A 71,177-nucleotide genomic window follows, 5' to 3' on the forward strand; every position below is an offset into this window, starting at 1 on the left:
GATTGTGAGTGATGAGTACCAGACCGTGTTCCTGGAGCAGGGATAACAAGGAGAAAAGGCTTTGCCTCAGCATCTTCCAGGGCCTGGCTGGACACAGCTTTTGGAAGCTTTGGAAGCAGCAGCTCTGTGTTTATGGGATGTGCCTGGGGCTTTCTGGAAAAGTCTGACAGCTGTGGGGTGAATGGAGATGCATTCTCATAACAAAGCCTCTCACCTGCAAATCTTCCCAGTGTCCAGTGAGGGAATTAAGAAAGTTTGGAATAGATGTGTTTTCCCTGCCTCACTGGTTGCAGATCCACAGGGTGAGATTTTTGGGGGTGCTTGTGCAGGGATAGGAGTTGGACTCAATGATTTTTGTGGTCCCTCACAACTCAGGGTATTTTGTGATTTTGTGATCCCATACTTAATCTCTCCTGAATTCCTGGTGTTTACATCAGGCCGGCCCTCATTCAAAACCAAAGGAAAGAAACGAAGAGATGGGGAAAGTGATTTTTCTGCTCCTTTTACATTATGACTGGAATCAGACTCCAGGACTCTTCTCTTTGTCTCCATGAGCAGCAGAGGGGAGCCAGGCTTGGACTGAGACATCCCCATCAGTCCATGGTGCTTTTAGCCTACAGAATAATTTTATCAATTATTTTATTTATTATTTATAAAATTATTTGGGAAGAGCAGTCAGGAATTTTTAATTATCAGACACAATTGGTGCATGGGGTCAGCACTGCAGATACCTGTGGTGCAAAACTCTCCCTCTGGCAGTGGTGGCTGTGCTGATGCAGCTCTGCCTGCAGGATCTCTGAGGGAGCTTGCTGCTGCAGGCGGGAGGGTGGAAAGGCTGCTATAACCCCCAGAATTTCCCAGTTATACTTTTTATTACTTTATTTTCATTTAGTGGTAGGCAGAACGTAGCTGGGCATGGAGTAACTAGCAGGAGTGAAATATTAATATATGATCCAATGTTGTTTGCTGTTCACGCAACAAAATAAATTGAATTTTGTGCTAATTCTTCATTTTAACATCACATCCCAGCATGCTTTTGCTGTGTAGGATCCTCCAGCTATGAGACTCACCCTTCCCCCTAGATTTTTTTCTGTATGTGCTCTGATTTGCAGGTAATTTGCTGTAAAAAAAAAAAAAAAGGCAATAAAATACAAATAAATATATAAATATATACAAATATATATAAATGTGTATTTATATATCATTATATATAAATACATAAAATATATTTTATATATACATATGTAAAATATATATAAATATAAAAATATAGAAACATATATATATATAAAGATTTATATAAATATATAAATATTTAAATATATAAATATTTAAATATCTATAAAAGCTGTACTAGAGAAAGAAGTGCAACAGTGCTGACACATGCAAGTCATCCTGAATGTGGGGGGAAGTGAGAGCTCGGGATGGAAGCATCCACTTGGCACCATCATCCTCATCTTGATTCAGCTGAGGGGAGGATGGTGTGAGGCTGAGGTTTTCCTGCAGGAATCACTGAGGGGGAGCTCAGCTTTCCAAGTCTCTCTTTCAACATCTTGGAAAAGCACTCTCAGGGTCCTCACTCGTGTTGGTGTAAATCAGTCTGGAAAAATCTGTCACAAACAGAGGTACCTGGGATACTCCTTTGGGGACATCACTTGGTGACCCAGTGGGACGTTCCAATCATTGGATGGGTTCATTCCAGTCCAGCTTGGATGGGTTTTGGGGCAGCCTGGTCTCGTGGGAGGTGTCCCTGGACATGGCAGGGGTTGGAAGTGGATGAGCTTTCATGTCCCTTCCAACCCAAACTCTTCCATGACTCTGTGATTTGTTCCAATCATTGGATGGGTTTTGGGGCAGCCTGGTCTCATGGAGGTGTCCCTGGACATGGCAGGGGTTGGAAGTGGATGAGCTTTCATGTCCCTTCCAACCCAAACTCTTCCATGACTCTGTGATTGTTTTCTTGTTTTTCAAGCAGCTCTTCACTGAGCAGGCAAATTTTGGGATTCTCCAGCCTCCATCAATCCCCATTTCCATTTGCTGGTCGAGAGAGCAGCTCTGCCCCTTCTTCCCCACAGAGGACATTTGTTATTCAGAACAAAAATATTACATTGCCGTGTTTATTTCATCAAGTCAAAATTCATAGGCAGCATCTGTGCAGAAGATAAAGTGTTCTGGGACAGTTTAGTCCTTTTCTTATCTGAGTGATTAGGGTTATGTAAAGTCTTTTCTCTCAAACACAGAGATGGGGTTTCATAAGCAATGGACCAAAATAGTGCCAAGTATCCAACCACCTCCCCTCGATCACACAGGATTAGTACAATTAATCTGTGGGCATTAGTGACCAGCAGGGTTTTGCTTGGAGGATATAATATATATTTATTATTTCATATCTGATTTCCCCCCAAGAGCAGAAAATTCAGCTGTGGGCTTTGCTCTTCATCGTTACATTTTTTTGCAAATGGCTCTATGGGATTTGGAAAATTATTGAGGGGCTTCTGCTCAGAGGAAAATAAAGCTCAGGGATATTGATAAGATGGGAGGTGATTCTTCACTTCACTTTCATCTAGTGCTGTGCCCTGCTTTGGGGTTCCCAGCATAAGAAGGATTTGGATCTGCTGGAGTGTGTCCAGAGGAGGCCATAAAGATGCTCCAAGGGATGGAGCCCCTCTGCTCTGGAGCCAGGCTGGGAGAGCTGGAGAAGAGAAGGCTCAGAGGAAACCTTGGAGCCCCTTCCAGGGCCTGAAGGAGCTCCAGGAGAGCTGGAGAGAGGACAAGGACGTGCAGTGATCAAACAAGGACGTGCAGTGACTGAACAAGGACCTGCAGTGATCGGACAAGGGCCAGAGCAGCCAGTGACCACCACAAAGTGCAAAGCAGAGGAAGAACAGCCCAAACACAAAGTGATCTTTCCTCCCTCCTTCCTTTCAAAGCTGTCGCCTACTAATTTTATAAATTATTCACCACTTCCTGTATTAGAAGAGAAAATGAACTTCTCTATTTTACTCCTTCTCTTCAAACACTTCCTAAAAGTGGGGGTGATCCTAAACTGTCTGAATCCACAGCTGATCCAAGGGGTGCAGGGGGAGACACTGGGGGGCTGAAGGGTGTCCAGGGAAGGGAACAGAGCTGGGGAAGGCTCTGGAGCACCAGGAGCAGCTGAGGGAGCTGGGAAAGGGGCTCAGCCTGGAGAAAACAGGCTCAAGGGGGGACCTTGTGGCTCTGCACAACTCCTGATAGGAGGGGGTCAATATCTTGTCCCAGGCGACAAGAGATAGGATAAAAGGAGACAGCTTCAAGCTGAGATAGACAAGGTTTAGATTGGGTATTAGAAACAATTTCTCCACCAAAAGTTTAGTGGTGGGCTTGGCAGTGCCAGGTTAACAGGTGGACCTGATCATCTCAGTGCTTTTTTCCAACCTAAGGGATCCTATAGTAACTTAGAAAAAAACCAGTGGGGTTTGCCAGCACTTTTAATTTTTCTGAGCTTTATGAGATGAATGGGCAGTGTTCTCCTGTCCCAAAGCAGGGAGATGGCTGCAGATTACAGAGGTGTTACCTGATCAGGCTGGATGGGAACATGGAAATGAGGGTGGCAGAGCCATGTGGACATAGACTGGGGCTCAGCAGCCCCTGCTTATAAATACTAAACTCTGCCTGTGTGGCACAGAGGGTGAATTGCAGGTCACAGCAAAGATAGGAATCAAAAAGGTTTAAGCTGAGCTTCCAAAGTGCATCTGTTGGAGCCATCTTTGTTAGGACAAGCCTGTCACCTTCAGCAGTTCTTATTTTTTTATCAGGGTGATTTTTGCAACACACCAGCGAGGTAAGGTTCACGTTTTTATTTTCAGACTCCTTCCCACAGCATCCCATTCCAGCAGAAGAGCAAAACCAGAGGTTTCATGACACCTCTTTGCAAAACCTGTGTGAGACTGAGCCAAATTGTGTCCTGGGCTCTGCCAACCACAGAGGCTGCCAGAAGAGACTACAGCCATCCATCCTTGGGATGGTTGGACAGGGCTTGGAGCACCCTGGTCTAGTGGGAAGGGTCCCTGCCCATGGCAGGGGGCTGGAACAAGATGGTTTTAATCTCCCTTCCAACTTGAACCATTCCATGATTCATTCCAGGCACAGTTCTGTGCACTCCCCTGAGGATGAGCTACCACGAGTTACATTTCTCAGCCTCTCACAGGTTTGTTGTCCCACCTGCATTAAAACCCACGCTGCAACACCATTTTCAACTATTGAATTAACAAAGAACATTAGAGCCAGGCAGAGCTGGAGGTCCAGGGCTGCTGCACAACCGAAACACCCAGGAGAGTTAAAAATAAACAATTTCAGTGCCTAAACACCATCTTTCCACTGCTATTTTCTGCCTGACAGCTCCCTCTCCTGGGAAGCAGGTGCTGTGCTGCTGGAGGTGCTCCATGGTCAGCTCCCATCGGTGCTGAGCAGCAGCAGGACAAGGACAGAGCCTCCCAGGGTGAGTCCAGGCAGAGTGGCATCTGGCAGCCCCTTCTGAGCTGTTTTCTGCAGCTGCCTTTGGAGGAGGTTGGAGATTCCTGCATGACTGAGTGCTGGTCAGTCACAGCACCCAGTTCTGGGGATGGAAGCAGCTCCCAGCACTGGCAAACTGCTGCTTGGGGGTGCTGGAGTGAAATCTGCACTGTCCTGCCAAGGACTGCCCTAAATTCCTGTCCTCAGATATGTCCCAGCCCTTTCATTTGTTTGAAACACAGGTGAGCCATCAACTTTTTGGAAATCTTGTGAGTTTTAGAACACTTGTGTTCAGCTGGCTACATCTTCCAGGCTGTGAAATAAAAAAGGGAGTGAGCAGCTCAGGGATGCTGGGCAGGGCTGGGGCACCACCATCAGCATCCATCCAGGTCCCACCTCCTCCAAAATCTTCATCCTTTGCCCTCTGCAACAGCAGGAGCACCTCACTTATGCCTGGCATTGGCCTGGTCCCCTCTTGAACAGATTAAACATCATGCAGCTGGCTCAAGAAATTGTTTTATATTTCCAATAACAAGGTTTTTAACTACAAACCACACACAGGGTGACCTGCATCCTGGGCTAAATCTCCCCTTTGAAGCCCAAGCAGTGAAGTCATGAAAATTTTCTGTCTAATTAGTTCCCTGGCAATGGTTTCCCACTCCCTGTGAACTTTCCCAGTCACTGCAAAGTTTTCTGTGTTTTTCCATGAAGGATACAGCCCTGCTGCATCTACTGGGATGTTTAATTACCTTTATCAACCATGGACAGCAGCAGGGGCTGGGAGATGGATGGAGTTGTCCTGACTCTTCAGCCACTGCTGAAAAGCTGGACAGAGGGAGTGTCTGGCAGTGAGCAGGTCTGACACCTGCTTGGAGGCAGAAATGTCCTTCAAGGCAGCTCAAAACCCACATCGTTTCAGGGACTCCTCAAAAGCAGGGGCACCCCAAAGCACTGATGGCTTTGGAAAGCCCTTCCTGCCCTTCTCCAGTGCCCCTGGTCCATGTGCTTCTGGAGAAGCTTTAGCTTCAGCTAAAACTGAAGGAAATCACTCAGAAACATTCCCTAATTGCTGTTTGCCTGCCAGGCTGAAGCAGGCATCAGCTGCCAGTGCAGAGAAAGCTGCCAGTCACATGAATCCCATTGATGGTTTCAAGCATCCTCTTCTGTATCCTTTTTTTAAAGCCTTTCCTTGCTGAGTGTCACAGCTGCTGATGCCAGGGGCTAACACAGCTAATGCTTCCCAAAGAGGATCAGTGCACCTACAGCTGACAGAGCCAAATCCTGATTTGGGGTGCAGAAAGGTTGGGATCAGTCCTGGTACAGCTACCACAGAGTGCCAGGTGGGGCAGGCAGGTAAATTACAGAGGTGAAAGTGTCCTGGGCTGCATCAAAGGCAGGGCAAGGAGGGGGATTCTTCCCCTCTGCTCTGCCCTTGTGAGACCCCACCTGCAGTGCTGTGTCCAGCTCGGGGGCTCCCAACATGGGAAGGACCTGGAGCAGCTGGAGTGAGTCCAGAGGAGGCCACAAAGATGCTCTGAGGGCTGGAGCCCTTTTACTATAAAGAAAAACTGAAAGAGCTGGGAGAAGAAAAAGCTCTGGGGACGCCTGAGAGCCCCTTCCAGGGTCTAAAGGGGCTCCAGGAGAGCTGGAGAGGGACTGGGGACAAGAGCCTGAGTGACAGAACAAGGGGGAATGGCTGAGTGCAGGTTTAGATGAGGTGCTAGGAGGAAATTCTCTCCTGTGAGGGTGGTGAGGCCCTGGCACAGCTTTCCCAGAGAAGCTGTGGCTGCCCCTGGATCCCTGGAAGTGCCCAAGGCCAGGCTGGATGGGGCTTGGAGCAACCTGGGATGGTGGAAGGTGTCCTGCTAATGGCAAAAGGTTGGAACTGCATGATCTTTAATATCCCTTCATACCTCAATCATCCCAGGATTTGGGGATTTGTGTTTTCAGACTTCTCTTTAAATGAGTGTTTAAACCCAAGCAAAAAAAAACACTTCCCAACTCTCTGAAGGGAAGGTTTCTAGCCCAGGGATTTCTCAGTGGGATGAGAGCCTGCAAGACAAAGTGTGAGGCCTCTCCTACCTGGCTCAGGTCAGGAAGGTTTAAGGCTCCCCAAAACTAAGGTCCTCCAACAGCACAGGGATTTGAACTCCTCCAGTGCCCAGGGAGGTGAAAGGGTGCCTGGATCTTCTCCCACCTGCTCAGGGCAGTCTCTGGTTTCAGCCCTTGCTGCCAGAAGACACTGAATGAAAAAACAACCCTGCCAGCTCTTTGCTGCTCACTCCCTCAGCCAAGGAAACCAACCGTGTCCAGCAGGAGCAAGAACTGGAACGGGATTTTCCTCCCCTGCTCTGTTCTCCTGTGTGCAAACGCTCCCAATTCTGCAGAAATACAGGTATTAAACACCTGCAGCCAAAACTGGAGCACTGAACCCATCTCTGGAGGCGGCTGCTTGAACCACAGTGGAGAAGAGAGGACTGGCACTGGCATCACCCCTTCACAAACACAGCCCATGCACCCGGGACCACCTTCCAACAGAGGCCAGGGTGATCCAAACCCAGGTGAAAGCCTGTGCATGAACCTGTAACACCCACAGCCCTGGCACGAGGGCAAAAATGAGAGAAAAAAGGGGCATTTCTAAAGAAAGCACAAGGCTGCAGGAACAGAGAGGCAGGCATATACAATGGTGGTTTTATTTGTAACACCTTCAGCTCAGGCTGCAATTATTTCAGTTTTTAAAGTTAAATCTGATCAGCAATTGAGGAAAAGAAAAAAATACCCAAATATTCCCTGTGTGCACAAATAATGCAGCTTTGAATAATACATGGTAAGTTTATTCATATTAACATGAACGGTAAAAAGTGGACATTTTGACAGGATTTTACTTCAGGTTCCTTTCTTTATTCCTCTATTGTGTCCTTTTTGCCAGTCTCTTGTCCCTCAAATTGTGGATACTTTGCCTCAACATCAGCCCAGGTGAGATAACCGTTGGCCAGGTCTCGGATGATGCCAGGAAGTTCAGAGATCTGCAGGCAAAGCCACAAAGACATAAGAAACACAAAGTCAACAAAATCAAGCTGGATATTTGGGGACATGGGTAATTTTTACATCAGCAATGGAACAGGTATAAAATACCTCCTGGAAGATAATTTTTGGGGAGAAAATCATTAGGACACCTTAGATCAATCTGTTATTAGGGTGATCCAGGAGGGAAACAGTCAACCAAAGCAAGATAATGTTGTGCTACAGTTTGGGAAGGGAAAAAAACCACACATTCAAAAGATGCTGTAAGCCAGGATTCAGCTAGGCCCTACCTACTCTAAGACCAGCACCAAAGAAGCTGCAAGTTGCCTTTTCTTTGCTTCTCACAGCACACTGTCATGGTGCAAAGGATCAGCCAGAAAGCTGAAAATTTGCAGAAATTGAAGGATAGAAATTCTCATCTCTGCTGTTTGGCAGTGAGAGGTCACCCAGGTGACAGAGACAGAAGGGTGCCCTGAGGAACTGGAACTGCCTGTTACAGCCAGCCAAACCCCAGCCTGCTCAGCACCCCAGGCACTGCAGGTGCTTCTGTGGAGCTGCAACTCAGCCTCACAGGTGAGCACCACCTCCTCCTGTGCCTGGGGTGAAGGCCAGGGAGAAAAGAACATCAGGGACAAAAGAAAAACCTGAAAACCTCCCAAGACTGCAGATCCACAGCTCTGAGCAGAGGCAGAGCCCACCACAGGGAGGATTTTGCTATTCCAGTCTGCACTGCAGCCACACTGGCAGAGTGTGCTTAGGGCACACACAGCTTTGGGGCAGTGGTTCATCAGCTCCTGTGGTGCTGCACAGGCAACACCAGCTGCAAGGCAAACCCCAGTGTTCTGCCTCTTGGTGCCTGTGGATTACAAGGAGCACAGCCTTTGAAAGCCAGACACAACCCAGTCAATGTTTTAACTCAGCAGCCTTCTCTTGAAAGAGCCACTCTGAAGAGCAGTGTAGCCAGCACAAGTCATGGCTTTCAGGTAAGATCAACACCTCTGCATGCAAGAAAAACAAAAGCTTCTGCTCACTTTATCAGCTGGGCCAGCACCTTCTGTCTGACCCAGATCAGTTCCTGGGGATTTCTCTCAACAGCTAAATTGCTACAGAGCTGGAGGCAGCTCCCACAAGGATTAGTGACAGATCAGAATCAGCAGGGGATGTTGTCCTCAAGGCCAAAAGGAGCACCCTTGGCTGTGCCAGCCCCCAAGTCCTGTGTACTGTGCTCAGCACTGGTGGGGTCACACCTGGAGTGCTGTGCCCAGCTCTGGCCCCTCAGTTTGGGAAGGACCTTTGTTGTGTGAGTTGTGTGAGTTGTTGTGCGAGTTCTGTGAGCTGTGTGAGTTGCCTGCGCTCACCTCGGCGCGGATCTGGCGCATGGAGTCGCGGTCGCGCAGCGTGGCCGTGTGCGGGGTGCGGTTGACGGTGTCGAAGTCGATGGTGATGCCGAAGGCCACGCCGATCTCGTCCGTGCGGGCGTAGCGCCGGCCGATGGACCCTGCTGCGTCATCCACCTTGTGGGAGATCCCGTTCCTGGTCAGTGCTTCGGCTGCAGGCAACAGAGCAGGGATTGTTACACGGCCCCAGCACAGGCTCCCCGTACCCCTGATGCCTTAAACTTTAGCTTTTTTATTTTTTAGATTCTGTACTGCCTTAGTGTGTGACTGAACTTTATATAAAGTGTCAGCAAATTCTCCTCGCAGTGTAGTCAGACAAAACAATCCTTTTCTAGCCCCAGAAGCAAGGACACTGCTGCAGCTTTGGGCCCATACACAAACAACAGTGGATTGAGGAGAGCAATCCGGGAGGATGGGACTGCATAACCTGAAGCTGTAATTGGACAATTAACCTCAATATGGAAATGAACCAAAACTTATAAAAGTATGAAAACTCATGACCCAGCATCCATCTTGGGTACATCCTGGGTGGAGCCACAGCCAGACTCTTGTGCTGCCCAAGGTGTATTCTTTAAAGGACTTTTAATAAATGCCTCCTTTATTCCTTTAACACTCTCTAGCCTCTGTTCCAGGTCAGCCTCTCTAGGCACCACCCCATGAGGCACCACCTGTCCTGGGTGCAAGCAGCATCTCAGAGCCCCAGTTTTACTCTCTGACAGAACACCCAGTGTTCCATTCTTTGTAGGACCACTGGGGTCAAACCCACCCTGCTCTCCCAGCTCTCCACACTGCACCACAACTCTCCCCCCAAGTGCAAAATCACCAAGTTCCTCCCCTTGTCATCAGTGCCATGACTGCTTTAACACCAAACCCCAGGCTCAGTGTGCAGGGCACATCCAGAACAGGGAGCCCAAGTCCCAGACAGAACTGATGCTGACAGCAAAAGGCACTGTCTGAGATGCAACCCCTGTTCCTACCCTTCCTCTGCTCAGTTTTATGGCCCCTGTCTTTCCCCATGATGCCCACTACCAGTGGGCAGTTTGACAGAATGTTTGCAGGCTCAGCAGCTCTGGGACAGACTCAATAAATTAGGTGGCCAATAAAAGCAAAGCAAACTTTAACAAAACAAAAACCCCCACTGCTCCAGCTTCTCCTAAGCAGTGGGAAAGACTTACTTTTGACACAAAAGGAAAAAAAGCAATGTCTTTTACACTCCAAACCAGCACAGAGACAACCATGGTGGTGGGTTTTTTTGAGTATAGCTAAGAGTTTGATGGATACTCAAAGCTTGTGGATACTCAGCTGGTTCAGGTCAACAATTCTCCCTGTGCATTTTGGAGAGCCACATGATCCCAATGCTATTTTGAGAGCCCTCTCTTCCCAGTGCACAGCCCCAAAGTGCTTAACACACTTACATAATTCCTTGACAAAAGGCATGAATTCCTGATTCTGGCTCAGAGGAAGAACGGAGCACTTGAACGGTGCTACAACAGCTGGGAAGCTGAAGTACTGTGGAAAAAAGGAAAAGCACAAGTCAATAAATACAATTTTAATGGTTGGATCAGACTCTTAGGAGGAGAGAATAAGCTCTGACTGAGGCTGAAGGCAGGGTGAGTGTTCCAAAGGAGTCTCTGGCCTACTCTAGGACATCAGCAGTGATATCTCACACCACTGGAGCAGGATTGGTTTTCTTCAGCCTCCATTCCCCCTTATCTCCTGACACCTAAATGTTACCTCCCACCAGAATGGGTCTATTAGAGCCCTCCTAAAGAAATTTAACCTCATCTGAATTACAGAAAAATTAAGGATGGAGGTGTCTTTATACTTCAGGAGCAGTTTGGGATTCCAAGTTAGCTGTATCCTAACTCTGGGCTCCTGAACCTTGTTCCCCCACTCATAAATGTACCACATCCTTTGGCACCCAGAGACACAAATAAGCACTTTTATTATGTTATATTTCTTTTTTATTAACACAGTCCAGGAGCCAGGAACAACGAGCAGGAAGCAGCATTAAGTTTCCAGCCAGCTTCTCATGTGCCACCAGCAATGGCACAGAGCACCACACCTGGGCACTGGCTGGAGGAAGCTCTGTCTGTAACACACGCTTCCCTCTGGCCCCTGCTACAACAAAGCTTCAGGCCAAGGTTTTAGGGGTGTCCAGAACCAGAGAAGGCTGAATTTCACAGGGGACTGAGCAAACAGTCCACTGTCCATCCTGCTGCACAGGAGTATGATTCCAGGAAAAGCAGCAGCAAGAAAGGAAATTAAACACTGAAGATATGCCTTTCTCTGAGCAATGGAACACTGTGAAGTGTGGATCCAGAGGAGGAATTTCTCACCCCCTTGCCAGGAATCCAGTGAGAGCCTCATGCACACACGAGCAGAATGCTCTCATGTAAAAATGACATGTACTCTGGCAAAACCAGCAGTGCCACACCCCAGCTGGGCTTTCCCATCTCTACTGGGATTGTGCAGTGCTCTTTTAGCCCTCTCCCTGGATGTCAGGGGAGGGCAGGTGCCTGCACTGGCCCAGCCTCAGGGCACTCACTGTTCTCTGCTCGTCTCCTTCCCGGATGCGGAACGTGTGCTCGAACACTGTGTACATGATCCTTCCAATGCCAAACGAGGGCTCAATGACATTTGGGATGATTTCTTCCACTGGAACACAAAATAACACACATCACCATTAAAAATGTGTTTAGACACAAGAAAAAGATGTGGCTGCTGATGCTGTCCTTCTGCTCAGAAGTTTTGGTTACGTGTAGATGAGTACATGGAATAAAAGATTAAACACTTCTGCTCTAAATACAAATACCTGAAATACAGACTTGGAATTAACTCATGTACAGTTAGGCTGTCAAAAACAACTCAGGGCCCTTTCTCTGGCTTCTCTGAGGAACTAAACCCATGCATTTTGGAAAGTTTCTTTCTAGCCCCTTTCCTGTATCAGGACAAAAGCTCTGTGGAGATGCAGTCAATGACTTTCCAAAAGCTTTCTTTCTCTTAAATTTCAAGGCAATTACATTTGGCATTTTTCCTATGCTGTGTCAAATATAAACAGGACAATGTTACCAATAAAGCTCATACTCAAAGTGTATCCTGATGATGATCAAACAACAAAGAATCAAATTTACCATGTAATGTTTTCTGAAATCTCTTCACAGTAACCATGTCCTTTGTTAATAGAAAAGTTTTCCCTTCAGTTTCAACAGTGAATTCCCTGAAAAGGAAAAAGAAGTAATTTAAGTATTGCTACAGCAATAAACAAACAAGTTTTATTTCCTTAATTGCATCACTTGGTTGACTCTGAGAGTGGGATGACAGAAGCCAGGGAAAACCCCAGAGATGAAAGAAACATGTAACATACCCATTAAAAGAAATTTGCATTAATAATAAAATTACTACATGTACATTAAAAGCAACCATTTTCATAATCACAGTGAACTTGAACTTTGCTGTGGTTAACAGCCTGAAGCAAAGTCAATTGGGAAATTCTCAGGATGAAGCCTACACATCAAAAAGAAAAAGGGAGGCACACAAAGCAGGCACTGGACTATCAGTAAAACCAGGGATATTGATTGTAACTCATCTACTGAACTATTTCAGGGAGATTCTGGATGGACTAAGTTTCTTATCTGCAATAATTTCTCTGCCCATTTTGAGTGCTACCGTTTTTTTCTACACTTTTTCATAGAGATGTGAAAGACTTTTCTACACATTTTCTGCACTTCTTCATAGAGATGTGAAAGAAATACATTTTAGCTCAGGGGAAGAAAGAAAGAAGTGTTAGCACTCTGTAATGTATTCATTTATCCTACACCTTGCACCATTTCAAGCAGGTAGTTAAGTTTGGTTTTGTTGGTTTTTTTTGTTACTGCACCATTAGCTTTCCCCTAACACAGCTGTTGGCCTGCTTCAGCCAAATCTGACAACTGTAAAGACTTCTCATATTTTCGGTTGTTAGGAAGGCAGGTCAAAGAAAATCATACAAATTCCTGCCACAGTAAATCAAAGGCTGTAACAGGTCCTAAAGCAGCTCACTAAACACTGGAGGATACTCAGGCAAGTTTTGCTTCTCATTTAACTATTTTGTTCCATTGGCCACAGAATTATTTCATCAATTTTTAAAGTTTTAAGTCAGTCCTGGTCCACTCTCAAACCAGAGTGGGGAAGCTGGTAAAAAATTCCCATTTCACTGAACTCTTTCTCTTCTGGGATGATCCTACTAAAGCCAGCAGCTCATTCCCACACAGACAAACAAATATTTCTGTGCATACACCCAGAGATATGTTGGATGGGTGATCAGCAATGCCTGGTGAGAGCACTCAAACATCTCAGATGACCCACACAGCCTGCTTTCACAAGGAAACTGGTTTCAGGTGGCTCAAACAAATGCAGCAGCCCTTTGGGGCCCACATCAGGGTGTCAGAGGGAGGTACCACACACAGAGCTCACCCTTTCTCGTTGAGCAGCTGCTCCATCTCGCTGATGTAGCACTCATCACACATGGAAAGGTATTCCATCACCACCTTGGCATCCTTCTTGTAAGCTTTGCCAATGGCTCCCTTATTTGCCTCAAACTGAACAATGTTGACTGTTCTGTACAAGGCAGTTAAGGAGCTTGTGAGGACAGAAAGCAGGGCCTGGTTCCTTCATTATGTCAAAGTTAATTGCCACACAAAACAAAGACATATCCTCCACTACTGGATGAAGGAACTTCCCTCCAAGAGAGGAAGGGAGTAACAGATTCTCAATTCTTTCCAGGTCACTTCCCAAAGTCATGCTGGCCTGTAGTTGTAGGTTTCCCTGTTAAAATATACAGATGTAACTTGAAATAGAGCTGTGCAGATCTCCAAGACATCTCCCTGTCCAATCCCTTTCCACTTGAGGAGAGGCTGGTTTATTCTGAAAGGATATGGGTTCTTTGAGATGCTTCTCAGCTATGAGAGGAACTTTGGTGGCACGGGCATGGCAGGAAAGGTCATAGCAGGAACGATCAGCACAGCCAACGATCTCAATCCAACCCTGAAAAAACAGAACTGGAAGCTTTCACCAACTCACTTTTTTGTCCACTTAACCATCAAATATGTTTATTCACCCTTAAGCCCTCCCTGCTCCCATGACTGTTTTTTCTACATAATTAGCTCTGTTACAATAAGCAGCCCTCCCTCACCAGTTGCTCCCTCATTTGAGTGATTCCATTTGTTTCCAGAGGAAACAATCAGTCATCTACCCAGTGCCTGTGTTCAGGGCCAGCTTTTCCACATGGCTTGGCAGAGCACAGCCCTGTGCCAACAGCTCAGGCTGGGGCCAGAGCACACAGCCCTATCACTCACATGCCACAGGCACACAAGGCATCATGTCCCCAGGGCTCTGCTTGGCCATGGGACACACAGCAGGCAATCAACCACACCGGAATGGCCAAAAGCCTGGCTTAGGAGCTTCTACAACACAGATCACATGCAAGGGAAGCTCTTAATTCAGTATTTCAGCATGTATGGCAAGGAGGAATCTCAGAACACCAGTCACACTGGATTGGTGAAGCAGCAAATACAACCTCCCTCTGGATTTCCCAACAGACAATTCCATGTAAGACAAGGCTCAGCAGCTGCTTCCCACTCACTGTCACATCAGTGTAGGATGTACAGGCAGCCAGATGTGTGGTTTTCCAGATGGAGTAATATAGCAGGGTGTCAGAAAAGGTGTGTCAACAGAAAAAATCCCTGTGCTTGACAATCGTGGTGTTTCAGGGTATTCCGGAGGATTTTTACAGAAATTGGGCTATTAGGGTGTTACAGCCACTTCTCAGAAAACACAGAATACAGGTTTATGTGATTGTTCAACATGGAGAAGAGAAAGCTCTCCCAGTGCCTAAAGGGGCTCCAAGAACTGGAGAGAGACTTTGGACAAAGACATGGAGTGACAGCACAAGGGGGAATGGCTCTAAACTGAAAGATGGCAGGTTTAGATTAGACATTAATAAGAAATTCTTCCCTGTGACAGTGGTGAGGCCCTGGCACAGGGTGCCCAGAGAAGCTGTGGCTGCCTCATCCCTGGAAGTCTTCAAAGCCAGGTTGGATGGAGCTTGGAGCAACCTGGGATAGTGGAAGGTGTCCCTGCCCATGGGAGCTGGGTTGGATCTTTAAAATCCCTTAACCCACACCACTGTGTGCAGTAAATTTATAGAATGGATTTTAAGCTGCTCAGACCACTTCCCTTCTTACAACTGAGCACTGCAAGCTGATACAAACATTTTTGGTCAGTTAAGTAACAAACCAAAGCATGGTTCAGCTCCCAAGATGCTCCTTTCACACCCCTGGGATTGCTGTGCTCACTCCTGGGTTAGGCTGTTGGACACCCTGCTCTGTTAACATTGTCCTGATCATCATGACAAGGCTTGCAGAGTTGAATAATCTTATTTACATGGTGTGGCCCACACCATGTCCAGTTTTGGGCTGGCTGGAAAGATAGGCTGTGAACTTGTGGAGGTCAGCTATGGACATTCAGAGGAAACCATTCCTTCAGGTCTTTTCTACATGAAGACAAATAACTCATTTGAGCTGCAGGAGGTTTGGTTTTTTTCCTAATCTTCAGTTTGGTAAAATTTTACTGGCTGCTATTCCTCTAACGTGCTGTAATAAAACATCACTAGTGATGAGTCTAAATCCAACCAACAATACAGGGGGGAAAAAAAGGCACTCAACAAGGCTTGAATGAAAAAGCTCTTAATGACTCAGCAGGAAGATGATAACAAATCCTTGAGGAATTTTTCTTCCAGTACCAGCTGTCTGAACTGGCAGGAGCGAACTCATTTCTCACAGCATGGAAGAGGGAAAGGAAGAGCAAGCATTCAAGCAGGAAGCAATCTGCCCTGGAATAACACCTCCAGCAAAACAAATCCTTCCCCACTGCCTTTACAGAGGTTACAGTCTTTGGAAAGCACCAGGACTCAGTTCCCTTTAACTCCAGATGAAATTTGACCAGTGAAGTGTCCCCAGGCTACTCCAGGCTACAGCAAAAGAGCCTGGACCTACCAAAGCAGCATGAACAGTTCAGAAACTTCGTGCAGGGAGCTGAGCTGCCCCTTGGTCATGGATTCAGAATATTTCAACTGCACTACGTGTGCTCAGACCAACATGGAGCTGGACAGACACACCAGACCCACAGCCCTAACTTTAAAAAGCCAGAAATAAACCAGATCTGACAGGGGGAACTTGCTGTTTGCACTTTGCCCACTTACATAGGAGGTTTTGGACTCTGCATCCCAGCAGTCACAGGCATAATGAGCCATCTCATTCTCCATGTGCTGTCGGAAGCGCAGCTTCTCCGGGGAAACGCCGACCTTGGTGAGGAAGAGGTAGATTCTGCCGATGAAGTAACCGAGAACAGAGTTATTGATCACACCCTGCAGGGAGAAAAAGCAGGAAGAAAACACCCACGTGAGTTCCTAAGGAAGCAAAGTCATGATTTGTTGAACTTCTGCAGGCAACCTGACATGTTACAGATAGAATTTGTGGTTAAGTTCTGTCTCCCCTGAAGCTGTTACAGCTCTTCAAATTCACCTTGTGCCATTAGCACCATCTCCATTTGATCAAACAGTGAGTTACTGTCACTCCAGGACTCATCACCCACTGGCTCTGAGGATCACCTACTTGTAAATACCCCACTGTATGCAGCAGTGCAGTCACTGGCATCACAACAGCTGCAATACAACAGAGGGGTGGTGTTTCTTTTAATTTTTTTTGGCTCTTGTTTTTGGGATTTTTTGTGTTGTTTATGTTTTTTAAAGGTGGTGTTTTGGTGGTTTTTCAGGATTTTTTTATATTTGTAGGTTGGAGGAAATGGGGTGGAGGAGGTTGGTAAATCAACTCATTCATCACTAGATTAATCAGGTAGTGATTCACCTAATTATGCAAGCCACATACTCATGGGGGTCAGCAGCTGAATATGAGATTCCCAGGTACTGCTTGTATTAATATTCCTTACTGCCCCTCTTCACTAGCTAAATGTGAAGTTTAGCTTATACCCCTATCCCAGCACCACCTGCACTCTTCTGGTAGCAAGGGCCAGGCCCAGATCTCAGTCCCACTGATTCACTGAAGAGAAACTACTCATAAATCTGGGAGCAAACCCCAGCTGGCACCAACACAACACAAACTTTGTGTAGGCCCAGCGCAGGGAGCTCATCCATACCCTCAGTCTTGGATTCAGAATATTCCAACTGCACTACATGTATTCAGACCTACACAGGACTGGACAGACCCATCAGTCAGAGCCCTAATTTTAAAAAGCCAGTTTGTAACTTAGCCCTGAGAGCAATATTGCAAGGAGCAAGCTGGGTGAGCCTGCAGGGGGAAGGTTACCTGCTGGACAGCGTCTCCCAGCCGCATGACGTGCGCAGACTGCCCGCTGACCTGGGCCTTGGCCGAGTACAGGAGGATGTTGAGATCTGCCACGTTCTGAAACTTGGGGTGGTTTTTCTCACTGGGGTCCACAAAGTGCTCAATTTCTGCCATGGTGAATTCCCTAGTGAAATCAGAACAAACACACACATATTAAATATTATATGCATTAGACCCTAATAAACCATTGTGCTTCAGCTTCTCACAGCAATCCAGTAATTAAAAATCCTGCAGACCCAGCCAAGACAATGGGCAGACTGGAACATGAACCAGTCTCATCACTGGATTTAGTTTCATCTTCAAATTCTTAACAAAACTTTCTACAAATTCATCTAGAGCTCTCCAGGCCATGGTTAACAACACTGTGAATTAGAGCAGAGAACACCACCCTTGGAAGTACTTCCAGAAGTTCTCTACAGTTTTTCCACTCTGCTGTGATGCCCATATTAGAAGCAGTTGTTCTTTACAGGGTCTGCTGATTAAATCAGTAGCTTTAACTCATGTCAGAGGTGCCAAAAATAACCAGGTGAGGTGGTAATTTCCTGAAGATAATGATACTGCTGCACAGCAATGGCATGAATTCTGTTTTAAGAAGTTGTCTTTAATATATCTTTACTCAGAGATTGATTCTGAGCCTTCTTGCTTGAAATTATTTTCCACTGAATTAGCTCGTTATCAACAACCTTTAAAAAAGCTCTAGGTAATCATTAACTGTAAATCACAGCCATCAGGGTGTAATTTGCTGTGATTGCATAATAACAGTCTCCAATAAATGTGCCACAAGCATATCATTTATATTTGACTGAAGATGATTTCAGTGAGAGAAGTTCTCATTTCCAGATGAGCAAAACAGAACAGGAGGACTGAGGAAATTCCTGAGTTCCTTCTGTGCTAAGGATGCCACAGCCTCTCAGTGACATTTATGGCACCACAAAATAATCAATTACCAAGTTTACAACATGTACTGTGCATGGGAGCCCTTGTTCCAAATTATATGGAAGAGACTTCCAATTAGAATAGATCAGTTTAAATACAGAGATTATCCCTAGTGAAAGGCAATAATCACTTTTATCCAGAGACAGAACTGCAAGTAATTCCCAATAACCCTGAGCTTTCCAGCTTGACTGATCTTGCCACACAAACACTGGTCCTGAGTCAGGTTATCTCCCAACTTCCTCTCTGGAGCAAGCTGTAAAACTGCAGAATCTGCAGGACTGAGACAAGGAAATATTGCTGCAAGGTCAAGCACGTTTTGATTTCAGTTTCAAAGCAAATTGCACAAACATAATTAAACAAGCAAAGCCCTGTAGAGAACAGAGCTACCCTGGACATGATTCTTTTAGACTATGATGGAAGCTAAACTCTGTCAATGAAACTGAGTTTATCTCTAATACAACAACTATTTCAGAGATTCTGCTTCTCACAAGCCAATCTTAGAATTCTGTACTTAAAACCTAAACTGTGAATTCATCTGTAGAGCCTGAGGCTCACCAGGCACAAAATCAGGATTCCTCTGGGAGAAAGCACTGAAGTGAAACAATGCTGCACAAACCCTGGAACCAAAGGAAGATGCTCCCTGCTCCCAGGTGCCCTCCTGCTGAAAGAGGAAGCTGGCAGTACCTCACTCTGATAAGGCCGGAGCGGGGTGAGATTTCATTCCTGAAGGAATTTCCAATCTGGGCAGCAGCAAAAGGCAATTTGCCTTGGTTAAACTCCAGCAGACGTTTGAAGTTGAGGAATATTCCCTGTGCAGTTTCTGGCCTCAGATAGCTGAAAAGAGATAGAGGAGAGGAAAAATCAGGAAGATTTAAGGGTGAGGAAAGCAGGGAGAAAGCCACAATTGTTACAAAACTCACAGGTGAAAGTTTTTCTCTTGAGACTTTTAATTCCAGACAAAAAAAACCCCAACAATTAAGCATGGAAAAAACTGAAGGGGGAGAAAACTTCACCTCCTGGTATCCTGAAGTAGATTTTCTACAGCCATGAAGTCATTGAAAACTGGAGACCAGCATTAACTGGCTTTATGAAAACTACTCCAACCAGCAAGGGGACAGGTGGGATCTGTATTTTGGGTGCTTTAAGTATTTTCATGATTCTCCAACAGCCCCTCGTTTCTCCTGCCTTTCTCTAAGACTCCAAGGAATGCTAACCTGCTACAGGAGGCTGGGACTGAGAGGCAGGAGAAGGCTACTCCAGAGATTTCATTTTTATTCCAAATCATCTCTAAAGCAAGGAGAGTGTGAGCAGAATGAAATTAGCACCTACCCAGGCATATTTCCTCCAGGCCCAATGGAGGTCTTGAACATCAGATTGAAAGAAACAGGAGGGGACAGGTCATTCCCAGTGACAGGGGACTTCACATTGTAGTTCACAAAGAGATCTGCAAGCTCTTGCTGGCCATAATTGTCCAACTAATACCAAAACACAAGAGAATTATTTTAATTACTAGACAAGATAACAGGAATGAATGTCCTCTTTATCTTTTACTGAGTGTGATCCACAGCTCTGAATCACCTGCCCAAAATATTCCCTTCTAATCTAAATTTTCAAGCAAGCTGAAGTTTGAACCAGTGATAGAAGAATACACTTTGCACATTTGCAAACCCATTTTAGTAATAGGTCTGGGATTTAGTCATACCACAGGATGTCTGAGCTTAAGAGTGGGTGTAAAGCACAAGAAAAGTCATTGGGACTGCACCACCACCCACCAGAACAGATCTTTTTGAACAGATTCAGCTAAAACATGGGGAGCTGTGTTGGGAGCAAAAAAAATACAGCAACGAGAGAGAAGAAAGCTAAAATTTCTGCAGGGCTTTGTTTGCATTCATTTATTTTTCTTCTGCTGCTTGAAACACAATATTCAAGTTATGCATTAGATGCCCTTTCAGAGCTGTTCTGCATTTCTAGTTGTCATGATCTTTCATGTATCAGGAAAAAAAAATCCAAAAACAGGAAATAAAAATACTCTATTATATTAATAGAGATATTTCCCTAAAGGATGGTCAAAGTTCAGTGTTGTAGTGTGGAGAACCTAATGACAGCTGCTCAGTGATGCAAAACACTGACAAAAAAAATTCACTTTCTGGAAGGAAACATTCATTCAATGCATGGCTTTGGAAGCATTTATCCTAGAAGTCATGAGAACAAATATTAAAAACAAAGAAAAACAAAAAAAAAAAGAAAAGGCAAATATTTGTACAGTTGTTCAGGAATGTCAGATTGAACATCAACTATTCTCATTGTAAACACAGGAAAAATCTTTGTGGGGTGCCAGAGACAGGAACAAATCTCCAGTGCTTCAAAGCACTGAGACAATTTCAGAACAAAGCAAATCAGTGCTGAGCTGACTCAAAGAAACCCTGACAAACTTGTGATCCATCTCTGTTCCTTTGCATGACAATCCCACAGAAGGGACTGACAAATGTAAAAGCTTTTTGCCAGGGTATTAAGTGAAACAGAGCAGACCAGCTCCAAGACTGAGCTTCAGCCCTACCAACCCAACACTCAAGAGATTCATTAATACAACAGCAGAAACTCTCCAAAACAGTCAGGGAGATGTGATTCACCAGCAAGCTCAGAGTATTTGTTAACAATTAAATTTTCTGCATTTGAGAGGATCTCTGGAGTAAAGACTTCTGAGCATCTTGAGGAACAGAAAAGGGCCACTGCCTCTGGACTCTATCACACACTCCTCTCTCTGAAGCAGCCACCTCCCTGAGCAGCACCCACCTGTGTTAGAACATTTTCCATTTCTGCCTTTTTCTCTGCCGTGCACTTCTTGTCAGACATCAGTTTCTGCAGGTGAGCTGGAAGACAAGTTGGGCATGAGTTTAGATTGTATCTCCATCACTGACCCTAGTATGAAGCAGCTTAGGAGGATCCCCCAGCATGAGTTAAGTGATGTCCACAGCTTGTCCTGACAGTGTCCACCAGGGTAATTACAGTCATGTCCTCAGCGCAGTGGTGACCTACAGTTCACTGTACTGGTGTGCCACAGGGAAAACAACACATCCTTATCCAGTTCCTTTCCAATATTATGTCTCCAAACCCAAGCAGTCCTTTGTAGTCCTTTTCTTGCTTTCTGTTATACAGACTAGAAATTAAATGTCTGATCCCAAGCAGCAAGGCTGGTTTTGTTCTCAGAGGCAGGTCCAGAGCTGGTACAGTGGGGCTGGACTGCATTTCACATTACAGCACAACATCCTCCCTGACACACAAAGGCACAAAGTGATGCCAAGACTTCCCACTCTTGTTTGAAAAAAGCAAATTGACTTTTTAGTCAGTAACAGCTCCGTTTGGCAGTTACAGCAGGTGGCTGTTCACAGGGAGGGGCTGCACAACACAGGGACACACTTGTTTGATGAGGCTCAGCAAAGGAGGCAGAGGTTGGATGAGCTTCTTCCGAGGTAGTTTTTTTTTTTTTGACAAAAGAAATTCTTAGTGAATATCATGAAAACTACTTTAATGCCAATATAGATTGTTCTGCATACTTGAATTTAAAGGAAAAGGCTCAAAAACCAAAGAGCAAAACTCACTTAGGCAGAATGGAACAATCCTTCCATTCACAGTGGAGCTGTACCTGAGAAAGTTTTCAAACAGGCTTCTTATTTCTGACATTCCTTCCTGTGACTTTCTTAGTTTGTTTTTCCAAACGAATTTTAATAAGCAGGAAGAAGTGTGAGGATTTTCCAAATCAAAGAAATGCCTGAAGTCTATTTCTAAGGTACACATGAAAGTCATCCATTGCCATGTAACTGACCTTTCACAGCAAAAACATACTCTGACCCCTCACAGCATCAATCAGTTGTTTCTCAGTACTTAAGAAAGCAACTGAAATTCAAGAAAACTAAGACCAGAATGCACTGGAGTACTAAAATCTTGTTTTATAGGGAATCCTTGGCTTAGACAACACAGTCATCTTACATAGCCTGATGACAATGGGTTTTATAAAAAGGGACACAACTGTGTTTTCACCAGAGATCCTGAACCTCACTTAAGACACAAATAGAACCTATGGGATTTTTGGTGTGGTATGATTAATTACTGCAAACACAAGTATGAAAGCCTGGCTACACCAGCAGGCTTTCCTTGAGAAAGAGTCTATTTCTAGTGCTTGTACCACTGCAAGAAATGCCCAGGCCCACCTAGCTTGGAACAAAATCAAACCTTTTAAGAGATGATCAGCACGAAAACATTCCCCGTTTTTCACATCTTTCACCATGAAGTCAGCAAACTTATCTACGTGGCCAGAAGTCCTAGAAGAGATGACAAAAAACAAGGAATGTCACAGCTGCCACCAGACAGCCCCAGGTCTGTGTGATCCCAGTGGACAGACCTTTATCAAACTGAAATTCTTCAAAAACTGCAGGCTCACTCCTGCTTCAGATTACAGAGTCATGTTAAGCAGCACCACTCCTCAGAAAATATGATCTGTGGGAAGGATCAATGCATCTAAATCCTAAAATGTGTCACAAAGATGCTTTCAGAACTGCATCATGATCAAAACTAGACATAGCTGCAGTAGTAAGGAGTAACCAGTAATTCAGGTGGAGATATTCCCAGTATTTTATATCTCAGCTGCATGAAAGTTTCTGCCCTTTTCCTTGTCTTCTTAATCTTTTAGAAAAAGGAATAATGACAATTTCTTACCTAATGGGACTGCTAGGAACTTCAAATCTGAATGTCACTTCTTTCCCTGACTTAGAGAACAACAGCTTCTCACACTGACCTGTGCACTGGTACCTAATTATGGTATGAAACTGGGTGACCCAGACTCAAGATCCCTGTGGATAATTTTACAGAACGCTGTAAATGTGTGTTTTGACCAGAAATTACATGCTGCAGGTAAAAACAAAAAAAAACCCAAAAAACCACAAAAACCCATATTTACTTTAGAACCGGCTCAGGTGTGAGCATGGTGCAGTCAATCTCCAGGATTTGCTCTTCCTGAATAAAGTGATGTCTCCATGCTTGGATGATGTTGTTCTTCAAAGCACACCCAACAGGCCCAAAGTCATACAGACCACTGACTCCTGCAAAGAGGAAAAGGCAAAAAAGAAGTGTGAGATTGTACAAAGCTGCACTGTTTGGAGATGTCTTCCCTTCTCTGCATTTCCATCAACTGGTTTCATTTTATGAGCATGAAGCACAGTTTGGCTGCAGAGCACTGAGCCATCAGGTAGTGACAGAATCTAAAACTGATAAACTCCTGCAACCATCAACTCTAAAAATCACATTCCCTCCACCAATGGATTCTGTTTTGTGGAAAATTTTGTAGGAGCAATCTATGTGAAGGAGGAATCAGAATACAGCAGAAGTGACCATGCACGAGCTGAAGCAGTGTTATTGTCAGTAATAAATAACACATATCTGCAAATCACCAGTGTGGCTGCAAAGATTTTTTAAAAAGCCAATAAAACAACTCAGAGTGTTTAATTTGGTATCTAAGGTGAAAGAGCAGTAACCACAGAGGCACTGTGCTGCCTCCTGAGATGCTCATATCAGCCATCTGAAGAGGTTTACAGCCACATTTATTCACCTGTGCCATAAAGTTTATTGGCAAAGTTCATTGAGGGAACAGGTTCTAAAGTTCACAGTGGGTTTGAGCATTTGGTCTCCTTGTGGGCCATTCACTTAAAAGCTGGACTCCATGATCCTTGTGGGTCCCTTCCAGCTCAGAATATTCTGTGATTAATTTGCCAAGAGAAGCTCAGGTACAGATGAATGGTTATAAATAAGCTGGTGATCTCCTTAAGCCTCAAACACCCTACCCTCAGCAAAGAAGCCATCTTCTACCAATGTAATCCTCAGGACATGCATCTAAAGTCCACTCATTTCCATTCAGAGACCACAAGACAAAAATTGAGCCCCATCCCAACCAAACACTTCAGGAAGGGGGAATTTTTGAAAGGTTTACAGACGCAAGCAGGAAAGTTTAAAGCAAACTTAAAAAAAAAAAGAAAAAATCTTGTATGCCACATTAACATAGCATTGCTAGAGTGCAGCATTTCACCCAGCCAGAAAAACCAGAAAATTAGTCTAAAGGGATTAAAATGTACACTTCTTCAAACCCATACCTCCATAAATAGAAAAGGCTTGGTCATAGAAAAACCTCCTTTTGAGAGTGTCTTCCATCTTAACTCTGTCCACGATGTCATCTTTGGGCTGTAAGGCCAGCTCCTGTAAGTCAGGCAAAACAAAATCAGTTAATAGCTCCTGATTCTGGCAGGAGGAGAAATCCTCTTCACTCACACTGTGAGTCAAAAGTCTGCAAAGATCACTTTGAAGGAAAGGTATCCTGTCAACGTCCTCATTTTCCAAAGAGGACTCTTCCTACTGAGATTCAAGTGCCCAATTATGAACATCCTTGTCTGAATGCAGCATCATTTCAGACACTTGAGGTGGACTCATGACCTAACTTTCTCTGAGTGAGTTATCCTCAGCTTTCTTCACAATCACTGCAAAAAAATGCAAATTTCCAAACCAATTCTGACCTTCTTTCCTCTCCTATGAAAAGAGCTTTAAGTGACCATCTCAGACTGCACACATCCAACTCTTGGCATACATAAACCTTTCAGTAAGGTGTTCCTCACATGAAAGAATTTTGACTATGAAGATTACAAGCACCATCATCCTTGTGCTCTGCCAAAGGGATGATTTTAGGTATTTGTGCATGGAAGATCTATTTGTAAAATTTTTTTCAGCACTCAGAAAACTTGGAGTGCCTTAATGCCCTGACAAGATACTGTGACAACGTTTAAGAGCAGACTCACTACTTTATCTGAAAACCTGTGATTTTTGCAATCTAATCCATTAGTGAGGTCAACAGACTTCAAAGATTTCCCTTAAGGCAGCTGTTTTGATCATTAAGGCAGAGTTAAGCCCAGAAGTTCAATAAATTCAGATCCCCTTAAGTGCCTCAGACTACCACTTGGAAAAGCCTTTGGGTAACAAAGTATTGTGTGTCCATGTATTTTCCCCTTTTCTATCAATAATGATAAATAAATGTTGTCTAATTTTAAAAGCACTGTACTCTGTGTACTCAGCTGCTCCACCCTGCTCAAAGCCTCAAATTCAGAGCTGCTCTGACATCTTCAACTGGGAACCACAGGGCTTCAAAACCACTACTGCTGCCCTCCCCCAAAGGTGGCAGGGACTGTGATCCTTGCTGGGAACAGCATCAGGAGAGAAACACTCCCAGTACTGGAGTGCTGCACTCCCAAGGGCAGATGCTGCATTTGCAAGGTCACCCTTGCACTGCCAGCCCACACAAATTGCGTAAGTGCTAAGAAACCTCCCCTCTGCATCCTACAGGCACCCTCCAACACAGAGGAGGAGCTCCCAGGGACACCAGAACTCCAAACCTGCCTACTGACATCCACAGGAACACCAGGACTCCAAATCAGCCCGCTGGTATCCACAGGGACACCAGGACTCCAAACCTGCCTACTGACATCCACAGGAACACCAGGACTCCAAATCAGCCCGCTGGTATCCACAGGGACACCAGGACTCCAAACCTGCCTGGTGACATCCACAGGGACACCAGGACCCCTCACCTGCCTGCTGACATCCCCCCAAGCTTCTGAGGGTTGGCACACAAAACTGGGAAAACACCTGGATAGTATTTCCTGCAGGATGACCTAGTTATCAATGCAGGTTTCATGCAATGGTTTCAAAGCCCATTCCTATGCTGAATACTCAGTAAAAATGACATTTTCTAGGGTTCAGTGTATGTAAACAGGCAGCCACAAGGCCAGACCTGGCAGAGAGCAGCACCTGTTCCATCCCACGTGACCCTGCAGGACAAACAGGGTCAATGGGTTTCAGTTCAGGTGAACTCACATTCTCACAGCCACACAGCTGTAAGAAGTGCTCTATTTACTCATTAATGTATTTATTTTTAAGAGCACCACCCAGGCACAACCACAATCATGTTTACAGGAAATAGAAATTAGAAAGAACATGGGTGAATCTGCACCAGTGACAGTTTTAAAGCTTCAAGAATTTCTTTTTGTTGTTTCAGTCTGGGAAGTGGAGGGAAGCTCACAGGGTAAGAAAGTGGATTTTACTTCTTTATGGATCTAAAGACAACAAACTTCAAGTTTCATCACTGAATTTGCACAAAGACTTCAGAGCTTGGCTCTACTGAAAAAAAAGGGATACAATTTCACCTCTAAGGCTGAGAATAACTACAGGTTATTTGAAACACCTACAAAAACTTTGTTACTGTAGCAAAATGGGATGTTTCTAAATAAACACATTCTATGACAGTCAGGGAATTTCAATGCATAAAGAATCTGAAAATTCACCACAGTGAACAGCATGTGCTCTCACTCTGCACAGAAAAAAATCTATACAGCAAACAAAGATTAGTGAATATACACTCAATTTCAGCTTTGATTATTGGGCAACCTGAACTCATATGTATTTGTTTCCACAATGATTTAATGCTAACAGAAATTAGTGTAACAGGCAAAGAATGAAATTGCCACTAGCTGGAAACCTGTAAAAACTATTTCAGAAGTGATTCAGTCTAGCACTGAATCTAGGACTGAATTTGGACTGTTTAGACCAAACCTGCAATAAAGAATTAAGAAGAGATTTCAAGGCTTTTCAGACAAAACTCTGCAGCTCAGAATTTAATTTCCAGACTCACCTTTGCTTCTAGGACCCTCTTCCGAGCTTTGAGCTCTGCTACAGCTCTGTCTATGTCCACCTGGGGAGCTTTCTCTTCCTTCAGCTTCCTCACCAGCTCTCCCTAGGGGAAAAAGAACATTATAGATTCATTCTTTGCCACAGGTGAGATCTATCTTTCTTCCAGCTCCCCTGGCAATCCAAAAGATTTCTGTCCAGCCTGCACACAGGTCTCCAGAGGCTGCAGGTGAGAAACACACTTTTAAGAGTTAGCAGAGTAGACTTCATTAGGGAAATCCAACCACGGCATACAACTGTTAATCACAGACCTGCTATTCAATCTCCATGTGGAATTATATTCCTCTATGTACATCACATTTCCACAAATTCCTGGTTTCTGTCTTTGAGGGTGCACTAAGTGGATTCTCAGATGGTGAACACAGGCTTTGTGCTCTCCATCTCCTTCTAGAAGGCTTCTCTTCCTTCCACCCCTGCCCTTTTCTTCAAAGCTTATGACCACTTCAGACTGCTTTCCCTCTGTTCTACCTGATCAAAACTAACCACTAATAACACAAATGTTCAGAAGAATGTCCCACAGAAGACAGATATTTTCAGCCCAATGTATAAGCAAAGAAAACATTGCATTTTGAGTGAAAATTGTTGTAATTTTTAAAACCTGTTCTGTAACTCTGAGATACAACAAAGTCAACAACAAAATAAAAATGTCCTTAATAAAAAAAAAACCCCAAAGCCTAAATATTTCAGAGCAGCAAAACCTGCAGTGGGCTTGCAGGAGGTCTTGACCTGAGTCAAACCACCACCACCTTGTTACAATTCCACAGAGGTGTCTGTTCCCTGTGGGGATGATTCTCCCCTTTCAGCCCAGGGAAATCTCAATCCCTACACACCCAAAAGGGCTCTTTTATGAACATTATCCCCAGCTGTCAAACCCAGCTTGCTCCTGGAGATAAATGAACTAAAAGTCTTCCTTTAAGTCCACTCTTCACCAAAACCAACATCTAGCTTGAATTACTGCGGACAAAGGTGCTGGAGGAAAAAGCAAAGAGATGTCAAAGTTGCCCCAAGTGAGATGTTCTAAAAATGGGATACTCCAAGTAAAACTTTTTCTTGCACCTTGCATATCTTGAGGTAAAAAAAAAAAAACCCTGAAAAAAACCCCCACAAGCTGTAAAGATTACAACATTTCCACAATACCAATTTTTTTCCCTAAATTCTGAGCTTTGCTGACAAAAACATTACAGGTAACTGAGAAACCAAAGAGAAGAGAATACACATATATAGAATATGCCATTCTATAATCAGATTAGAAAAGATAAAAGTGCTCCAGAGACTGAGGGGTTCAAAAGCGCATTTTATTAATAAAAGGATGCCTCTAAGGACTGCATTAAAACACACACAATGAGAAGAAGGAAAAATAAGAATCCTGTCAGGATTAACCCCATCAGCTACAGGAACAGAATAAATCTGCTGTTTCCTTCCTGTTAACTACTTAAACAAAAACGTGAAAGTTTCACTCTGGGGCTGAGGACTGCAACTGCCATTCCTGGGTAACGTGGCAGAGGGAGGGATCTGATCTGGTGTTTTTTTCTTTTAAAGTAGTAAGTCCAAATTGCCTTTGTTGAGCCAGGGGGGTCGGCAGTGGAAAAACATCAAGGCAACAGCAAAGCAGCTCCTGCTGACTCAACAGAGCCCTCACCCTGCTCACTGCTGAGCATCCAAAAGCAGCACACAGCAACTCTTTGTCTTGACCTATAAGTGAGAGTGCTCAGACATATGCAAGGAGGAGGAAAAAAAAAAAAAAACACAACTGAAGCAAATAATTATGCCTGCTGACAGGACTCAATCTAATTAAAGCTCCGATCTCCAGCCCTGCCCAAGAGGAGGAGTGCACACCAGCACTCGATGTGGCAAATTTTGCTGCAGCTTTGTCCCACAGACCAGCAAAGCAGGGAGGGATCCACCCCTGGATCACGGCAGCTTATTGCATCAGGCACTGCTGCAGGAAGATAGGCTGCTCCCTCTCCATAGGCTGAGTCCCTTAGGTTTAATTAAACCACTTCTCCTGGAGCTGCCAGACACAGACTCCTGCATCCAGAGGCATCAACCACCCCGATCTTTGATATCCCCTCCCTCTCCTCCTGCGCAAATATCTCCGGGAATTACTACAGCCAGTTGTACAACACAATATGTGTGGCTCCAGCTGGACTATTGTTTATTTTTCCCTTGGTGCCCCACACACCAGTTTCAACCCCTGAAAAGAAGGGGGGTGCCTTGGTATTCACAGGCAAATGACAGCACCCAGGATTTTAAACTAAATAAATTGGCTGGTTCTAGAGATCAATGCTTTATTTACAAGCATCTCTCTTGCCAAGGCATTATGCTGTACAGTGATTCATAATAAAAACTCACTGAAGTGCTGGCATAATTAGAGGGCCATAAATCCACTCATTTAATGGGGAAACACACGCACAAATCTGCGAATACAAGGGACACACGCATAGCTCTGTGTGCAGCTAAGGAGAATAATATGGATTCAGCCACTTAAAGGAGGCACATGGGGCACACACAGACACAGGTCTGGCAGGTGGGGAAGAGAGAAGGAACTCCACAAGGTCCATTACTGTGCACAGCCAGAGTGCCAAGATTTATTTAGGAAACAAAAACACAACCAAATCCTTCTCAGGTAAGGATGATGAAGGTAAAAGCAGGGAGATAGGAAGACAATGCGATGCAGCCCCAGCTAAAAGGACACATCACCTAGATTAATCAGAATGATGAAATGGAAAACACGCAAAGGAATCACCATCCCTTACTGCATCAGGCAAATATGCAACTCCAAATGAACGTCATTCACCTCCGAAACCCGGCACAAACTCAGCTCTAAGGGGACCCCCAAGGGACGAGGGGGCTGTTTTACAGGGAGACACGAGCAGGGGCCTAAGGCAGGGCACAGCGAGGGCCAGCCCGGGCACGGCCAGCCCGGGAGGGGACACCCAGGTAGGCTGACGCACAGATCCAGCCCTGCCAGGCAGCCCCGGCACCGCGGCGAGGGCAAAGAGCCGTGAGGGGAAAGCCACACGCGGTTCCCTCCCGCACCGCCTGTGCCCGAGGGACCACCCCGCACCCGCGGACCGGGGCTGGGCAGGGACCCCGGGGACACCCACGGGGACACTCATGGGGCACCCATGAGGACACAGATAGGGACACCCATGGGGACACAGATAGGGACACCCATGGGGACACCCGGGGGCCCCTCCAGGCCGCGCAGCGCCCGGACCCGGAGCCGCCGCAGCGCCCGGGGGGGATGCGCCAAGACCCCTCCGCAGGGCGGGCAACCCCCGGGGGGGCCGGGGGCACCTCCCACAGCCCGCCCGACCCCCGGGTGACACCCCCGAGCCCCTCGGGCGGGGCGCGGGCCGGGCCGCGTTACCTGCTGCCGCACCGCGTTCCGGAGCGGCGCCAGCAGCGCCTCGGCCTGCGGGCCGTCCATGGCGGGGGGGGCGGCGGAGCGGAGCGGGCGGGCGAGGCGGCGCAGCAGGGCGGGCAGGACGCTACGGGGAAGCGGCATGAGGAGGAGGAGGAGGAGGAGGAGCGGGCGGAGAGGCGCCCGCCCCCCGCATGATGAAATCGCGGCCGGGGTAAAGCGCGGCGCGGGTGGAGCGCGGCACTTTCCGCACTGGGGCAGCGCCCGCAGATTCGGCACGGGGGCGCGCGCGGCCGGCAGGGGGCGCGCACACGCCGCGCCGCCAGTGCGCGCTCCCGCGCCCCCCCCCTTTTGCCGTGAGGGGAGCGCCGCGCCCTCGCGCGGCGGGAGCGAGGAAAGGAGGAACATGGCACCGGTCCGGGGGGACACAGGGCACCCACAAAGTGCGGACACCCCTGAGCAGCCCCTCCGGCCCGCAAGACAGTTTGTGCATGGTGAAAAGGGCTACACGCTCCCGAATGGTCTGCCCCGCTCGCCCAGGTGACGCATGTCACCCCAAAAGTGTGGCTGTCCTTGGGGATGGGGGCACCCCACTGTCCCTGGGCACGCCCCCAGCCCCACAGCAGGGTTTGTGTGTGGTGGGAGTACCGCACCTCCCGTGGGGTGCGTGGGGTAGGGGGATACCTGCTCCCCCTCAGGTGACACATGACAACCCCTGAAGTGTCACTGTGCCTGCGTGGGGGACACCCCATTGTCCCTGAGTAGCCCCAGGCCCACACCAGGGCCCATGCTGTGTCCCCCTGCAGTGTGTGTGGGGCACGGTGGTTCCTGTCCCCACCCCGGTGACATGTCACCCCCAGAAGTGTGGCTGTCCTTGGGGCTGGGGACACCCCGCTGTCCCTGAGCATCCCCACGGCCCCACACCAGGATACCGAGCACCCCCACCCTCTGCTCAGCGTCCCCTTGTCCCAGAGCCACATCCCGGCCGTGGGGCAGGGGACGAAGGGGGATGGCGGGGGGCTGAGGGCGCGATGATGTTGTTTTTCCGATCAGCTGCAGTACTTGAGCTCCAAAGGCTTTGTAGCTTTTGGGCTCGGCGCTGTTTTGCTTTGCGCTGATCCACGGCCGTGCCTGGCTGCCCGGGGGCTCTGCAGGGTGGGCTCCGGGCCGCGGGCAGGAGGCCAAGCCCTGCTCTCCCCGGTCTGGGGGGTCTTCCCTGGGAGCCAGGCCGAGCAAGCCCACGGCAGGCACAGGAGCACGGTGCCACAGGAGAACTTCCCATCCTCGGGAGTTAAACCCTCCGTGGAAGAGAATCCAAACACTGGTTATATAAAACAAAATTTAAGGCAAATTAAAAAAAAAAAAAAATATATATATATATATATGTATATTTCTAACACATGCTTTCCCCACTGCCCTCCTCCTCCTCACCCTCTCCCCTTCTCCCCCTCCCACTGTCAGAGCCAGGAGCATCGGCACTGATGCAATGTTGGCGTAATTGGAGTATTCAGGCTGCTATTTTGTACCTGTCTGTTTATTTGAGAGACAGCCTCAACCTCCTAATGAACGCGTCTGAATATTTATCTGCTGCTCCTGAATGGTGCATTTGTGTTTCAAATGCTTAACTGTTATTTTTATTTAGCTGCAAATTGCTGTTTTTATTTCACTGGCGTACCTGCTTGGAAATTGCTCTAGCATGAGGTTAATGCCAAGCTGTTTTCCATTTCTGAATTCTTTTTTAATTAATCCTGTGCTGATAAAAGTGTAAGGAGTGGCTCTGCAGTCCCCTTCTAGCTTGTCATGGAGCTAAGGTGTGAAGATTGTGGAATCAGCCTCAGAAGGAACTGGCTCGTGTGGAGGAATGAGGAATCCTGACCAGCTGGGATGGTAGAGGAAACATGGGCAGAACCCTGGGAGATGGGAAACCCCAGTGACCAGGGGCAGCCTGTTGTCCTATGCTACACTTGAAGGTACCTGTACCAAGTAGCAACATTTCTCAAAAATCTCTTTCTTTCCTCCTACTAGAAGATTTCCTCCCATCCTCAGTGGCAGAGGAAAATCCCCCAGTGCAGCACGCTGCAGGATGGAGATGGACCAGACTGGTGCCTTGAGCCTTTTCCCCTGGATAAAATCCTGCCTTGCACAGGGTGCTGACCTCTCCTTGGAAAACAAAACAAAACAAAACAAAACAAAACAAAAACCAACAAAAAAAAATCAAACAAAAACCAAAACCATGCCTGGGACCAGTTCCCAGCTCTGTCACCAGCTGGTAAGGGGCAACCTCACCACAAGGGCCAAAAAGACCTCCTCCCTGCCCATTCCCAGCTAACTGTGGGTGCAGCACTTTACACAAAGGACTTCAAGAAGCATCTGGCTGAGAGCACATGTGGAGCAAGACCTGTCCTTGTGAATAAATCCTTCATGATGTATTTGACAGCCCAGGCTCTGGGCTAGCACAAGGTTTGGGCTGTACAGTCAAATTGAACTTCTAAAGTTATGTCGGGGTGGTTTTTTTTTTTTTTTGTATATAAAAGAACAAAGCAATAAAAGAAGAAAAAACAGGGAAGGAAAAGGAAGGTGAACACATTTTTGGAGCAAGGTTGGAGGCAGGTGAGTGAGGAGAACACAAGGAAACCCCAAATGTCCCTTTTGTGATGGTACTGCTGAAGATGGAGAGTGTTGATTTCGATTCCTCGGATCCAAGACACACTGCTGGATTCACGTTAGGTTGTACAGGATGGCAGGAAAATCAGGCAGGGTTTTGCACCCAGCCATAGCTGCCACGAGAGACCATGAGCAAACTGGACCACCCAAAACTGGGTCACATCTGGGGTTGGTTGGTTGGACCTCACCTCCAAGCTGATTTCAGTGCGAAGGGCTTTGTGCATCCTCTGCCACTGGAGGGGCTGTGGGCACAAACCCAGTGTCTTCCACATGCTCTTGGGTCCTGGGGGCCTGCCAGGCTGCTCTGACCACTCCATCAGGGATGATCTGTGTGTCTGGTGCTGGTTTGCCAGGATTCATGTTAGGTTGTACAGGATGGCAGGAACATTGCTGGCATCATCTTTGACTCCTGGGCACATCATCACCACTGGCTGACATCTCACAAGTGACCAGAGCCCACCTTCCCTCTCCTTTTAAACATGTCCCAGCTCTGTGCCTCTTTGCACCTGACAAGCATCCTGGTGGGGGCTGTTTGAATATGTCCATGTTAGTTTTCTGCTCTGTACCCCTCAAAAAGACCCCAAGGGGAAGGATGGGATCTAGGAAGTGCATTACTCCATCCCCTTCTGGCGTGGGCTTGGAAAAGCCACCTCCATTTCCTTCCCTGGGTATGAAATGGGACACTGTCACCCCCAGAGTAAAGGGGAGCTCCCAGCAGAGCAGGGGAGATTTACTGCATGATGGAATTTGCAGGAAGATACAAAGGAAGGGGGGTTCAGGCCTCGCCCCCCATTTCAGCTGCTAAACTTCTGGGTGCAGAAACAGAGAGGTGTCGGCATCCCTGAAAGATCTGGGGGTGTTAAAGACATACGAGGAGGAAGTATAGGTTGGATATTAGGAAAAAAATTTTCACTGAAAGGATAATAAAGCACTGGAATGCTCTTCCCAGAGAGTGGAATCACCATCTCTGGATGTGTTTAAAAAAAGGCTGGACATGGCACTTGGTGCTATAGTCTAGTTGAGGTGTCAGGGCATAGGTTGGACTCGATGATCCTAGAGGTCTCTTCCAACCTCATTATCCTGTGATTCTGTGAAGAGAGGAAACGTGGCTGTGTCCCCCCCCGCGCCGCTCTCCATGGGGACCAGCAGCAGTGGGGGAGCAACGAGACCACAAATGGGAGGCAGGAGGGAGCTGCAGTGACTGTGAAGGGATGGAGGGGAGGGCAGAGCCCTGCTCCTGCCACGGGTTATTTCTTTTAATGGAAGGAAAGGAGGAGAAGCCCTTCGCAGAGGCGTAAGGAGAGGAAAGGTGCAGGAAGGAGAGGGAGAGACAGCCACAGGCAGGAGTCCATGGCTGCTGGGATCGGCGCGGCTCCTTCAGTTCGCAAACACATTCTCGCTCCACCGCATTTCCGTCTCGGCGCGTTTTCCAGGCAGATGCTCCAGCCCCGCTGGCAGAATCCCCTCGGAACCCCCAAGCCCGAAGGCGATTCCCCCGCATGCAGAGGGATGGCGGGGGGTGTCGGAGGGGTCTGGGCTGTGTTCGGGGGTTCCCTCGCCGGGGCAGGGAGGGGACCGGGTCCCGGTGCCACTAGATGGCAGGCGGTCCCGCTCCGCTGCCGCTCCGCTGCCGCCGCATCCCGGCCCCGGCGCGGGGCCCCCCGGCTCCCCGGCATCCCCGCTGCGCTCTGCGAACAGCGACCGGGACAGGCTTTCCGTGCCGGCATCCCTTGGAAAACCGAGGGGCACCCGAGCCAAAGGCTCTTTCGCAATGCGAGGAGACGGCGGGGACAGTCCTCAGAGGCTCCGACGCCTTCCCGAGACAAAATCCTGCCCTTCCCTCCCGCCTGCGCTTTTGGTTTCCTCCTGTTTTTCTTTCCTTATTTTCCCCTATCCCTCTCCAAAGGGCTGCCTGCTTTTCCCTAGCTCATTTCAAGCATCAGGGTTGCAAAATCAGACAGATGCACCCTCCAAACGCAGGCTGATCTGCAGCAACGTGCACACAAAGTCCAAGCTGATTTCCCAGCACTGGGGGATTTTTAAGCTGGCAGTAAACTAGGCAGGGCCTAAGGCAGTCTCATAAATAGCTTCACCTGGCTTTCCTCTACAGGACTGCATTTTTTCAGCCTTTGAAACAACGTGGCTGCATCCAGCCTGCTCCTAGGGCACAGCCCCCAGCTCCTGCCTTCCCCCAAGGAAGAATGGTGAGAGAAATACCTAGGGCACAGCCCCCAGCTCCTGCCTTCCCCCAAGGAAAAATGGTGAGAGAAATACCTAGCCTTCATCCAAACCCATGGCACAGAGCATGCAGATAACCACGGGATAAATCTCTAGGCCCTGTTATCATCTCTGGGGGTCAAGTTGGCTGCAACCATCTCTGCTCCCTTCAGTGTGTCCCTCCTCCTAGGAGCCATTCCAAGGGTGATGCTGCTCTATCCCTGGGCTACCTGCAGGGAAGGATCTTCTGAGGGTCCATCTGCATGTGGAGTTTCCGTGTGCTTTACTGTCATCAGCCCTGTGCTGGATATGAAGAACTGGAATATTTGGAGTGCGTGTGTGGGAGACGCTCTGGATGTTACCGAAACTCACCCCCTCCTGGGACAAGGCTTTTTTTAGACTGAAATAGGAAGCACAAACCTCACCCTGAGCTTCCTTTAGGGTTTGGTTCTTCCTAGAGGTTTGTCCTTACTGGAAATTTCTTTTCTGCACCTCTGGCCCAGATCCAGCCAAATGCTAAAGCTCAGGCTTAGCTTCAAACCTGCATTGCCACAGTGTCTTCTTGGCTGGGTTGGATTTTCTTGGTCCTCCTCGCCTTGGGAAAACTCATGCCCCTCCATGCTCCTGCTGTGAGATTATGGCAGTGGGAAGCAGGAGTATCAGCTTGCTTTGCTTGTGCACCAACCACAAAACTAACCCTGTACGTGTGCAGGAAGAGAGTTATCAAATCTGTGAGGGCATGTGAAGATTTGGGGTGCCCAAGCATGAGCACCTGCTGCATCACCCCTGATGTCTACAGCTCAGCCCATCCTCATCCTCTCTGCTCTTCTCACCAGGGGACAGTCAGGTAATGCTTAAATTGCCAGTAGTGCCAGTGAATATTTGATACTGGCTGAAATGGCCAAGGAAAATCACAGCTGCTGTCACCAACAGGGATTGCATCCATATCAGTGACAAGCCACAACACCCATTCTCCATGGACTGGGACCACCAAAAAAGTCTGATCCATTTGGTCACACCCTCCCAACAGCTTGGACCCTGATGATCTCCCAGGTCTGGCTGTGTAAGAGTTCTGATGGAAATTCATTATGATTTCTCAACCCTTCCCCTGCCATGAATTTAAATTCCTCAAACCCTAATGCAAGGAATTGAAGCGCATATTGATTAAGGGCCTTTTATGGATGTCTTGCAGAGCACATTAAAAATTATTTAAAACTTGCATTCCAGTATTAATGACTCTTGTCTCTGGCACTTTGCAGCAATTCAGTCTTGACTTTTAATTGAAAATCTTTAGTTAAGACAAATTCTTACAGCCAGGGAAGATGAAGTGCTTCTCCAGGTATGTGCCATGGAGGGGCTTTCAACCTCAAGTTGGGAACTTTCCCAAGTTCCCAAGTGGCTGTGAAATTCTAGAGAGGAGTCTCTGTCCTTCAAGTGGGCTGATGTGAGTTGTTTTCGGAGGAGCCAGGTCTTTGGGCTTCCTCTCGAGGTGCTGCAGAACAGGTCTTTCACTGCTCCATTGCTCAAAGCAATGACATGGCAAAGATTAATAACCTCCTTCAAAAGGGCAGTCACTGCATCAATGAGCAGAAAAATGTGGCACCTCAGGGCTGGTGGTGCTCTCACATCCCACCTCCAATGGCACTAGTGAATATCCACGAGCCAAATGAATGGGAGCCAATTACTGCTGTCACCAGGTCAAACACCTCGTGCCTCCTTAGTCATGTTTCCTTCTGCCTCTGCAGCTGATCCCAGGGGTCTTCTTCCCAGCCATGAAGCTCAGGTCTGAAAGGGCACCTTAGCTTGAAAACACCCCCAGAGAGGATGTGGCATTTTGTAGAAGGAGCAGTGTGGCATTCACATTCTCTGAACAGAGAGAGACATCATTTTCTCTCCCTGGATTTTTCCTGGAGAAGCACAGAGAGAAGAAGAGAAAACAGTTCTTATCTCTACTTGCTGCTCCTATTGTTTTTGTACATGTGGAATGTGTTAGGAAGATTATTTACCTGAAGGGATTTGTCATTTGGATTCTGCTGAGGATTGGTTTCCTTGGCCAGTTGGGTCAAAGCTGTGTCCTGGCTGTCTCAGACAGTCACGGGTTTTTCTTTAGTATCTTTTGTATAGTATCCTTTTAGTATTCTTTAGTATAGTATCTCTGTAATATAATATAGTATAATGAAATATAATATAATATAGTTTCATAAAGCAATGGTTCATCATTCTGAATCATGGAGTCAGATGCCAATCATTCCCTGCATTGGGGGCACCCTGAATTCAATAAAGCAGCAAGAGATGTCACCTTGGGACTGTCAGCACCTTGGTGGAGTCAGCACTTAATTTAATGTTTGCTGGCTCGATGGTGGCTGACAAAGGAGCTGGGAGTCTGTATTGTGATCTGGTGTAGGAAACCAGGATCTTGCACGTTATAGAGCCTTGGGTTATCAGTGTTATGTTCCTGCTCCATGCCTGGAGCCTTCAACATGACAAGGAAAGGGGCTTTGTCTTTACATTCCCTTTGCCTCTAAGGAGAAACAAGCCCTCCATAAATGCATCTCTGAATGTGCCTCCTCTGAAAGGAAATCAATATTTTCCATCCAGTCTCTGGTGGGACAGGATGTTGAACAGCAATCAGTGCTTTCACTCCCCTGCATGGGCCTGGAGCCAGGGGAACTCCAAGAGCACAGGGGTTTCCAGGTCACATCAGCACAGGATAGGAGAGTCCTCCCGTGCATCAGAGGGGACCTCTGACAGCAAGGAATCAGTACTGGCCACGACCTGCTGTGACTCTGGTTTAGAAAACCTTCCACCATCTGCTTATTGCACGCTAAATGATTGTTTGATTTTTTTTATGACTGCATGTAAAACATGAACCAGCTGGGACCCCAAGTGCTTCTCTCCACCATGAGTGGCTTTCCTGTAAGCCTCATCAAAGCCACCCGTCACCAGACACTACCCCAGGGACCGAGTTGTCCATTCAGCCCATCACATATGCAGTACAGCTGCTCTTCTTATGCATGGGGGAGTTGGAACTGGATGATCTTTATGGTCCCTCTCGAACCAATCCACCCTGTGACTCTGTGATTTACATCCTGAGAGAAGTCACCACCACCAGTGCCATTCAGGTGGTCAATAACCATTACCCCAAGGAAGGATATAAAAAGGAAATATTTTGCCAGATGCTGCAATTTTTTTTCTTAAATATTCATTCTGTTCCTTCTCTGGTTTTAGTTTTTTGATGCCATCCTTATCCCATCTTCTCCTGAAGAGATAGAAATAGTCAGAGTTTTACTTTCACATCCAAAGAAGGTCCATGCCTCCTTTCCTCCCAGGTGGTAAAAGTGCTGCTCCATAACTGACTGTGCCATTGGGGTGTTTCACAGGGTAATGGAGTCCACTCTTGTTTCCAAGGATTTTTTTATTCTTCTTGTTGCTGGTTTTTCCTTGTGAGTCACAGTTATTGGCTTGATTCTCTGGGTCAAGTGCTTGGCTGGAAACCATGGGGTTCATCAGACTGCAAGCAAACCAAATCATTGCCCCTGTGATGTCCAGGAGTTAAAAATCATGAGCTAAACCTTCAAAACCTGAGCTGAGGCATCCTCCAGGCCCAATGTCCACATATTGGCCTAATTTTTTTTCAGATTTTTAACCAACAGTAAGAGCTATAAACTCCAAGGGTAGGCAGGAGTGCATCACCTATGCCTTGAATATCTTAAGGAGTGTTTAGTGGTGTATGAAGAGGACCTTGCCAAAGACCACCCAGACTTTCCAAATTGTGGTGTTTTGTGCAGACGGAGAGAACTGAACGCAGCCCTCCTGAAAGAGTCCATCAAACAACCAACACAACCTTGTCCTCCCCAGTCTCCAGTACCCACAGAAGGCATTACCAAAGGACTTCCAGCAGGCAGTGAGTTATGATTAAAATGGTGATTATTTATAATAAATGAGCATTCAGATGGAAAAGTCCAGTTAAGTGTCCTAATTGTGCCCCAGGGTGGCTGTGTGCTCAGGGACACCCTGCCCTCGCTGTTGTACAACAGCACTGTACATCATCTTCTAAAATCATGATGAAGTGACTTTGATTTTGCTTTGAGGCACGGGTTTTGTTGTTCAAGGAGAAAGCAAGACCCTGGCCTCTTACCATACTGCTTTCATTTTTTGGTTGTTTGGTTTTTTGTTTTGGTTTTTGGCTTTTTAATTTGAATGGAAGGCTGGAGTTGCTTTTCTACGCACAAAATGAGGATGACGGTGGAAAGCTTTGCAGAGATGGTGCATTTTATGTCCAAGCAGTCCCAAATCTCAAAAACCCAAGCCAAGATGCTTCTTTCCTTATCTCTCAAGTGCTCAGCAGCAGGAGGTGGTAGCTGGGATCGAAATGACCTGCAGGTGAAGAACCACTTGGAGGATGCCACAGCTAAAGCTGAAGAAAACCCACACAACACCATGTGATGTTTTCACCCTGGGGATTCTGAGTTTTTTTTCCAAAGTCTGATGTGTTTCCTGAGTGGAGCATTGCCTGGAGTGCATTGCTGTAATATTAAGCTTCTTCAAAACTGAGACCTACATGCAGAAGGATTTCACCTTCCCAATGACCCCTGTGAAAATACTCAACCCAGACACTCCTCACCACTTAGGGCAACTCAGAAGACAGAAGTGAAGTGTTGTAATTTGAACTCATCTCTAATTATCTGGAATTTGTTCACACTAAATCAAACAAAGTGAAAAGTCCTACAAGCATAGTCTATAATTCATGACTCTGTTGATTTCTCTCCTAGGCTACAGTGACATCAGTAAATAACAAAAGACTTTATCCTGTCAAAAAAATCAAGGGGGAGATTTCTGAGGAACTGGGCAAATGCTCTCCAAGGGACATGAAAACTGCAGCAGCCTGCCATCACCCTGTGAGAAAAATAGAGTGAAAGCACATGAGATTTAACTCATTAAAAATGTGGGTTTAATGCAGATTTGTGTTTTTATATTGTAGCATCTGGAGTTTCCAACGAGTGTGACCACATCCTCCTTGGATTCAGCCAGCCTTTAAGAGTGAACCACAAAGGAAGAACAGAAATTACTTATTTAGGGACAAAGAAAGGCTTTTGTTTTCTGTTATTTTACACAATGCCATTCTGACAGATCCCTGCTTATTCTGGGACCTGTGTTATGGAAGCAGATCCTCCTTGTCCCAAAGGACATATCCCAGTCCTCCATCTTTAGGACATATTCCATTCCCATGCCTTTAAGAAAAGGTAAAAATATTTTCCTAACACAATAATATTGTGGTTTTTTACTTCTACAGCATCTGAATAACGTGGCAGAAGAAGGAGACCAGACCTCACCTGCTTTTTTTTTCTCTTCAAGCTAGTGACAGACCATATCAGAGCATCCTTGATTTTCCATCTCTCAGCCTCCAGCAGCACCTGTCAGCAGCCCATCTGTTGGAGAGAAAACCCATTTGGCTCTGCTGTGTAGTTATTTAAGGAGAGAGACGACAAATGCTTGCGTCATTCAGGAGCCTGAGTCCTGGGGGAAACCATCAGGTTTTGATTATTAACACACACCAAACTTGAGCATTGCCTGGTGGCACAAAGCTGGTGGGATAGGGATGTGTTCCCATGCTCCCAAGGCTGTGTTTTTTCCCACTTCCCACATTCCAAGTTCAGCAGTGCCCTGTAGGGACAGGGGCCCTCAGAAGTAGCCTTTCCTCTCTAGACAGGGGTGGAGATGAACACCAAGTCTTTGTGCTGGACCAGACGGTCAAGAGGAAGCATCACCAGCAGGATCAGCAGCTTTTTTCCTAGAGGAGGATGAATCAAAGCCAGCGAGCTCCTGGCTGCTGCCCTGGTGTCCAGTCCAGGAAAAGAAAGAGAGTTGGTGGTGGCTGGGTTGGGCCACGAATGTGGGAAGATCTCTGAAGGAGGGAGAGCCTTAAAAGCAGGAAAGTGAAGCTCAGAGGGATGTGCTGAACTCACTCTAGACTGGGTGGGGCAGAAAACCAAAACATGAATCAGCTCCCGAGCACTGGAAAGAGGCAGGTCTTGGCCATTTGGACTTGGCTGCCACTGACTCTTCTCATGGCCAGTCTGTCCAGCACAAGCTGGACAGGATGTGTCTGGCAAAGGGCCTGCTGAAGGGGATGAAATCACCGTGCTGAGGCTGCCTGAAACTTCCTACACCCCCTTCTGGAGCAGGAGCACCACTGATGATTTCTCAGATATCTTCCCATCTCCCAGCTATCCACCCTTCTGGGAAGGGTAGGACAGCTGAAGTGTGTGCTGGGTTAGTAAAGGAAGATGGACCATTGCACTGATTGTTGCTTTTTCTCTGAAGGATATAAGAGCATAAAGGGCTGGAGCAATGAATCACAGCTCAGGAGAACCAAAACGACCATGGACTTCTGTGGCTGTCTCCAGGGTGGATGTATCAGGAAGCAGGACAACCTGCTTGATCATGGGATGGGGAGATAGCAGATGGAGATGGACCAGTGGAGAGGTGGCCTGGAGGGACAGAGAGCTGAATCCATGAAAGCCAGGAAGCTCTGCCTGGCTCCCAGTGGGAACCTGGAGAACATCAACGAACAAGATCTTCCTGCAAGTCCTGTCCTATTTCTCCACAGGGGCTGACCTGGGCCCTTTGCTCAGACCTACCAGCTCTGCCTCATTTTTCTTTGTGTAGGTGAGTTGAGTTGCTGAGAAGTGCAATACATGGGATGTTCTTCCAGTGAGTTTCATAGGAAGGAGCACAAGCCAGGGCAGTCCTGCCCTGATTATGAGCAGAGAGCTTTGTTATGGATGTAGGTCACAAAGAGTGGGGAAATATGGCCATAGGTCAGGAAAGGTTGGGTGAGTATCCAGCAGAAAAGGGCAAACTCAAGAGAGTTTGCATGGAGTGTCACAGTAATTTTTAGATTTGGAGCACAGAGAGCAGAAAGATGGGTAAAGAACTTGGGGAAGATGAGCCTGGGCCAGCTGCAGGACATCCAAGCAGGGAGGTTACAAGAGCAGCAGAGAGATCTTATGATAGGTAATCTTTCAAAGAGTGCAAAGTCTTTAAAAACAATACAACAGTCACTTTATATCAGGTTAAGTATCTGGTTCTTGTAGCCCTGGTGTTTACATCTGGCCCTAAAACTCAAATTACTTCACTGTCTGATGCTGATGGCTTTAGGTGTCTTGAAAATCTCATGTATTTTCTGCAGTATAATTGGTCTAAAACATGTTTTCCTTGTTTTTCTGGTGCCAGCACCATTCAGAGCTCCAAGTTTTGTAACCTGCTTGTTTACACTGCTTCAAGCAAATCAGAGTCAAGCCTCTGGATGTTGTTGTGCCTTTCACCACATTCTTCCTTCAGTCTTTTTTTTTTTCTGCCTTTTCCACCCCATCCTTGACAGGGGAAGCACTGTTCTTTCCGTGCTCCTTGGTTCTGTGTTCGAAGCAGTCACAGAAAAAGTGACAATTAGGAAAGAAAGAACCTTCAGTATCTGCTTTGGCAGGCACAACACATCCCACTGCTGAGCTGCAGCAAGGCAAAGCAGCTGCTTGCCTGGGTCAGATGGAGATTTTGCTGCTTTGTACTGTGGGATCTCCCCAGAGAGCCTGGTGTTCTGCCACACTGCAGAGGCAGTGAAAACCCAATATCAAAGTCAAGCAATGCACGTTTATAGCAGTCCTGCAAGGAGCAGGGAGTGGGACTTGTTGATTCTTGTTATTTTTCAATTTAGGGTGCTGAGGCCCTGGCACAGGGTGCCCAGAGGAGCTGTGGCTGCCCCTGGATCCTTGGAAGTGCCCAAGGCCAGGCTGGACAGGGCTTGGAGCAGCCTGGGATAGTGGAAGGTGTCCCTGCCATGGCAGTGGGTTGGAACAAAAAGATCTTTGAGATCCTTCCAACCCAAACCGTTCTAGGATCCTTCTGGGACCCTTCCAACCTGAGATATTCTATGATTTCAGGATGCTCAACTGCAATTCAGAAAAAAGTAGTGATTAGAAGCAAATAATAAGGTTAGATAAGTTAATATTTGGGAGATCAAGTAACCTGGGGCAGGGTAACAGACACTGACTTTGTCCTTCCCACATTATTGTGCTTTACCAAAATGATTTTAAGGTTGCTAAGCAATGGCAGTGATTTTCCCCCGAACTGAAGGAGCATAGCAGAAGCGAATGAGTTCGCTGCAGTAGAACTGAACTTATATAAAATCTAAATATATATATATATATATATATAATCATTGCTACTGAAGATTTTTGTTTCTTAAAGCATTCTAGGCAGTTGAAAAATCTAATGAAAGCCAAGATCCTTATTTTGTGTCATTTGAAGTCTTCTGGATCAGCCAAGGTGGACCTGCAACCCCTTCTCCAGGTCTTATCTGGTCTTGGTTCAGTGTCCAAGGCTGTTGCTAAATGCTGCATGAAGCCCCATTTTCCTTCCTTTTTCAATCCTAGGAAATGAACTGAAATCTCCACTCCAGATGATAAAAAAGAAAATCTTATCAAAGCACAACTTTATGAAGGGCAAGGCAGACAAAGAGAATGGAAAGAAAAAGAAGATAATGTCCTAAATCATTAAACAAGCCTTATTTTCCCACACCATCACTCCTCCCTCCTTATTTTTATGAGGCAGCAACCAGCCCCTTGCTGTCAACACATCACCTCTGTGTTTGGTGGATGAACAGGGGAGGCTTCTGGATCTGAAGGTCCTTCTGGAGCTCTCTGCTAGTCCCTTCTGTCCCTGATGGTCACCTCTCTCATTTCCTCAAGACACTCTCTGGTGCCTCCAGAGCACCACAAGTCTAGAGAGGACCTAAAATCAGCATTTTCGTTTTCGTGCTACGAAAGGGAGAATTTCCCAAACAGACTTTTGGGACTATGGTAGACTGACCAAAGAAGTCTGGGAGTGACACAACAAAACAACAGATGCCAGAGGACAAGAGATGAGGACTTGAAATTGTCCAGTAACGTCCCACAGGGACACAAAAAGGACACTGAGGCGCTCAGCAGAAAACTCCCAGTGGGACAGGAGCCATCAGCACTTACTGGAGGTTTCACCTGCCTCCCCCAGGTGAGGACCAGGCAGCACTGGAGACATGGAATGATGTGGAGCTGGTGCTGCCAGCTCCCTGCAGCTCATCCGTGCAGTTCACCCCTCCAGATTTCCTAGTGTTTGTTCTCCTGTTCTGGGAAGAGTCGAGAGCTGCAAGAGGCCCAGCTTACAGGGATGTTTAGAGAAGGGAAAGACCATTGTGTGAAAGACTTTGGTATTTCAGGGTTTATTTTCCTTCTGACACAGAACAAAACACCACCATGTCAAAACTCTCTGCAGGGCAAAACAGAACAACAACAACAACAACAACAACCAACCACCAAAAAACCCAAACCAAACAAACCAAAAATTATCAAGCAGTGGCATTTTGGACATGGTCTGTGGAAGTGTTTTGGGCTTTTCAGTCTCAAGATCTACTGTTGTAGCTATTTCAGGATTTTTTTTTTTTAAGGGGGGGGGGGGATAAAGAAATAAAAGAAAATAAAAGACACTAGAGCAGAGAAGAGAAGCCTTTTGTGTGCCACGGTCTGACCCTGCTTTGGTGGGTTTTCTCTGCAGTGGAACCAGGATCAAAGCATCTCTTTCCACTCTTGGTGGGATGCAGAGCTGCAAAGGAGCCTCCAAGTTTTAAGCAGGAAAACTTGGGAACAGGCAGTGCAACCACCCTGTGTGACATCAGCAGAGCTGTTTTGCTCAGATTTCCTTGAGCAGGACTCGGACCAACCAACCCAGAAATTTCAGAAAGGTGGGACCTAAGGGTTGGATCCCAGGAACAAACCTGGGGGAAAACCGCTGCTCTGGGCGGTGTTTTGGGTCCAAGTGCTTTCACCCCAAGGGCTCCAAGCCCAGCCTCCTCGCTGCCCTCGGGGGTTCATGTGGCTCCTCACGCTTTCAGCCCCTGGCACGGGGACGTTTTGGGGGTGGCTGGGTGAGTTTCCCGGTGGGGCAGCCCCGGGTGCCGATGCCTTTCCCGGCGGCAGAGAGCAGCTCGCCACCAGCTCTCTCCCCACGCTTGGCACCGCGCCCGGCCGCCTTTCACTGCCGCCTTTTCATTCGCCTTAATTCACTGCGTTTCCTTTCTTGCTCCTTGCGAGGAACAGAGGGAGAGCTTGTTCCAGCAGACGGGCCCCATCCGCCCCACCCGGCTCCGCTGGAGCGAGGGCTGGAAAAGCGGGATGCGGGCGAAGGGGGATCTCCCACCCCTGCGGGGCCCCCGCGCCGCTTCCCAGCAAATACGGTAAGAGCTCAGCCTAAAAATGTGAGTCTGATCTCATGACACAGGGTGGCCCTGCATTCCTCACCTCTGACATAACCCGCTGGGAGTGTGCTGCGCACAAAAACACAAACAAGATGTCCTGGCGGGCTGGCGGCGGGGGCCGGGCAGCTGGCAGATGTTCCGCAGAGCCCCCCGGGTGCCACAGCTCCGGCACAGGCTGTACCCTGGCGGGGAGGGCACGGCCACAGCCCGGGCTGCCGGCACTGAGCCGGCCGCTGGTATCTGGGTGGGTGCCCGGCCTCTCCCCCGGCCCTGGGGAAGGTAACGTGCTGTGGTTCTGTATCGGCCAGGAAGGCAGCTGGATCTATTCCCAAAATCCCCCCTGGGATTTTGCTTGGCCGATGCCCCAGCGCGTTTGTAAGGACTTTGCGGTGCTTTTGCAGGAGGCTGGTGGTTGTTGGGGGGTTTCTTTCCGAGTGTCCCTGGGCAGGTTCTGCTCTGGCTCTGGCTCTGCCACGTCCGTGGTCTTCTGTCTCCGTGAGCCTCCCCCTGCCGCAGCAGCTCCTCAGCCATTCCGAGGCCCTGTTTGCTCTGTCGTGCCCCACAGAGCTTGGCACCCAAAGCCTGGGGTGCTGTGGGGCAGTGATTCCTCCCTGCAGCCAGGTTCAGCCCTGGGATGGGATGCTTTGCCAAGGATCACGCGGAGAATCCCAGTCCCGCTGCCGTAAACACGAGGCTGTCTTTGCTCCCAGCCAAACCCTCCTTCAAAGCACAGCCTTGTCTAGAGCAGGAGCAGATCCTGCTCTCCCCTCTAGCCCGGCCACGCTGCACCACTTGTTTACTTTCTTCTGCAAATGCCCTAAACCTTGACAACGACCTATTTTCCCTTCTGTTACGCAAAGCTCCTTTCCTAGAAAGAGGCTTTGTAACGCTCGGTCCAACCAGCTCAGCTCTCCTCCATGTGTGTAAAAGCAAACTGTAAGAGCCTGGCAGGTTCAGCTCAGCTCCAGCACATCCAAAACCCACACAGGGATGAGTCAGGAGGCTCGGGCAGATGTTACCTGAAACCATCCTGGGAGACAGCCGGCCAGTTTGTGGGGAATCAGATAAGCAGTGAGGCAGCCTTCAAGTCCACTCCTCAAACTTTGATTTTTATTAGTGCTTTTCATCCATCTCCTCCTTCTCCAGCATTCAACAAAGCTGGGAGACAGCTTTTTTCCCAGACATTTCTCTTTCTGTCCTTACTTTTCACTGGCAGGGAAAACATCTGATTTTTTTATTGTTGTTTATTTTCATTTTTAAAAAGGAAATTAAAAAAAATTCTCTTCCTTCCTCCACAATACTTCCAAGTTTTCGAGATTGCTACTCCTCTGGCAGAGGATGCTTTGCAAGCAAACACAAGACAAACAGTGGTAATGAGAAACAATAGTAACAAGAGAATAAAAATTGTTTCTGACTTGCTCCTTCAGAGCCCACAAACTTGATCCCGGAGCAGAAGAGAGCCTTTCCTCATGGAAGGCTCTTTTCAGACACTCCTTTATCCTGGGGCTCTGATCCTTTCTTTTTTTCTCAAGGAGGTGCTCTGGCCATGCTCAAGCTGTTGGCAGCATGGAGTTGTCTCCTCCTCCCCTCACTGGTGATCACAAACAGCTCCTTCCACAATTCCTTCTACATCTCTAATCCACAGCCCAGCTTTTTAAGCTAACACAAAGTCAGAGATGGTTTATTTTAACATGCCAGGCTGTAACCTGAAGCTAGAGATACAAATTCAGCCTAACAAGTTTCCCTTGGCCAGCTAAGAGCACAGGTTAGAGATTAATCCAACAGCAGCAGATGGTCTGGGCTGGACTCTTGCTGCTTCCCACAGCTGCTCTTTCCTGTCCCCTCAGTACCTGCAGCCTGGCTTGGCTTCTGTCCCTGTCGTGCCTGGACAGGGACAGGCTGCTTTACACAAAAACAAAAGCAGAATTTGAAGCCTGATGTGCTGGAGGCAGGCTGTGGCTGTGGGTGGCTGACAACACCAACACCCACACGTGCACACTCGTGTTTTCCATTACTTGGAACCACCAGGCTTCAAACCACTTCCAGTGACTCCTTGTGCCTCTGTTATCTTGTCCATGCAGGACAAGGATGATGGGGAGGGCTCAGTTTAAGCCAGAGAAGTTCTGCTGTGGGTCTTAGCCCCTGTTCAAACCAGTCTGAGGTGACAGAGTGGGTGCAGGTCCTGGGGTAGGTAACAGACAAGTGGGAAGCCACTCACTGGAGGAGTGAGTGATCCCATACATGACCTGGTCTTCCCTGGTTGTAAGAGTTCAGGCTGAATCCTTGGATGATTTCTTGTGTCCCAGACATAGTAAATTTCCTTTTTTTTTTTTTTTTTTTCTCTCTCTCCCCTCTATACCTGGCTGCCTGTTGGCCCAAACCTTGTCGGCTTCAGCTCTTTGGGAATGCAAAGATACCATCAAACAAAGCTGGAAATTATCCTTGGTTCACAAACAGTGAACAGGAAGTGACAGAGGGACTGTCTGATCACATCTGCCTGTTTTCCTGCCAAAAATGCCAGGGACTACTTAATCCCAAGGTGCTGATGAGTACTTTGGGTATGTTACCCATAATAGTCTATGCCAAACCCCCAATTTTCCATGTTTTTAGACCAAGAGGAGGCAGCTAGAAAGTCAGCAGGAGTAAAAGGCATAATTTTAATTTACCTGGAGAGGTATAGATCAGGTGAGGAGGATGTGGGCATTCCTTCCCTCTTAGACCTGTTAGGGCATCTCTGGCCACACAGGAACCATGAGGAAAGCTCTGAGGATACTTAAGGGAATGGTGGATATAAATGCTTGAGAGGTTGTACAGACCCCCCTTTCCACCTCTGGGATTAAAGAAAGCAATGGAATTAAAGGAAACAATGATTTTACTGATAATTTTGAAAAGCATCACATGGGGCTTTTCCCAACTAAGAGCAAAACTTGCATAGGGTCACCAGGACATTGTGATTTCCCAAATCCTCCTGCCTGGCTGAGCAGAGCTGTCCTGCTCCTCTCTCCCCAGCCCCTGGCCAAGGCAGGGGTCTCACACATGACTGGAAAAAGTTTAATATCCTTGCAGGAAGCAGCAGCCTATAAGAGGGGTTTGTAGGAATTTTCTTTACTTATTCCAGCTGACTCTTTTGGGGTGAGATGAGCTGTGCTCTACAAGGGTCATTCCTGGTTGGAAAGGGAGCACAGGGAGATTTACTCAGGGGCTGCAGCTGTGACCCAGTGGAGCAGCATCAGCCACTCTTGACTGTCCCTGGGATCAGAAGGATGCAATAGGATCCTGTTTGTTTGGGGTTTTTTTAGGGACCCAGGTGTCCTGCTTGGAATCTAGTGGCAGGACACAAAGCTGCTTTCAGTACCTACCAGTCTTCCTCCCTGAAATTCTTTCCTGAAAAAAACCATGATCCCTATGCCAACTGCATAAGCCCTGCCTGGAAACCCCATGGAATAAAGGGTCCTTGACTGGAGCTGTTCTTTGAGCTTTCATAGCCCTGCAACAATTTCCCCAGATCTGCTGGCAAGTTTTGAATGTGACACTAGGCTGAGGTGATCTGAAGTACAAGTGACTTTCCAAGGAATGTTATCCACTCACACTATTTTATTTTTTGCCTGCTTTTAAATGCCCATCGAATGCAAACAAGTCAGAGGTTGGCTGCTGGGCTGATTCCTGTGCTTGCTTACACAGGGATTATTGGGCACCTGGGATTTCCAGTGGCACAAGGTTTATTGGGGGTGCTAATGTGCTGGAGCAGGGGCTGGGCTGTGTAGCTGTTGGGCACCTGGGATTTCCAGTGGCACAAGGTTTATTGGGGAGCAGGGGCTGAGCTGTGTAGCTAATGTGCTGGTTTTGGTTCTTTGGCCCACAATGATGAGCAGTCATTTCACAGGGACAGAAGGTAAAAGTTGGATGCCATGAACAGAGCAGGGCTGGGATGTTGGCAGGCACCTTTCCCACAAAGGCAGCATTAATATATTTCCAGTTTCATTTGTTTTCTCCATTTTAAAACTGGAGTCAGCAAATAAGGGAATGCCAATGTTAGGATTAAAAATAAAAATAAACTAAAATTGAAAAAACCAAGGCAAGAAAAAGCCTTCTTTTGAGCATCCAGGCACAGCAACCAGAGGGAAGTAAACCATGTCCCAGAGTTATTATCTTACTGTAATTCTGTGCACAGTGACAGGATAAATGGCTTATTCCTGGAAGTGCTCTTTCCATGGTTGCGTTGACGGGCTTGAATTTAAGGTCAGATTACCTGATTTAACAAACTGGAGAGTGTCAGCTGATCCCAGTAACCAACCAAGTGCCTGCTGTGCCTCCCAACCTTCTACCTCAGTGTCTGAAACCATCTCCCTCAACCAGCAGTTCTCAAACCTCAGTGTCTGGGCTGTGATTCAGCAGCATAAGGAACATCCCAAAATACAACCCCTAAAGTATTCAGGCATCAGCTAAAACCCATACATGGTCCCCATACTTGGAAATTCCTTTTTTTTCCAAGGCTTTCAACATTTCAAAGCTTGAAATTGCCTTTCACATTCACTTCTAACTAAAGGATGTGAGTGGGGAAACACAGTCCTGTGTGCAGTCACTGCTGGACAGAAAATCCCCACTGCTGCTTCCTCCAGCAGGCAGGAAGGACTTTCAGGCTGATGCTGGAAGGTCACATATTCCATTGCTGTCTTGTTTTCCATGGAACTGCAGCCAAAGCTGAGGATCTAGCCTCTCTGGGCTCACTTAAGGGATGTCACTGACGTGCTGCCATCCCTTGGTTTCCCTGATGAGAAGTTGCTCAGCAAACTACTGATCCTCATTCCACTGGAGTGTCTGGAAATCTGCTCGGCTTTGCTCTAGATCCAGCACAGCATCTTGAGCCCAGGAGAAAAACAGTGGCACTGCAGAAGTCTGCCATTTTAAATTCTTCATTCTGATTTCCTTTTTCTGAACCCAAATGTGTTGACAGTTGGGTTTTCTCTTCCCTGAGTCTCCCAGGGCTGTAGGCATGCAGCAGTGAGTGTGGGATTTAATGAGGTTTGTGGTGTTGGTTGATCCAGGGAAGGACTGATGTTGATAGCAAGGCAATTCCCAAGATCTGCAAGGAGAATTGCATGGACAACATCATTGTGTTGAAAAAATAATTTATTTTCTAATACCTTTATAGAGCAAAACACAACCCCAGCCTTTGGAAGATGTGTGACATGGTTTAGAGGCCTGGAGCCAGTGACCCTGAGATCCTCAGCTGGGTTGTGCCAGATGCAGCAGGAGGCTGGAAAACCTCAGGAATTCACTTGGCCCACATTCAATTCTCTTCCTGTGGAGTCTGATAAAGCCTTAAACATCAGCAGGGCTGGGGACAGGTACAGGCACTGTCATCCACAGCAGGGATGGACCTGGCATGCTCTGCAGCCTTCAAACAACCCTGAGGCAGTGCTTTTATTTCTCCCCCACTGATGAGGTGTAGAACTAAGGGCCTGGCAGCCCTGGAAATGGAAAATTCCTGATGTAACCATGGTTTTCATGATAACAGTGGGCACTGAGTCTGTAACAAGCTCTGTGGCTGGCAGCTTGAGGAGAGCCCTTGGTTTTATAGTGCTGTAACCCTGCGGAGGGGCCAGTTCTCCCTGATGTTTGCAGCTGGAAAACTGCAAAGAAAAAAGCCCATAGTGCCTCATTTGCTGCAAAATACAGCAATTGAGGAGCAGGAACACTCCTGAACAAAGTGCCACAGAGATGTGATGCTGTTTGTTCTCTCTGGAGCTGAGCCCAGGGCCTGTGACTGAACCTGTTGAATCCCACACCTTCAAAGCCAGAGCCTGGTCTGTGCTCATGCTCTCCTATCTCGGGGTGAGAGCTTTCCTGGAGCCACCAAAAGAGCCCAGACCCTTTCTTCTGTAATCTGTCCTGCCTGTCAGGATGCCAAAAGCCACACCAGACCTAGAGCCTGGGCCAAAACTGCTATGTAGACATGCCCAGAGAAGAGAGCTGGCACAAGGGGCTGTATAAAGTGAGATATGTGAGGCTGCAGGCAAATAATTTGGTAATCATACGGGTAGGCTGGGCTTGGCATGTCTGCTCATCAAGAAAGAAAGAGGCAAAACAGCTTGGGAAAGGTTTGGAGCCTGGTTTGGTGGGAGCTCAGGAGAGCTTCTAGGGGTTACACAATCATTCTCTGAGGAAGGTTGAGGTGAAGGCCTCAGTGATGTCCCAGTGAGGCCACAAAAACCCTTCCCAAAGAGCTTTTCCCAGTGGGGAAAAAATGATCACATTGCTGATAATGAATCCCATTCCATGGCGGGGGGGGGGGTTCATGGGGGGGGGAGGAGTGTGTACCTTGCTTAGCACATGTGCAGGGGGATATATCCCCTGGGAGGCTGCCACTGGTGCTCACGGCCAGCCAGGCCCCCAGTGAATATTTCTGATCAAAGCCTTCCCAAGCTGATCTATTTTCAGCCCAACCCACTCAATACCTTGATTGCCACACAGCTCTTTTAGCTGCTCTTAGGTAAACAGGCTGTCACTCCTTGGCATTTTGCCTCGCTAAGCCCAAAAATACAAGTGGCACAGAAAATTAGAGAAGCTTCTCTCCCTCGCCAGGAAAAATGATGCTATTTCTGAAATAAACTGGTTTTAATACACCTCACTGGCCATGCAGGGATAAATATGCATAAATACACTTGAACTGGAGGTTCAGCTGTTGACATCTCAGTGTGAAGACTGAGGCAGAGAGAATTATGTGTCCCAGGGGACATGAAGCACTGCACAGGACACTTTTCACATGTCCTCCCCCAACCAGCATCCCTGGGGCTGAGCCACAGGCTTGAGCAGATCGAAATCAGAGCTCCATCCACAACAAATCTTATTTTTGAGGAATGGCAGGAACACTGGCCAGCGCTGGAAATTGTGTTTGCAGTTTCCCCTTAGTAAGTAAACACAAAGAAGTCAACAACAGATGGAGCATCACATGGAGTTACACAGGTCAGCACAGACTGCAGAGAACCCCTGAGTCTGAAAAAGAAATAATTTGGAGGGGGGAGCAGCTGGGAGATTTTTCTGAGAGATTGAGAAAGAAAGCAAAAAATACTGGTGTGAGCAAGCTGCTCTGCAAGCAGCAGCTGAAAACCTTGGGTTTGTGGAAGGAGGCAAAGATGGGCAGGTAACAAAAAGCTCCTGGGTAGGACAGGTTTGGGGGTTTTTTATTTGGCTGGAGACTAAAGAATGCAAAGAGAGAAAGGTGTTGAACTTATCACCAAAATGAGCAGGACTAAAGCAGGCAAAAAGCAGAACAAAACTGGATTTTGTGTAATGAGCAGACAGAAGCTCTGCCAGACAGAGGAGAGATTTCCAGGAGTTTATAGAGTGCTCTGGGGAGTCTGGGGTGAGGCATGAGGGATTCAGGTGAGTGGAGTGCTGCAATAATGGGCTGCAGTGTGGAGGAAGATGAAAGGGAGGAAAGGGAGCAGAGCACACCTATTAATAAAAAAATACCCATTTCTTTTCAGATTTATTGATACCTCAGAGCCTGAGAGTCTCCCATGCCTCTGCATCTTTGTGCTAACATTACCCTAGAGTGGGCAGGATGTGTGATGAGCCTTTGAGTTCAAGTGGGGAAGAGCTCTGGACGTTAATTTGTAGAAATGAAAAGAAGACTTTGGTTAACAGAGATTTCAGCCTGAGAAACCTGTGCTGCAGGAGAAAGATGGCACCAGTGTTTCTAAAAACCCAGCTGGCCATTGCTAAACATGCACTACCACACATCAAAAATGCAATCACTCATCTGGGGAACTCGGGATGGTGGCTGTGGATTAATTCAGCGCTGGAGGGAAAATTGATGGTTGCCCTGGGACCAGTGTTTGCTGGCCAGTGACATTCAAAGAAAGGACAGCCCCATCTGGTCATGGGGAGAGCAGTGACAGTGCAAGTGCAAGTGATCACAGCAGACAAAGAGCAGGTCATGAACTCACCCCAAAGGAGGGGCAGAAGGGTTTTGTTGGGGGCTCAGTCCATAGGAGACAGAGGTAAAGTTTATTCCTTGCAGAGTGTTAATGAAACAGGTACTGAGAAGTTCCTGTCAAAAACAATGCTGGGAAGTCAGGGATGGTGAGTCACCAAAATAATGTGATAATAAACGTGATAATAAATATTTATCACAGGGAGAGGGCCAACAAACAAAAGCTAAAATTGGGAGTGGACTTCATTACAGCTGAGGATTGCTTCCGAGGGGAGAGGATACAGGATACAGGGCTGGCTGACCTCTGGGAGAAAAATGTGATCACAGCAGAGAGCTGGCAAGCAGGTCCAAGGGAATTTGTATTCCAGAGGAGGCAGCTTTGGTAACATTGATGCTGACAAATTATTAGGGCACACTTACAGGGCAGCAGTCTCTGTTCCTCACACCACACCTCGTGTGCAGCCAGCAGGCCTTGGAGTGCACCTTCAGGGCACTGTAACTCATCTGGTCTGTTTTGGATTCCTGCTGCAAATGGGGACAACAGGTTCCTGGTCTCCATCAGCTGCTCCAGCAGGATTTCAGATTTAAGCAGATGAATGCAGTGCCTGATACTTTGAAGTCAGTGCTCTCACGTGGCAAATGGAGCTGTGAGCCAGAAGATGGGCTCCCAGAGGGGTGACTGGTGCCTTTAACAGCCTGTGAACCTCCAGAGGTTGGGATTTTCCTGGCTCCAGCCCGTGCATCCCCGCTCATGCCACGTAAGGCATGCTGAAGGTAACATCAGGTAATTTTTACCCGTCAGCAGCTCTCCATGTTGAGCAAATATTTGCCTTTTCATGGCTTTAACATGCCCATCTCAGCTGCAGCTAAATGTTAACCACAGAATAAAGCTGTGCCACCTGGGGAAGACCCTGTGCTGCTCATGCAGCTCCAGACTGACCAGAACATCGAGGGGCAAAGTCTGGATGTGAAGCAGCACAGAAAAACTCCCCCAGTTTCCAAAGGTGACATTTGACAGGGGCATTGTGGCCTGTTGAAGGTGTTTTTGAAGTCCCTGGAGAATTGGTGCTGCTGGTGAATGATGATCACTGAGAGCTCCCCTCTCTCCCCCCGTTCCCAGGCTCGGTTGTTTCCGACACTGCTTTCTCTGGGCTTTGCAGCCAAGTTTCTCGTCCGGTGACCGAGTGTTCCCCGTCCGGAAGGGGCTGCTGCGGGGAGCCGCGGTTCCCCGGGCCGCGGTGACATTTGCAGTGACCGGAGGTCACTCGGCGGAAGAAAACAAAGCAGCGCTCGGCGGCCGCGGAGCGCCCCGCAGAGAGGGGAGAGCACAAGCGGGGCACTGAGGACCTGCGTTTTGCCTCACACCATATTCCTCCTGCTTTCTATAAAACATTTTTTAAATCATTGGCATAACTTTTTTCTGTTTTTCTTTCTTTTTTTTTTCTCTTTTTCTCATTTCTCCTTTCTCTTCTCTTCTCTTCTCTTCCCTCCCTTTTCCTTTCCCCTTTCCCTTTTCCTTTCCCCTTTCCCTTTTTCTTTCCCCATTCCTTTCCCCTTTCCTTTCTGTGCTGCACGTGTCCAGAGGACAGAACAGAGTTGAGAATGGATCTAGAGCACAAATCTGATGAGGAGCAGCTGAGGGAGCTGTGGGAGCTCAGCCTAGAGAAAAGGAGGCTCAGGGGGACCTTCTGGCCCTCCAAAATTCCCTGACAGGAGGGTGCAGCCAGGTGGAGGTAAGGCTATTCCCCCAAATAACAAACAGTAGGACCAGAGGAAATGGCCTCAATTTGTGCCAAGCCCTGGCACAGGCTGCCAAGGAAGGGATGGAATCACCATCCCTGGAGGGTTTAAAGGACATGTAGACGTGGCACTTGGGGACAGGGTTTAGTGGTGGCTTGGGCAGTGCTGGATTGATGGTTGGACTTGGTGGCCTTAAAGGCCTTCTCCAACCCAAGTGGTTCTGTGACACTCAGGTTTGGAGGAAGGTGTTCAGCATGGGCTGAATTCATTCAGTTCTCTACTTGCCACATTCTCCTCATCATCCTTAGTGCAATCTGCACAAGGACCCTGGTGAGCTCAAAGACTTGTGCTTACAGGATCAGAGACTAAATGAGGTTGGAAAGGACTTCAGGAGATCACCAAGCCAAATCTTCTGCCAAGAGTAGAAGAAGGAATCAGAAATAACCAGGCACTTGTTGTTAGGCTTCCCCTCTCAGTTGGCAAGAACCAGTTTAAAAATGGTTAAAAAGTAATTTTGAGTATGCACAATGTGTTTGCAGCATCCTTTTGAGTCAGAATATTGTTTGTTATTGCAGTCCCTGTCCACATGTCACCTTCCCTTGCTTCCTCTTCTGCTTTCTTCCTGTGCCACTCTTTACCTTGGAAAGGACTCTTCTTTGCACCTGCTCAGCATAAGGAGAGGGTGGAGCGAAGTTTTGGTAGGTTTTACTATTGGTTTTTTTTGGAAAGGTTGTTGGTGGTTGTTTTTTAAAACTTAAATGGAAAATTTCAATACTTAAGCTTTCCATCCTGGTAATGGGGCTTTTGCCAGAAAACAAAAGAAAGGGGAGGGAAGCCTGAAGGAGCAGTTAAATTTAGCTTCCAACTCCATTGTATAAAGAAACCCTGACAGCTTTTACCAGGATTTGCACTTGCAGAAAGACATTTTGTTAGAGATTTGCAGGGTCTCTTTTTACTTTAGACACAGACAAATAGAAGCAAAGTCTTTGCTACAACACAGTTTGTGTTTATCTTTTCCATTCCACGTCTGAGGACAAGGAGCCACAGTCAGAGCTGCTCCTTAGCTCTGGATTCAGGTCCAGCCTCCTCTTTGCTGAGCCCAAGGAAGAGCACAGGCTGCCAGGAAGGAAGAATACCCATGACAGCAGAGAGACAAAGCAGAGATCAGGGCTTCCAGAACCCAGAACTTCACTCCTGGTTCTTGAGCACCCATAATGAACAGCTGGAGAAGCAGCACCCTTGGATATGTCAGCGTGTCATCTGCAGCAACCACACATGGCCTGACCCAAAACCCTTTGAGGCAAATGAGGAAGAGAGCCTTGCTCCCAGGAACAACCTGGATAGGGTGTAGTGAGGGAGAAAGGGCAAGAAGAGATGTGAAACCATCTGCCAAGCTTTTCTCTGGGAGAAAATAAACACCAAGTGCTCCTTATTCCCTCCCCTGTCCCCATCCCCTCCTTCAGGGGATGAGCCCCAAAGGAAAAAAATCTGACTAGTTTTGCATTCTGGATGGAGACTGGGCCCAGGGTCAAGGCTGCCAGCCCTGTGCTGGGGACACAGCACATGAGCAGGTTCAATTAAAATGTTTCACAGCAGTGGGAGTAATGGGGATCATGGGCACAAGGAGCTGGCTGACCTATTGCAGACAAATTGGTCTTATAAATAAAATGAATGTTTGCAGGACAAACAGGGAGCCTGTCACCCGAGCAAGCCATGCTGGGGCACTGGGAAATATTTTATTGGGATGTAAAGCCTTAAATGCCATTCTCCATGCATGGATGGGGGCTGTGTGGCTTTTCATCAGCCAGCCCTGCTGCCTGCTCCTGCATTTTGATTCATGGCTGAGCAGGAACCTTCAATTCCCTTTGGTGGCTTCAGAGAGCGTGACTGACACCCCGCAGGACAGAGGCTGACTTCAGCTCCCTGGTGCCCACAAAGAGCAGAGCTCAGGGCCGTGGGGACATCACTGAGAGGAGTCCTGTCCTTGCCAGACCAGGCTGCAGGAGCCCTGCTAGTCCCCATCACACCATTTCCCCTCCACTGATGCCAATAGTGCGGGGGCAGAGGGAACAATCCCTTCCCAGTCAAGTTTTTTTTTTCCCAGCTCCATCCTCATATCCTTCCCTCCTTGGCCAGAATTAGGAAAAAAAACCCCAAAACAACCAAAACCAGTCCCAAGCTAAACAACAAGCTGAATTCCCATCTTTTTCCCACTGAGTTTATTCACCTTGCAAAGGGCTCAGCCCCTTTCACCCTTTCTGAGGACGAGGGGACCTGGGATGTTCAACAGGGTCAGACCCAACCTCCTGAAAGCCCAAAATAGAGCAGGTGGGTGTAAAAGAAGCTCTCCAACCCCAGCAGACATTTAATAGCACTTGTACCAGTGCTAATTACATCTTAACATTTTCCCTCTGTATTTTGGTGTTTATTTTGGAAAAGCTCCTCCCTGGACTCATTTTCTTCCTCAGCTTTAAAACAATAACACCACCAGGCTTGCTTTTCCCTTGGCTGTTTCCCTCATTATTTTAACTCTGCCATTCTGCTCCTGTGCAGTCAGCAGAGGAGTTCAATCAGCCTGATGAGTAAAAGTGCATAATTTTATGGCTGCATATCAACTGACTGTTATTAAACTAATCAATCAGCTTCAGTGCAGCTACCAGTACAGCATGGGAGAGGACAAGGCAGAGGAAATGCTATGCTATTATTTTTCCAAAAGGAAAAAAAAAATACAATCTGGCCAACCAAATTCTTCAGCTTGTCCTTCTCTGCAGGGGGAAGTGACTCAGTGAGTTATGGAAGAGGTGACCTGCAGCAAGGTAGTGAGGAGGAGTTTGCTCTGTCCTGCTCACCCGCAGTGCTCAGCCATAATTCCCAGCAACTGCCATGCTCCAGAGACCAGGAAAGTCATCACTGCTCTCCTATCCCACCTTGCAGTGTCCCCCTGCAGCTGCCTCTGACCTCCTCCAGCAAAGCATTTAGGCACATGTCCAATTAATCCCACTGGAGCCAGTAAGGTCATCACCTGTGCCCATTTTTCCAGCCTTGGGGTCAGCAGTCATGGAAGAAGTTAGGGAGCTGATTTCCAGTGGTCTTACCCCTGTAGTCCTCTCCCTGATGACCCCAATGAGGCTTAGGGGGTGGCACATGGGAGGAAAATATGCCTGAACCTCCTTTCTCAGAAAGAGTTACACTCCTTCACATATTCAGCGCCAGGAAATGCAGAACTGACCTCCCCATCCCATTTGGGACATGGCACACAGGCCAAGGGCTGCTCCTGAAAGCAGCCTGTCCTCCAGCCTGTCCTCCTCCTGAGGACACCAGGGGACAGTCTCCATGTCCCTGAAGGGCAGGACAAGAAAGGGACATGCTACAAACAAGGGAAATCTGGGATAAGGCAAAGCTTTCTGCTGGGAACCTTTCGCTCCCCAAGAGGTTGGGGAGGTCTCTTGGAGCAAGCATCAGTTGTTGCTTCTTTTACAGAAACACCTGTTAAGGCTGGAACTGGTGAGTTCTGCTTGAAACCACAGGTGGGCATGATGGCCTTGGGGGTCCCCTGCAGCTCTGAGTCCATGGGAAAGAACAACCCAGCTTTCCAAGATAGGGAGAAGATGTAACGGGGCTTTGAACCTCAGCGCAAGTCAGTGGGAAAAGACAAGGAGATCACTTGCCAGTTTGTGCCCTTCCCACCGTAGCTGGCACACTTGGTGCTTCCCTCTCTCAGCCTTGCTCCCTTCTTTTCCTACAGATAAAGAGTCAAATGGTGCAGAACAGAGCAGGCAAAGCTTTCTGTGCTGTATCCTGCAAATACTTTTAGCCTGGACATGCATCCTTAGGCCCACAGAGGAAAGGAAAGCCACTCTCAGCCAGCCTGAGAATCCTTCCCCAATTAACTGCATTCACTTAATACAGATTGAATTGCACTGGCTCCTGCTTGGGCTGTTATTTATCCCTGGTTTTACTGTCACATCCACAGGTGCTGAGTGCTCTGTGCTGGCCACTCTGGGGCATACAAATAACTGTTCTGGAGCTTGACACAGCAGGTGACCAGGAGTAACTGGCTGTGGACCGGACCCAGAGGCTTTTCCCAGGCAGGCCAAGCAGCCCTGCAAGTCCCCACGCCATCCTGCTGGCCAGGGCTCACAGCTGATGTCCTCCCCGGCCGCTTCCCCCGGCTGCTGCCAAGCCGCTCGCAGAGCTCTCCTCCAAATGAATTTTCTGGAAAACAAATTAAAGCAGGGCTTACATCACGCAGCAGACAGCCCAAGCTGTGCCGGGCTGCACTGGCAAACCCTGCCTGGGTTTTGGGCTGTGCAGGCAAACCCTGCCTGGGTTTTGGGCTGTGCAGGCAAACCCTGCCTGGATTTTGGGCTGTGCCGGCAAACCCTGCCTGGGTTTTGGGCTGTGCAGACAAACACTGCCTGGATTTTGGGTTGTGCCATCAAACCCTGCCTGGGTTTTGGGCTGTGCAGGCAACCCCTGCCTGGGTTTTGGGCTGTGCAGGCAACCCCTGCCTGGGTTTTGGGCTGTGCAGGCAACCCCTGCCTGGGTTTTGGGCTGTGCAGGCAACCCCTGCCTGGGTTTTGGGCTGTGCAGGCAACCCCTGCCTGGGTTTTGGGCTGTGCAGGCAACCCCTGCCTGGGTTTTGGGCTGTGCAGGCAACCCCTGCCTGGGTTTTGGGCTGTGCAGGCAACCCCTGCCTGGGTTTTGGGCTGGGCAGGCAAACACTGCCTGGATTTTGGGGTAGTGCCGGAAAACCCTGCCTGGATTTTGGGTTGTGCCATCAAACCCTGCCTGGGTTTTGGGCTGTGCAGGCAAACACTGCCTGGATTTTGGGGTAGTGCCGGCAAACCCTGCCTGGATTTTGGGCTGTGCTGGCAAACCCTGCCTGGATTTTGGGCTGTGCAGGCAAACCCTGCCTGGGTTTTGGGGCTGTGTCGCTTTGCTCACAGCTGCTGCTGGAACCCGCAGCTCCTGGGCTGAACAATAAACTGATCACAGCAGCCCAATATCTCCCTGTGCTCTCGGAAACCTCTGCTTGCTTTCATTTTTTGGTTTGGTTTTTTCTTTTTTTTTCCCCCTGTGCAAAACCACAGACAAACAAAACTGGGGGGAAGCGAAGGAGACTCCAGTGGGTGTTGCAGCACAGGCGAGGTCTCAGGAGTCAGGAAATTCCAGTCCCGGCAGCCTGCTGGTCAGAGTACATGGAGGCCAGGGGTGAGCAGGAGGGGAAGGGATAGTCTGCCTGCTGGGAAATCATCCTGAGCTAGGCTGGGTTTTACTGGTGATCTGGGCTCCCTCCCCTGCACTGCCACATCCTCCTCGCGCAGCCCTGGGCACACCACTGCCGGTTCTTCTGGCAGGAATCCTCACCCTCCATCAGGTGTGCCCATCCATCAGGAGCTTCCCTGGAAAACCCAGCGTGCCCCCAGCCCTTCCTCCACTGGATACGGATAAATAAAGCAAGCAGGGATGGGTTCCCAGTGCCAGAGGCACAGCACAGCTGTGGGAGAGCACGGCAGCAGCTGGAGCAGCACCAGGATGGGGATGGGAGTGAGGTCTCTGGTCTTTGCCCAGTGCAGAGGGACTGTGCCAGCCCACATCTTGGCTTGTGCAAAACCTCCAGCCATCCATTCTCCCCCAAAAAATCTTTATTCAGGTGAGCTCATCGGTGCTGCCATGGAAAACAAGCGCTGCTGCAAATGAGTAGTCATGAATAATCATGCTGGCTATTTTGAAAAGCTTTTTATGCTTTCCATAAGAGATCCAAAGAAGATATGCTTTTGAATGGAAGAACAGTCCTTTTGAAATGTTTGGTTCAGTCTGCAACCAGGAGATGATCCTCAGCATCTCACCCCAGGGACAGTGAGTTCCTGCCATGCCATGCAGGGTCAGGTTGGGAAGGAGGGATGATGGGCAGCAGGGGCAGCACCAACTTCTGAGCATCCTCTCCTCTGCCATGGGCTGTCTGCAGGACCTTGGACTGAACCTGCCCTGCCTCAGCTCTCTGAGTGCAGAGTGGGGAACAGGGACATGTGCACGGGCAGTAGGGGCTTTACAACCATTGAAAGATGATGAAATTCTATCCTAGACAGGCTGAGAGAGCTGGGGTTGTTCAGCCTGGAGAAGAGAAGGCTCCTGGGAGGCCTTGGAGCCCCTTCCAGCACTTAAGGGGGCTACAAGAGAGCTGGAGAGGGGCTTTGGAGGAGGGGGAATAACCTTAAGGTGGAAGAAGGTAGATTTAGATTAGATATTAAGAAGAAATTCTTTGCTAGAAGAGCAACGAGGCCCTGGCACAGGTTGCCCAGAGAAGCTGTGGTTGCCCCATCACTGGAAGTGTCCAAAGCCAGGTTGGAGCAGCCTGGGATAGTGGAAGGTGTCCCTGCCCATGGAAGGGGGTTTGAAATTGGGTGGGCTTTAAGGTCTCTTCCAACCCAAGCCATTCTATGATTCCATAATTGCATCCTCTACAGAGGCAGCTCTCTCAGTGGCTGAAAATGAGGAGTGCAAACAGCTTTTGTATAAGAAAACCCTAAAGCCCAGCTTTTGCTTGTGCATTAACATGGCTCCAGTGAGAGGTTTCTTGTCACCTGTTTCCACTCAAGTTGGGTACATAATACCTATTTATTTACACAGATAATTTCATTCCTTTCCCCCACCCAGTTCATTCTCTCACTGCCCAGTAGACCCCAACCAGGAATTAAGAGTACAAATGCAAAATCTCCACTTATTCTTTAATATAAGCACTTAGTCCATCTCTCCAGCCTGCCCTGCCCAACCCATGAAAGCCCAAAAACAAAGGGAGAAAAATTAAAATTAAGAAAATGCTTGCCTTGCTGTAATTAAGCCTATACACAAATTGCTACCTATTTATTAGTATTCTGCTAGACCAGTGAAAGGGTTATCAAAACAGTTACTGGGCCGTGGGAAACCTCTCTTTTTTGCTGAGAATAAGAGATTTTTGGTGAGCCACCTCTGGTAGCTTTATGCACTTCTTTTCTGAGGAATATTTTCATATTCTCAATTTCAGTGCTTGATGACTGTTGTGTTGAACCACATGGTGCACATCTGGTCTAGGCAGAGCAGAGACATGCAGGGCATGTTCTCAGTGTGATCCTTTTTCATTACACCTCCCCTCGAACCCAAACATCTCGTACCCAGTGATTTGAGCCAAACAAGCCACCTTCAGAAAACAAAACCAGATCCAACTGATGTTAGCAAAAAGGAGTAAAAGCATGGCAGGGGAAGTGAAAGCTGAGAGAAAAGTGGGAGGAAGAAAATTGCAATAAGCAAATAGCTGGAGAACGATCCGATAACCACCACAGAGCAGCAGCCTCTTACTTGCAAAAGAAAAACCCAACCAGAAAGCAGGTAAAATTTGCAGAGAAGAAGAAAACAAGATTGGTGGCAAGTAGCCATGGGCACTGCCTGGTTGTACAGACAGGTGCTTTTGGCTGAAGTGGGAACCACACAAAATTCATTTTGGTGTGGCCACAGGAAAAGATGAATGTTTTGGAGCAAGTGATGGGGGTCACACCTTAGGGGATGTGTGTAGGGGGGATACATCCTGGAAATCAGTGACTCAGAACCAACTGGAATGGTCCTGCTAGACAATTGCTGGTGTTAGAACTCCCAGCAATGCCTTAGCCAAGAAGGCTGGAGTAATCCTTGGCTGCGCAGACGGCAAATATGAAGTGGGAGTGCTGAACTGATATGATCTCTGTAAACAGCATTAGTGAGACCATTTCTGAAAAGTTATGTCTAGTTCTGATGTTCACATGTCCAAAAAAAGATCTTAAGGAAACAGCAAAGATTCCTGCCAGAGTGATTTTAGGCATTGGAAGCCTACTTTAGAGAGAGAAAAACATATCCAAGGGAAAAATGAAGTGGCTTTACTGCAGGTTATCAACATCTGCGCAGGTATAAGCCCTGGAAATGGCATCAAGGAAAGTTGTAATGAGATGGAGTCTGGGAAATTCAGATTAAATCCAAGTGAGAGACCTGAACCAGCTGTGCAGAGGTCAGGTTTCCCCCACGAGGTCCAGATGACCTTCTAGCATCCAACTCAGCTAAAGGTTGGCAGGGTTTTCATGCCAACTGCTTGCTCATCAAGGTGGCCTTTGGCTCAGTAATTGGCTGACCCCAGCTTTGGAGGAGTAGAACGGCTGGGTTTTGGTGCAAAAGCTTGAGGTTATGCCACTATGGACCCAGAGATGTGGGTGGACCTCCTGTTATTGCTATAGGTCATGGTTTTGGGGAGATTTGGGGGACTGGGTGAATCACAGCACACAAAGTCACTTTGTGTGTTGAACAGAAGGCTGGCACAGGGAGATTTTTCTTAGATTACTCAGCCAAAAAGGTAGCAATAAAGGTAGAGGAGCACAAGGCCCCTTCTTTTGCTAACTGCTAAAAACCATGGAGGAAAGGCAGATGGATCAAAAGTTGTTGACATTGATGGGGATCTTTCCAAGCTCCTTCAGTGGGTTTTTGGCTGAGGCACGTATGCTCTTGGATATCAGTAGGCTGATCTCCACAGCAAATGAAATGGCCCCTGGATGTCACTGCTGTGCTACAGTAGAGCAGCAGAAGAGCCTCATTCTATGGGATGTAAAGAAGATGGAGTTAAGGCCCGGAGACAAGGCCTGGATAACTGGAAGTGTTGGCTCAGGCCCTTGGTCTGCCTCCAGCACAGATTGCAAATGACTGCGAGTTATCATCTGACAGATGCTCTGTCGTGGCTCCAGTCCATTTCCTACTGCACGAGTCTATACATCACAGCCCGCTGTCGTCAGGCCTGCGTGGTCAAACCAGCAAACTGCTGCTTTCTCTCCAGCTTCTCCTCTTTACCTCTCCAAACCCCTCCCTTCTACAGCAGGAAAAAAGAGCCCAAACCAACTAAAAACCCAACAAAACTCAATAGGCTCTCCACCACAAATTTAATTGGTTTCAACACAAAGTCTGAGCCATGTGCTCTCATAGAAGATGTAGGAAACCAGTTCATTGATGTCTCCTTCAGTTTGCAAGTTCTAGTGTGAGAGATGCTGCAGCTCTTAGCAGGTTGGTCACAATGAAACCTAATGATGACATTTAAATGTATTATTTCTACCACCAGTCTACCTGGGGTTTAATTTGATGACATCTAAACTTTATCAACACTTAGCCTAGGGCTCGTTTTGATGGAAGGCCTTCAGATGAGTTGCTTGTTCCTGGGAAGGCACAGGACTGGATTGTTTGGGGTGGAGGAGAGAGAGGAACCCAAATTCCTCCCATTACCCCCACAATAATTCTCAAGAGGGAAGTATGTGTAAGTCAGCACAAGAACTTGTGGGAAGTGCAGACTGTTGGGGTGGAATACAATAGTTTGAATTTAATCTGAGTAAGAAAGACTGGGAAGAGTGGGGCAATTGCATCACTCATCTTCCTGTTGGCTGCTCTAAAATCCTTTCATTCAGCTCTGAGATTTCTGCTGGATTCTTGTCCACTGCACTAAAGTAAAACACCCTTGCTTCAAAATTGACTTTGATTTTGCAAACAAGTCTGCAGGAATTCCTACTCAGCTGACCGCTGCCATTTATCTAAGCAGCTCAATGCAGGATTAGGCAGCCCTGGAGCCTGGGATAGCCTTTTATCTTGAGAAGTGACTGTTGCAGGTAAGAAACAGAGATGGAGCAGTGGGAGATGTGGGATTTCTCTCACCTGACTTCATTTATCCACAACGCAGATGTTTCCAGCAGAGCCGGTCACCCTGGGCTCCCTTTGTAGTCAGCAGAAGAGGCACTTTTAGGGCATGATTCATCTGCCCTATTTTCAACATCTGTGTTGGGATAAATTACAACCAGGACTACAGAATCTGCACAGTCGAGAGCCTCAACCAACTGTCCCCAAATATACTGTGCTTGCAGGTGTCCCCCTTGTGCTTCCCATGTGTGTCTCTGGTCCCCTGAGAGGCCTGAGAGGACACAAGGTGCCTGCAGGCCTGCAGAGCTTCTCATTTTTGCTTTATTAAAGCTTTGACACCTAAAATCTCTTGAGATTTGTCACCTGATGCCAGTTGTGAATTCCCCAAGGTGGTAAAGATTCAGCTCAGGATTGACAGAGGAGGATATTCAGCTTTTTGGGACCCTCTTTAGGTCAAGGAGAGGCTGTTGCTTAAGTGCCTTGGCATTTCATTCTGTGTTGAGACCCCAGGAAAAGTTTAGGAATATGTAGGACACTTTCAGGTTGACTTTTCACTCATTTGGCAGAAAGAAAGATGCATTACTTTTTGGGAGAATCCATACACGGTTATTTGGCTTTAAACAGGCCACGGAACTAAACTCACCCACAGAAAATTCTGTGGGAATCAATAATTTACAACTCCATATCAGCCTGTTCTGTGGGTTTTGCTCAGTGGTACCGTGTTTTTTTCAGGCTCAGGTACCCATTCCTAAGAAATCTGAAGTGTGCCTTGGCCCATTTGGGGTGGGTTTTCAGTGCTCTCCTCGTGTATATTCTCTGGGCTGGTTGGAGATGTCCTTCAACCAGACCAGAGAATGGTCTGGACTGGATGGACTGGTCCAGAGACTGGACTAGATGGCCTTTAAAGGTCTCTTCCAAGCCAAAGCATTCTATGGTTCTGTGACCTTCCTGCCCTGGTTCTCTGGCTTTCCAGCCACGTGGAATCTCAAACAGAGAAACCACACATACCCACGCACTGTTTCTGATCCTTTCTGCCCCAAATGTGGACTGTGCCCCTTAACTCTGGCTGGAACAGCTGGTGTGTGGTCTGACCTACACCAGGGCTCCTTCATCCACTCCTTTTTCCAGCCCTCTCCGGGGCACCTTGCACAACCCAGGCCTTGTGCTCCAGCAGTGTGTTCCTGGGTCCTTCCAGCACCCCTCCTTGCACAGCTCAGGTATTTCTGAGCCCCCACCATCCATCCCACACCCTGAGCTGTGTTTGTCCATCCATCTGCTGCTCCCATGTGGGGATGCACGTTGGAGCAGAGGCAGGACAGGAGCTTTCTAAAGGGCCAGCAATCCCTCTGAGGCAGAACTGTAATTACACTGCAGTTATATTGCAGTTGCTATGCAAACAGCCACTCGTTTTGCTTTTCAATATGTAATTATCACTAAATCATCGGGGTGGAGGGAGGTTTAACTACCTAAGTCGTTTGCTTTCCTCTCCCCTTGGGCTCCCAAGGCATCAGCTGTCAGTGCTGACCACCTGGAGGAGGCTTGGCAGGCTGCAGCAGTGCCCCAGCTCTGTGGGTACCCAGGTGCTGAAGGAGATAATCCCAGTCAGATCCCGATGGTTGCATCAACCAGAGCTACCACCACTCAAAATTCAAATTGCTCTTGCTCAAACCCAGCCTGTTTTTTTTACCAGTGCTCAAAATTCAAATTGTTCCTGTTCAAACCCAGCCTGTTTTCTCCCCTTACAAAGGCAGGTGCATGTTGCATCCCTCAGCCCTGCTAAGGAAGCACAGAGGCAGAATTTCATCTTGAGAAGAGGCTGAGCAGGGGGTGGTGACCCACAGAAGTGTAGGATGGCCCATGGAAGGTTGGATCAGCTGCATTAGCTGTAGGGAAATGCTTCCCCAGAGGAGCCAGGGTCATCCATCACCATCCGTGCTCCCATTTGGGCTCTCCATGAGTGTCCCCTACCCGGGGGCAAGACAGAGGAGATAAATAATTAATTTTGTGGTGGCTAATGACAAAGATCCCCTTAACCCAGGCCTCTTAGCCTGAATCTCCTCAGTGTTCAGGTTTGTCAGTGTACAAACCACACCCAGAGACCTTGGAGCATCCTCAGCAGAATTCCTCAGGCCTGAGGAGCCATCACCTCGTGTCCCCTCTCCTTCAGTGGTGTCTGCCACAGCAATTATTTCTGTGGCACACACACACATGTTGAGCTGGCATCGAAGCACAGGCTGAGAGCTGAAGCAGCTCCAGAGCCATTAACAACCTCTGGAATTGTGCAGCCTCCCTGCTGGCTGCCTTTTACGATCCCTTTAAATTGTCAGCTAACAAGATGGTGGGGACGTGGGTTTAATGATCATTAGCAAGACCCAATTAGCAGGGAAGCATAATGAATCCTCAAATGCAGGCTTGCTAATTTAAATACAGATAATTCATGGCACCAGTTGAGTGCTTAAACAAAGATTTCAGAGGTCTTTCTGCTTGTCAATAGTGTGGGCACAAGCCTGATGGATCTCCATGAATGACAATGGATTGGAGGCTTTGGCATGTTTGTGAGAAATTTAACACAATTTGTCTGCAGCAGCAAATGCTTCAATAAAGCTCCAGCTAAGAAACAGTCAAACTTCCACAACCATTTATCAGATTATCACACAAGAGGAAGGAGTGAAAAGCAGCAGGGAGAGAGAGAGAGAGAGAGGAAAAAAAAAGAATCTGAGCACAGCTGCAAAATTTATTATCTTATTGTACCCTGAAACTGTATTTCTTCTTCCTATTGTGCATGTGACTGGGTCATTTTACCAGCTAATTCCTGCATCTCAGAAGCAGTCAGTATCACAAGGCAATGGGCCTTGGAGTCCAGGCTGTCAGCTGAACTCTGGAAGTTAATGGGCCAGGCAGCTTGCGTTGGCGGGAAGCATTCCAGGAGAAAACATCTTGATAAAAGAAAAAGCATCCAAAGAGTGACAAATGGCCCTATGGGGCCAGAGAGGGAGCAAAAGCAAGACAGTGGAAAGAAAATAGCGCTGGGAGGAAAACAGAGGCTCATAAAAATATACATTTGTGTATACATGTATGTGTCTGACAGAAAGAACTCAATAAAAACAGGCAGGCCGGGCACCAGGGATGCAGGAGCAGCTGTGGTTTCGGGCAGATTTGTCACAGAGTGGGGTTGGGCAGTTTGAAACTTGCAGGAGGAAAAGGAGAGGAGAAGTTGATTTGATGAAATAATTACGAGCGGGACAATGTGATGGAGAAGGGAAGAGAAGGTTTCTCAGCTGTCAGGCAATTGAAAAGGATGATCAGATCTTGCAAAGGATGGAGGGTTTAGCTCCCTTTTTTCATCTCCTCACATCTCTCTCATGGCCTGAGTGGTGAGAGGGGCTTTGCCCTCTCCAAGCTGGGGAGGAGAGCAGCTGAATCAGCCACTGCTGCTGCAAACCACGGGCTGGTTTGGGTAAGCTGCAGCTCAAGCTCAGCCCCATCTGCCTTCCAGCCCTGCCCTGGATGCCTGGTGCTCCCTTGCTCTCAAGCTGCCCTCCTTGCCGATGCTGTAAAGGTAGTGAGGACTCCCCAGATTCCCCCTGGAGAGCACAGGAGGGTGAGGATGCAGCTTTTGATGTGTGAGATAGCAGCACTTGGGACGAAATGTCCCCTGATCATGGCAGACCATCCCCATTTGGCTCACAGAGCCCCAGCAGGGCCAGTGCTGGGCTCTTCATTCTTCTTCTCACATCTGCCCCTCAAGGAAAGCCAGGGATGTCCTTCACCGCTCACACACAGTGAATTAGTAGCCAAAGAGGCAAGATCCAGAGATTCCTCGGCACCAGTTAAGTGCTTCTTTGTTCATACTCAATCCTGAGAGGCTGGGTGGGCACAGCAAGACACAGGACAGAGGATTGTCCCTGGCAGCTGCAGGCTGAGCAGGTTGACCCTGACATGGAGGAATAATTCAGTCCTTAACATAAGCAGACAGTAGTATTGAAAAGCTCCAGAGCATTCAGAACACGGGGCTGACAAGCCTGGCCTAGGACTTGCAGAAGGTATGTGCCATTCTGGCCGGGTGGAGGCCAGCTGGGACATCCTGGGCCACCTCAAATGGCACCAGTCAGCCAGGGATGGGTTGTGACCCTCTCTCAGTACAAGCATTTATATCACAGACATCCAGATAAGTGGCTGGTGAACCACCTCACATTTCCTGACCATCAGAGCACTCCACAGGGAGGATGAAAATTAAATTCCCTCAGCAGTTTTGGTGGCCTTGAGCAGACAAAATTCAAGGGCCAGTCTTCAGTCTGAGATATTCAATTAGTAATTGTGACTCCTCCTTAGTTTCATCTGTGCTTGCATGCCTAAAAGTCACATTTAGAGCCCTTCAGCCCAAAATGGAAAGCTGTGATTCTCACACCCTCATAGACTTGTGACTGGAGTTTTGCAAAAACATAAAGGAAAAAAATGAGACCTTCATGGAAGTCAAAAGTGAAATTCCCAGGGGGCTGTTCTGGACTTCCCACCACCAGCATGGCAGCCTGAGACTCCAGACAAAATCATGAGAGATGGAATTGTCACTTTGCAGCATCTTACCCAGGCTTGAGCTCTTCCTCCACGAGTCTTGGAGGTCAAGAAATTTCCTCATTTTCTCCTTCCAGAGAAGTTCAGCCTTGCACAGTTTTCCCTGACTTTCTTAGAATCCCAGTATCATTAAGGTTGGAAAATACCTCTGAGATCATTGAGTCCAACTGTGCTGGCACTTTGTTGGTGCTGTTGGCAGATCGAGGGTTCTCTGGGCTGGATTTATTTTGTGCAGCAGCTGTAAAGAGTGTTTTCAGACTTTTGGAGGATTGGCTGAGCTGTTCCCAGAAGCCAAGGTCTCTCATTTTCTCTAGAGACATGCATATTCTTGCCCGTTTGGAAAGCTTTTATTTGGTCAGAGGAGCAGTAAATAAGGTTTTACTGACAACACCAGAACTGTGAGCAATGATGGATTGTCACCACAGGAGCGTAACTTCTCAGTGAAATAAGCTCATATTTAGTGAAGAAATGCTCCTAAGGGTGACCATCCACAGCTGATCCTGAGCCAGGGGTTATCTCTTTGAAAAGGTTGGTTAAATGACAGAGCTGAACAGAATATTAACTGTCAATATCCTTACTGTACCTCATTTTAAAAACAATTGGAAATCTAATTAAAATTAAACCCTCTGCTTTTGAGTTCTCGTTCAGTCTTGTTGGTCTGGAAGCAAAAAGCTGACACTGAAATTTCTTATCCTGGCATGTGATTTATTGATAAAGGTGCTCAAATATGGAAACTGGGACTTTGATCTTTTCATGAGAAATAGTTTTCCATCTGTAATACAGGGGCTTTTCTATCAGCTACTTTATAACTATGTAATAGCTGCAAAATATGAAATGAGTCAAATAACTGTTAAGGAGGTGGGATTTTCCTCTAATCAATTAACTTTTGAAAGCTCTCATCCTCCAGCAGCTCCCTTAGCACAGGTCCACAAATGGGATTGCTCATGCAAAAAAAATAAAAAAAAGAACGCACAAGTTTTTTTCCACAAGCCTTGATGCCATGATGGATCTTCCTTTTCTATTAATTTGAAAAAAAACCCCACCATTTCTGCGTATGGAGTTGGCATCACCAGGACTACAGACATTCCATTATTTTTCCCTTATTGTGAGCTATGTTAATAATATCTAGACAAATCTGCTCTTAGGGAAAATTGCCTGGTGCAAGTGAAAGCAAAGCCTTTGATCCATGAACCTTCTGCCCCACAGAAAGAGCTCCCCAAGCTTGCTTAGTCTACTGAAATGGGAGCTGGGATGGGATGCAGCTGCTGTCTGCACATTTATCTCAGGGGTAAACATGAAAGATCAGGCAGAGCAAAATTCAGGGCAAAAGAGCTGAAAGTGAGTCCACGAGACTGAGTGGTTCCAGGAATGTTTCTGACTCCCAGAGCAGGGCTGTCCTGGGACAGCCTCTGGGGAAAGGACAAGGGGCAAAAATAACCTCTGGTGATTTAACACAGAGGCTCTGAGTGGGAAGCAGGAGAGAGACGTCCGTGGAAACACTTTATCTGCCAGTTCCTGCCGTCTCCTCTCCCATCCTGACTGTTCTGAGCAGCAACCTTGGCCACCAGATAATGGAAGAGGGAGGAAATTCACAGGAACTGAAGAGAACAAACACCAGAGGTTAGAAAGCACAGCACAAGTCATTGAGAGCCCCTGGGGAGGGGTTTCTGCTCCGTGCTGGGGG

General features: G+C 47.6%; 1 protein-coding gene across 1 annotated transcript; it reads right to left on the bottom strand.

The window, feature by feature from the left end:
• Positions 1-7,171: 7,171 nt before the first annotated feature.
• On the bottom strand, positions 7,172-30,648 carry GARS1 (glycyl-tRNA synthetase 1). The gene is made up of 17 exons (XM_041488998.1): positions 30,405-30,648; positions 26,976-27,077; positions 24,394-24,496; positions 23,208-23,349; positions 22,484-22,572; positions 21,047-21,123; positions 19,583-19,728; positions 18,938-19,087; positions 17,279-17,441; positions 16,156-16,320; positions 13,833-13,940; positions 13,371-13,516; positions 12,050-12,135; positions 11,464-11,573; positions 10,331-10,424; positions 8,877-9,067; positions 7,172-7,520 (listed from the first exon to the last, which is right to left on the bottom strand). Exons 1-17 carry the CDS (start codon positions 30,540-30,542, stop codon positions 7,395-7,397), a joined length of 2,136 nt encoding a protein of 711 aa, XP_041344932.1. The 5' UTR covers positions 30,543-30,648; the 3' UTR covers positions 7,172-7,394.
• Positions 30,649-71,177: the final 40,529 nt, after the last annotated feature.

The sequence above is a fragment of the Pyrgilauda ruficollis genome, unplaced genomic scaffold (genome assembly GCF_017590135.1).
Source record: "Pyrgilauda ruficollis isolate IOZ18807 unplaced genomic scaffold, ASM1759013v1 scaffold12, whole genome shotgun sequence".
Classification (NCBI taxonomy): domain Eukaryota; kingdom Metazoa; phylum Chordata; class Aves; order Passeriformes; family Passeridae; genus Pyrgilauda; species Pyrgilauda ruficollis.

Excerpts from the sequence above, each read along its gene's own strand:
- GARS1 (XM_041488998.1), bottom strand. The coding sequence starts at position 30,542 with ATGCCGCTTCCCCGTAGCGTCCTGCCCGCCCTGCTGCGCCGCCTCGCC. Across the intron at positions 24,497-26,975 it reads AGAGGGTCCTAGAAGCAAAG|GAGCTGGCCTTACAGCCCAA; the intron begins GTGAGTCTGGAA and ends CCTGACTTACAG. Across the intron at positions 21,124-22,483 it reads TGCTGATCATCTCTTAAAAG|CTCACCTGCAGAAACTGATG; the intron begins GTTTGATTTTGT and ends CTTGTCTTCCAG.